The sequence below is a fragment of the Protopterus annectens genome, chromosome 8.part1 (assembly GCF_019279795.1).
Source record: "Protopterus annectens isolate FY-2018-M chromosome 8.part1, PAN1.0, whole genome shotgun sequence".
Taxonomy (NCBI): Eukaryota; Metazoa; Chordata; order Ceratodontiformes; family Protopteridae; genus Protopterus; species Protopterus annectens.
Window position 1 is genome coordinate 518,133,941 of NC_056742.1, and position 72,089 is coordinate 518,206,029.

Consider the following 72,089-nt stretch of genomic DNA (forward strand, 5'->3'; position numbering starts at 1 on the left):
TGGTGTATAAGTTTCAGGGTGGCTATTAATAAGGATCCAGTCAAGTGTGGTTTCCTTACTGCTAGGTTTGTGGATTCTAGTAGGAGTGGTTATTATTTGTGAGAATCCGAAGAGATTTATGTGATTAGTAGGGTTAGAGGAACTGCAGGTGGACCAGTCGATGTTAAAGTCACCCAGTACAATGGTCTCCTGGGGTAGTTCGGTAGAGAGGTAACTAAGTAAATTTTCAAGAGTATAGGTATTGTTACCAGGGGGGAGATACATGCAAATTAGATAGATAGATTTGGAGTTGTTAATTTGGAGTTTGGCAGTCAGGGTTTCAGACTTTGTATATAATGATGGGAATACATTAAAGGGGGAAATTTGGAGATTAGATTTATAGAGAATGGCTATACCTCCACCTTTTTTGGTTTTACGATCACATCTAAGGATATTATAGCCAGGAGGGGTAATCCAGGTCCAGAGTAGATGGCTTTAGCGAAGTCTGTGTAAGGCAGAGAATATCAAATGAGTGCACTTCTAGGAGTGCATGCAGGTGGGAAATTTTATTGTTCATACTTCGAATGTTAAAGTGAGCTATCAGGAGGGAATTAGGTGGTTTAGTTAATATAGAGATCACAGGCAATGTTAAATTGTCTATGTAATTGGTATAGTCAGTATTGGGGCCAGGGTTTGGATGAATATCACCGTCTAGGAGGGGGTGTTGCTGGGGATATTGTAGAAATTAAAGGATTTATATATATATATATATATATATATATATATATATATATATATACACATATATATATATATATATATATATATATATATATATATATATACATACATATATATATATATATATATATATATATATATATATATATGTATATATATATATATATATATATATATATATATATATATATATATATATACATGTATATATATATATATATATATATATATATATATATATATATATGTGTATTTATAAATAAATATATATATATATATATATATATACATATAAATATATATATATATACATATATATATATATATATATATATATATATGTATGTATATATATATATATATATATATATATATATATATAGAGAGAGATATATATATATATGTGTATATATATATGTGTATATATATATATATATATATGTATATGTATATATATAGATATATGTATATGTATATATATATATATATATATATATATATATATATATATATATATATATATATATATATATATATATATATATATATATATATATATATATATATATATATATATATATATATATATATATATATATATATATATATATATATATATATATATATATATATATATATATATATATATATATATATATATATATATATATATATATATATATATATATATATATGTATGTATATATATATATATATATATATATATGTATGTATATATATATATATATATATATATATATATATGTATGTATATATATATATATGTATATATATATATATATATGTATATATATATATATGTATATATATATATATATATGTATATATATATATATATATATATGTATATATATATATATATATATATATATATATGTATATATATATATATATATATATGTATATATATATATATATATATGTATATGTATATATATATATATATATATATATATGTATATATATATATATATATATATATATATGTATATATGTATATATATATGTATGTATGTATATATACTATAATTTTCATCACATTCAAACTTAGAGGTGTCATTATAGCTTGTGTTTGGGCTCAGGACAGTGTGGTCATTATTTTCTTTTACTTGTCTCACAGACCTCAGAGATGTACAAAGAAGGTTACTGTGGCTTGTGTAGGGGTAGGGTACTGTCTAGGAACAACACAGCAGAATATATTACTGCAGTCACTTTCACTTTCCTCACAATCACACTTCAGGAATGCATTACAGGTAGCTGCCTTTGACAGTTTTGGTTGAGGAGTGAGGAGGCATGCTATGTATATGTATGTCTACAGTCACTTGAAATACATGACTGTGGCAGTTTGAACCTCTGCTTTCACCCCAGCCTAACACCAGAGCAATGCTTAGGCAGTCTTTTTTTCGGGGGGGGGGGGGTTAAGGAGGCAGGCAATTCCCAGGGTTTACCTTTACATGTACGTAATGCACGTGTGAAAGTACAAAGACCGAAAGGACGTTTTCCAGTTTGTGCATAGTCGAAAAAAAAGGATCCAATGTGCAAAGAGCGAATGCACAGTGACATTCGCTCATTGCAGATTCGGTATTTTGGGTGCGGATTGCACTATAGTGGGGATTGGGAAATGGACCCTTTCCCCACTGTAGTGCAATCTCGCAGTTAGATTATTAAAGTAAGGGGGTGTGGGAGGTGGAGGGGGGGCTTGCCCCCCTGCATTACATTGTGTGCTCAACATTGGAGTTCGGAACTCAGCAAACCTGTTCGATTTGCTGAGTTTTGAATTTGGTGACGTTCGACATCCAGAATTCGTCAGTTTGCTTCGCCCAACTGGCCGTTCAACATGATCTTCAACATTTTAAAGGTAAACCCAATTCCCAGATAGGACTTGTGTATCCAGACAACAACTAGCTTGTTAGTGTACTGTTGCTACAATTTTGTCATCTTTGAATATTAAGTATTTGGTACAACTTATGTCTTTTTTGAAGGAAAAAAAAGACATTCTTTTCTTACTCTTTTTATTTAGGTCACCACTGGATTAAAAGGCTGGGAAATGCCCTAAAATGCATCCCATAACATCTATAACCCCATGGCTTCTTGGGCCCTGGCTTATTTGAGTTATTTCCTAAATGGTTATTACTGTGTTGTCTTGGTCAGGAAAGATGTGTTGAAAGGATGCAAGGAAAACTAAAGCTGTACAGCAACACAATTTCTTTCCTCAATCATAATTTTTAAGTCATCACTGGTTGAAAAGATTGTGTAAAAAGAAAAAAATCTTTAAAACACTTCAGAGCATATAGGGAGTTATGGCTTCTTGAAAAAGCTGAAGAGTAAGTCAAAATGAGAGAAAAGGAAGAAAAAAAGTAATGTGCGTGGTATGGGGAGCCCAAGATAGAGGAAAAACAGGGGAAGACTGGAGGGGGTGTGTGTGTGTGCTGAAACAGTAGGGCTAGGATGCCATTTCATCTAAGTAAAGAGGCTGCAATGTATCACTGTTGCAACTATATGCCAGTAATCGTAAATATCCCTTTGTGACATGGTCCAACATAGTGTGGTGCACAGGCATGTTGTAAGGTAAGAGTACTGTAGCTACAGGCAGTCTGTGTGCACTAATCCTAAAACTTTGCAGTATGAACTAAAATGTTGCTTAAGAAGGGTGGCAGTGACAAGGTGATACGTAGACTTGAAGTACTCAGGGGGCCCCTAAAATGTAACACCAGCCCTGGCACTGGAAGCATACCACTTAACTTCTTAGAGCAAGAAACCTAGACAAAGCCATACAGAAAAGTACAGTTTTGTACCTACCATAAATGTAGATGTCCGAGAGACATGCAACTGCAGTCATAACATGTGGGTTGTCCTGCCTCAGGCAGCCCTCGGTCGGCCGGATTCCAAAGTCTGGGTCCGACGTCGGCTGATGTCGCATTTCTCTCCGACGTCAGAGCGGCTGGAGTATATAAGCATCAGCCGACGCCATTTTCTTCAGTGTTTCTTGCCCCAGATGCCAGGTGCCCTCCAAGGAAGGCTGTAATCAAATTGGAAGACAAAAACAGGATTCCAAACAAAGACATGAGCAATAAAACAAATACACCATAACAGATATCCCCAGCTAAGAGAGAAAGAGGGATAGGAGTGGACCCTAAGCATAGAGGGGTATGGAGGGAGGGAAAATCTGACTGCAGTTGCATGTCTCTCGGACATCTACATTTATGGCAGGTACAAAACTGTACTATGTCCTTCAAGAATGCAACTGCAGTCATAACAAGTGGGTAGAATACCATAGCTTAGCTGGGGGAGGAGGTATGCTCAAGGAAAGAGATGGTGTGGCAATCAAACCCTGCAGGACTGCCGAAGCAAAGCCTGCTCTGGATCTGGAGTATAGGGGAGATTGTAGTGTTTTGAGAATGTATGCACGGAGCTCCATGTAGCAGCTTCTAGAATGTCCTTTGTAGGCACCCCTCTTAAAAAAGCTGTAGAGGTGGCTGTAGCTCTAGTGGAATGTGGTCTGACATAGGCTGGAACAGTCTTTCCATGAAAAGAATAGCAGAATCTGATGCAATGTCCAATCCATTTAGAAATAGTCTGTTTGGAAATTGCTTTTCCTTGGATTGCAGGGGCGTAAGCTACAAAAGCTGTTCAGACTTCCTACTGGCCTTGGTTCTGTCCAGGTAGTATCGAAGTTGTCTATGAATGTCCAAGGTATGTAAAATCCTTTCCCCTTATTCTCAGGATTGGGGAAGAAGGCAGGCAGATGAATGGCTTGATTTAGAGAAACCCTAGATACCACCTTTGGCATAAAGGTAGGGTTGGTCCTTAATGAAACCCTGTCTCTGTGGAAAATAATAAAGGGTGGTATTGCCATTAGGGCCTGTAGTTCCGAAACCCTTCTTGCTGAAGTAATTGCCAACAGGAAGGCTGTTTTCCATGAGAGAAATTGCAAGTCAACTGAAGCTGCTGGCTCAAAAGGAGGTAGAGTCAGTTTTTCTAAGACAAAATTGAGGTCCCAGGGTGGTACTGGGGCCTTTCTTGGTGGCTTAATGTTCTTGATTCTCCTGAGGAATTGCCTTAGTAAGGGGTGAGAAAAAACAGGAGGATCAGTGTTGTATCTGGCTGAAATAGCAGATGCATGTATTTTTATTGACGAATAGGAGAGGCCACTCTGTAACATATCTGCCAAATATTCCAAGATAAGTGGGATGTTCAGCAATGATGCATCATGCCCTTTGCTAGTATTCCAATTGCTGAATCTTTTCCACTTTGCTAAGTAGACCTTTCTGGTGGATGGTCTTCGAGCCTCTGTTAGTATCCGCTGAACTTCCTTGGAGAGAGGTAAGTTGAATGTATTTATGGGATCTCCCAGGCTGTTAGCTGCAGAGTTTGAAGGTTTGGATGCAGTGTTTTGAAATTGTGCTGAGTCAAAAGTAGAGGCCACTGAGGGAGGGCCCACCTCCTGGTGTGACATATGCTCCGTAGTAGTGGGTACCAGTGTTGTCTTGGCCAATCCGAGCTATTATGATTCCCTTGGGCTTCTCTGCTTTGATCTTTAGTAATACTGAGGTCATCAGTGGCAGAGGTGGGAATGCATAGATTGCTAGGGATTTCCAGTTGAATGAAAGAGCATCTATTTTCCAAGCCTTTGGATGGTATGTCCTTGTGCAAAATTTTGGTAGTAGATGATTGAGGTGAGAGGCAAATAGATCCACTTCTGGCTTGCCCCATGTCGAAGTGAGTTGTCTGAAAGCCTTCGGATGCAACCTCCACTCGTGTGGATCTGTGAAATTCCTGCTTAGGCTGTCCGCCAACACATTGTCTTTTCCTGGAACAAACTGTGATTGTAACTGGATGTTTAGACTCAGTGATTTCTCCCAAAGCTGCATTGTCAGTCTGCAAAAGGGGATAAGAATGAGTGCCCCCCTGCTTGTTTATGCACCACATCACAGTGGTGTTGTCTGCCCGTATCATTAAGTGACCTTGCTGGAGTTGGTTTTGAAAAGCCTCGATAGCATGCATTACTGCCAGCATTTCCTTTTGATTTATATGCAGATGTGTTTCCTTTGGAGACCATTGTCCTTGTATACATCTGCTTTCCATGTGCGCCCCCCCATCCTAGGTCTGAGGCGTCTGTAGTCATGGTCTGTGTTATCTGTGGTTTTTTGAATGACAAACCTGTGTTTTCCTGGCTCACCGAAGCCCACCATAGGAATTCCTTTTGTAGGCATGGGATGAGTGGTATGATTGTCTCCAAGTTGTTGCTGTGCTGAGACCAAACGCTTTTTAGGTACCATTGAAGCTTTCTCATGTGTAGTTTTGCGAATGGAACCAGTAGGATGCAGGATGCCATGTAACCCAGGGCCTGTAGGACTCTCCTTGCAGTCATCTGGGTGAGTTTTGCTAAACCTTTGAAGTATTGAGTTAACTTCTCTTGCTTGTCTTCTGTCAGGTAAGCCATTTGAGAGGCTGTGTCTAGTTTTGCTCCTAAGAAGATTATTTGCTGGGATGGCTGCAGTCTTGACTTTTGGAAGTTGACTGTGTATCCCAGAGCTTGAAGTAATCGTATGACATATTCCAGATTTTCTGTCAACATCAATTTGTCGTCCGCTTGTATGAGGCAGTCGTCCAGGTATGGGTAAATTTGTATACCCTGGAGCCTGCAATGAGCAATTACTGAAGCCAGGCATTTTGTAAACACTCTGGGCAGTAGATAAGCCAAATGGCAATGCTGAGAATTGATAATGCTCTGGCCCTGCAAGAAATCTGAGGTATCTTCTGCAACAGTGTCTGATAGGGACATGCAGGTATGCCTCCTTGAGGTCCAGAGTAATCAGCCACGACTCCTTGCCCAGCATGGGAAGGAGTTGCTGTAGAGTCAGCATTTTGAACTTTGGTACTATGAGAAAGGTGTTTAATGCGGACAAGTCCAGTATTGGTCTCCATTGAGTTTCTTTTCTTGGAACAAGGAACAGTCTTGAGTAAAATCCCTGTTCTTGTTCTTGTTGTGGAACTCTTTCTATTGCTTTCATTTGAGTTAGCAGGGAGATTTGCTTGATAGCCTCTGCCCTTTGATGTTGTGGTAGATTTGGCATGCCTTGCTTTCTTGGTAAGGTATGAAAATGAAACCTGTACCCTCGGTCTATAATGTCTAAAATCCATTTGTCCTTTGTCAGTCTGTGCCAGTTTTCTGCAAACAGAGATAATTTCCCGCCCAAGGGAGCTTCCAGTTGTTCCCTGGTAGGCAGTAATAGAGGAAAGTCATTGAGATTGTGGTTGTTGGGCAGGAGAAACCCCTGCGTCACCTCTTTGGTTTCCTGGCTGCCATTGACGTCCCCTGTAAGGGCCTCTGTATTGGCCTCTTCCTCGGCCACGTCTGTTCTTACCCCTTTGAAACTTTTCTGGATTAGGAAAGGACCAGTTTTTTGTAGGCCAATTCCTACTGAATCTGGGGGGTTGAACCTGAAGGAAATCCTTTACAGTTTGAACTGATTTTGCTTTTTCTTCAATGGTCTTTAGTACATCCTTAGCATTTGCACCAAAAAGCTTGTTCTTTTCCAAAGGTGCATCCAGAAGCTTTGCTTTTACATGATCTGGTAGAGGTTGATCTTTTAACCAAGCATGTCTTCGCATCACTGCCCCCGTCATAGCTGCCCTACATGAAGCTTCCAGTGCATCATATCCACACTGCAGGAAGTGATTGCTTACTTGCTGAGTGTTATGTACAGCTTCCTGCAAAGTCTTCCTGTCTAAAGGATCAGGAGAAGCTAGTGTTTTTTTGTAAATCTTCTAAAAGATAATCCTGATATTGGAACATATGAAAAGGCAATTTAAAGCTCTCATAGATAAGGTAGTGGAAGTGTAAACCTTTTTACCCCATCTCTAATGACCTTGCTTCCTTGTTGTAGGGTAAAGGATTTTTTGAGGTGGAGGCTGAAACTCCTTTAGGCCCCTGTGAAATAGTTTCCAAATCAACAGTATGGGCCCTGAATAAATGGGAATGAGTTTCAGGGACCCTGTAATACCTGTCTGGCTTGGCTGGTGCAGGAGGGAGAGTATCAGGGGTAGCACTAGAATCAGAATACAAATCATCCAGAACATCAAGTACAGGAGGAATAGATAAGGGCCTGTGCTGAGGCTTCTTAAGGAAAGTCCTAAGGAGTTTCCTGGAATCAGAATATTCCTGGCCCTGCCACTTGAAATGTTCCCTCATGGTGTGCAGAACTTCCCCAAAAGAAATATCCTCAGGTGGGGAGGCCGAAGGTATGGAATCTTCTGCATCTGAGTCCTCATAGGTCTGGAAGAGCTCTTCCTGGCTATCAGAGTGGACAGAGCCCTCAGAGTCTTCATCTGAAGGAGTGGGGTCAGAGGGTTCAACCCGGGGCCTTTTATCAGGAGGAGGCTGGGATGCTTTCTCTGGATGGGTCTGCGAACCTCTAATCATGGAAATTAAATCAGCAGCCATGGACATAATTTGTGTCTCTGGAGACGGCTGAGGTAAGGATCTAGAAGTAATATGCTTTGTTTTGCTGGCTGCCTTAGCCCTAGTGTAGGCCTTAATAGACATGGCCATAGGAGGCCTGGCAGCTCCACGTGCAGGAGTGACCTTGTCTACAGCAATGGTCTCGGGCATTTCCTCGGTTTCGGTATCCGGAGGAAAATCTATAACTGGCGTCGGAGTAATGTCTGGAATCGGAGTAGTCGGTAATGCGGTGTCTTCGGTTCGGAGCGGTGGAGAGACCGTCTCAGAGGGAACCGGAGCACTCGCTAGGTTTTGGCGTGGAGTCGGTAGTAGACGCGGGCCGAGGATGTCGGTCCCGGTCTTTTCGCTTTTTGGGAGTTTGCGATGTGGGAAGATCCGACGGCATGGTATAAGCAAATTTATCGCCGAAAAAGTCTTCAGCGAACTCCGTCCGGCGCCTGAGAGTGCGCTTGTTGAAGCGAGCACAGGCTACACAGGCCGAGACGTCGTGGTCTGGGCCCAGGCAAGGGAGGCAGTAAGAGTGGAAATCCTTATGAGGTATTTGTTTACCACAAAAAAGACAATTGTTAACTTTTTCAGTAATTTCTGACATCGGCTGAGGCAAGAAAAGGTCCCCAACGGGGTACTTAGCTTTTTTGATGACTTCGGTATCGAAGAATACAGGAGCTGACCGACCGGCACTTGCGAACTGCTTCTGCTTCGGGCATCGCGCGGCAACAAAGACTGAATAAAATGGCGTCAGCTGATGCTTATATACTCCAGCCGCTCTGACGTCGGAGAGAAATGCGACATCAGCCGACGTCGGACCCAGACTTTGGAATCCGGCCGACCGAGGGCTGCCTGAGGCAGGACAACCCACATGTTATGACTGCAGTTGCATTCTTGAAGGACATCAGACTTTTTCTTACAAGCTTGCTCAGTTCATAGAATCACAGGTTCTACTTATCGTGCGAGGTCAGGTTTTGTGTGTGACATGGAAGCTGGAAGCTTACCTCAACTTCCTAGAGCAAGAAACCTACACAAAGCCATGTATAGACATTTTTTTTAGATATTACTCTAACAAACTTAGTCAGTTGATAGAATTACAGGAAATACATAAGCATGAATTTACTGAAGGGTACAAAGTCAGAAACACAAATGCCTGGAGGAAATGCATAAGCATGAATTTACTGAAGGGTACAAGGTCAGAAACACAAACGCCTGTCAGTATTGCCAAGTACAATTCTTTAGGATTCGCCACTAGTTTGCCTGAAAAGCACAATTTATTGATAAACGGATATGGGAAAATGACCAAAAATCATGGAAGTTCTGCAAAAGTCATCACAGTTAAGTATGGCTGAAAAACACTGGATTCAATAATAACAGCAGAATGGGACCATTCAGCAAACAAGCAAGTAGAAGTGAAAAGTACAGTTGTGTACACTTACCATAAATGTAGATGTTAAGAGTGTATTCACTGTTGCAGTCATCACACTTGGGGTTATCTGCCTGCACGTAGCCCTCAGTCGGCCCGAATACCAGAGACTTAGTATTTCTGCGTCGGATGCTGTCAGGTCGTCAGGGGTATAAACACAGGCAGGCGACACCATTACATCACTTTTTCTTGCCCCAAATGTCAGGAGCCTCCAAATAGGGAACTAGTATATGGTGGGGAAAACACCTCCAGTAAAAAGTAAATACCAATACCAGTAGGAATAGCCATAGAGAGGAGAAAGAGAAAACCAGGGGGCTGGAGGGAGGGAAATCAGGACTGCAACAGTGAATACACTCGATCATCTACATTTATGGTAAGTGTACACAGAACTGTACTATGTTCTTTGTGTTTCACTGTTGCAGTCGTCACACTTGGGTTGATTCCCAAAGCTGAGGAAGGGTGGAGGCAGTCAAGAAGAGTTAGGGCTGGCTAGTAGCCCTTGCAAGACTGCTGTAGCAAATCCTGCCCTGGATTTGGAAAAGATAGGAAGGTGGTAATGCTTGGTGAAGGTGTGTACAGAACTCCAGGTAGCAGCTTCCAGTATGTCCCTTGTAGGGACTCCCCTGAGAAATGCTGTAGAGGTACCTGTAGTGGAATGTGTTGACCCCCTGAGTGTTTGGTTTTCCATGGTGCTTGTAGCAGAAATGGATGCAGTGTGCTATCCATTTGGAAATGGTTTGTTTTGAAATGGCCTTGCCCTCTGCCCCTGCTGCAAAGCTGACTAGCAGCTGGTCAGATTTTCTGAAAGGCTTAGTCCTATCAAGGTAGAACCTGAGCTGTCTCTGCACGTCCAAAGAGTGCAGGATCCTTTACCCTTTATTTTGAGGATTAGGGAAGAAGGTTGGCAAATGGATGAACTGGTTGAGAGCCACACTGGACACCACTTTAGGCATAAAGGAAGGGTTAGTTCTGAGGGAAACCCTATCAGCATGGAAAATAATGAAGGGCTCCACAGCCATCAGTGCTTGTAACTCAGACACTCTTCTTGCTGAAGTGATGGCTAGAAGCAAAGTTGTTTTCCAAGAGAGGAATTTTAACTCTGCTGAAGCAGCAGGTTCAAAAGGTGGAAATGTGAGCTTTTCCAGAACAAAGTTAAGGTCCCAAGCGGGGGTGGGTGCTCTCCTTGGTGGCCTTAAGTTGTTTGCCCCTCTCAGGAACTGTTTGATGAGAAGGTGAGAGAATAGAGGTGGCTCAGTATTGTAATGAGCCGAAATGGCAGAGGCATGGATCTTAATGGAGGAGAAGGATAGGCCTCTGTGTAGTAGTTCTGCTAGGTCATCCAGGATAGAGGTAAGGAGGGCAGTGCTATGTCCTTTCCTTTCGACTGAATCCAAGAACAATACCTTTTCCACTTTTCAGCATAGGATTTCCTAGTACTGGGCCTTCTGGCTTCAAGGGTGATGTCCAGCACCTGCTTGCTTAGGTTTGCCAGTGGGGTATTTAAGGAATAAGCCAGGCTGCAAGATTTACGGTTTGCAATTGTGGATGCAAAATCTGTCCCTCCTGCTGAGAAATCAGGGTTGGGGTCTGGTGTATGTCCCAGGGTGGCACCGGTGTCATGCTGTGCAGGAGTGGGTACCAGTGCTGGCGTGGCCAGTCCGAGGCAAAGAGAATTGTCCTTGGCCTGTCTTGTTTTATCTTGAGTAATACTCTTGCGATAAGGGGAAGAGGGGGAAAGGCATAGATTGAGAGGTTTTCCCATTGGAAGGATAGGGCATCCACCTTCAGGGCCCTGCTGTGAGGGTTCCTGGTGCAGAATTTGCTTAACTGGTGGTTGTCTGGGGAGGCAAAGAGATCCACCACTGGAGTCCCCCATTCCTGGATCAGAAGGTTGAAGGTGCTGGGCTCCAATTTCCACTCGTGTGGGTCTACGATATTTCTGCTTAAGTCGTCTGCCAGTGAATTTTGTTTGCCTGGCAGGAATTGAGCTTGTAGATGAACTTGGTTGTCCAAGGCCATGTTCCACAGGGCCATGACTAACCTGCAGAGTGGGTAAGAATGGGTTCCCCCCTGCTTGTTGATGTACCACATAAATGTGGTGTTCTGTTTTTATTAGCAGTTGTCCTGGAAAGAGTAGGTATCTGAAAGCTGTCAGGGCATTCTGTACAGGTAGCATCTCTTTTTGACTGATGTGCAGGAGAATTTGCTTTGGGCTCCAGGGGCCCTGAATACATTTGCCTGCCAAGTGAGCCCCCCATGCATAATCTGATGAATCAGTGGTTAGGGTCTGGGCGGCGTGGGGTTAAGTAAAATGCAGTCCCTTGTTGTAGTTGCATGCTTCTGCCACCAAAGGAACTCTGTCCTTAGACAAGGTATGATAGGAATGACTGTTTCAACGTCCTGAGAATGTTGGCACCAAAGACTTTTTAAGCACCACTGAAGTTTCCTCATATGCAGTCCTGCATATGGAATTAGAAGAATACATGAGGCCATGAACCCTAGAGCTTGCAGTATTTTTCTTGCAGATAGTTGGGTTCTGGTGGCCATTTGTTTGAAGTAGTCTGTCAGACAGACCTGATTTTCTGAAGTGAGGAATGCCATCTGGAAGTTGTGTCCAAGCTTGCTCCCAGGAATACAATCTTTTGACTGGGTACCATTTGTGATTTCTTTTCATTGATGGTGTACCCCAATGAAGTTAGAAGGCTTTTTACAAATGTCAGGTGCTGAAGCAGCAACTCCTGACTGTCTGCCTGAATCAGGCAGTCGTCCAAGTATGTGTAAATTTGGATATTTCTCTGCCTACAGTATGCAATGGCTGGAGCCAGGCATTTTGTGAATACCCTGGGCACAGTAGATAAGCCAAAGGGAAGTGCAGAGCACTGATAAAGCACAGACCCTGCCCTGAAATGTAGATATTTCCTGCATGACTCCCTTATGGGGATGTGCAGATAAGGCTTCTTTTAAGTCTAGGATGACTAACCATGCATCCTTGGCTAACATAGGGAGAAGTTGTTGCAGGGTGAACATCTTGAATATTGGTACCACCAGGAAGGTGATGAGAATTGAAAGATCCAGGATTGGGCGCCAAGAGCCCTTTTTCCTGGGTACCAGGAAGAGTCTGGAGTAGAATCCTTGACCCCTGTGTTTTACTGGAACAGGCTGAATAACTCTGATATTTTGAGAAAGTACCTGGTTTCGAGCCTCTGCCCACTGGTTTGGAGGAAAGTCTGGACACCCGCTTGGGGTTGGCAGTGAATGGAAATAAAATTTGTACCCCCGGGTTACAATGTTGAGGACCCATCGGTCCTGAGTGATGTACATTGTTTTTTTGCATGAAGGGCAAGTTTTCCTCCTAGGGGCACAAGCAATTGGACAGGGCTGGGAAGCAGAGTTGAGAAGTCATTGTGAACTTTTTCCATTAGGAGTTGGCTTACCACTCCCTGCTCTGGGGTGGGGGCGTTCCATTGCTTAGATCTCTGCATACCCTGAGACTGTAGCCTGGGTGGTTTGTTTCCCCAGGGTCTTGTTTGGGAAGGGCTGGAAGGGGCTATAAAGGAACAGTGTTTTAAAGGGCAATGCCTACTGAATCTAGGTGGTTGCACTTGTAGGAATTCTTTAACAGTTGCATAGATTTAGCCTTTTCTTCCATCTTTTTAAGAACTTCTGCTTTGGTTCTAAAACGGTCCTTATTTAAAGGAGCGTCTAGTAATTTAGATTTGCCATGATCTGACAAGGCCTGCTCCTTCAGCCAAGCATCTCTTCTCAGTACAGAGCCAGTGACTGCTGCCCTGCAAGATGCTTCCAGGGCATCAAAGCCACACTGCAAAGTATGCTTACTAATTTGGTTTGCAGAGTACATAGGCTCCTGCAATTATTTTCTGCACAATCTGGAAAAATTACCACTTTTTCTTTAATAAGTTCCATAATATGTTGCTGGTATTTCAGCATGTGAAACTGGCAATTCAATGCCCTGATAGCAAGAGATGCAGAGGTATATACCTTCTTACCCCATCTGTTCAAAGCTCTGGAATCCATGTCCGAAGGGATAGGATTTTTGGCTGTAGTAGCCTTAATACCTTTACGTCCCTGGGAAATGATCTCTGGATCAGCAGTAGGATTCTTGAAAAGAAACTTGTGAGAATCAGGTACTCTGTAGTACCTGTCTGGTTTCCTAGGGGCTGGAGTTAAAGTGTATGGAGTAAGACTGGATTCCATGAAAACAACATCCATGACAGGGGTATAGCTAAAGGCCTGTGCTGAGGCAACTCTAAAAATTCTCTGAGTCTCTTTTTGGACTGAGGGTAGTTTTGGCATCCCCAATGGAAATGCTCTCAAAGTATCCAAGGTTTCACCAAAAGAGAAATCCTCTGGAAGGGAAGCAGAGGGAATAGACTCCTCTGCATCTGAATCCTCATAGGCGAATAAGGGCATGTCTTCATAATCAGAAAGGTCAGAGTCATCAGATTCCTGGTCTGTAGAATCTGAAGGGGATTGGTGCCTGTCTCTTAGCTGGGGAAGGCTGGCTTCCCCTAGTCAGTGTAATAAGGTCCAGCCATTCTAAGCATTTGTTTTTGTGGCATGGGTGCCTGAGCATGCGCTTTGGTCGTCGGTTTTCTAGGTGTAGTGCATACTCTGGGCCTAAGAAACTCAGTAGTTTAGGTTAAAAAAGAAGTCAGTTTGATTCGAACATCGGTAGGACAAAAAACTCCCTCAGAAGACGGTGCCTGCACAGCGGCTCCGGACCCATCTAAGGTAGAGACATCCGCTGGTTCCATAGTCGAAGAAGCATCTCGCAGCATACTGGACTCCAAATGGGTCTCAGCAAAGGCCTGTGAATCCAAAGCAGCGGGCATCAGGGGCTGCAAAGGTGCCTCACTGAGTACCGGCGGATTGGCGACTAGCTTAACGGAAGCCTCGTCAGCAGTTTTGGACCTATGTGGTGTGTCTCTGTCTTTATCTTTATGTTTTTTCAGAAAATCAGTAGTCGGATAGCTTACCGAAGCCATTTCAGAATATGGAGATCGAGAGCGAAAGAATTTAGTGACAAAGATAGCCTGACAACGAATGGTTCGGGCGTTAAACAAGGCACAAAACTGACAGCGAGGGACGTCGTGGTCTAGGCCTAAACAGGTGATGCAGTAAGAATGAAAATCTGTGAAGTATTTGCTTTCCACAGGCAAGACAATTGTTAACTTTTTCCTGACATTGGTTAGAGTAAGAAAAAAGGATCCCCAACTGGGTACTTAGCTTTAGAAGACTTCAGGATTATTCAACTCGAAAATGAAAAATTCAGGTAGCAGCCGACCAGCACTTGCAAACTGCTTCTGCTTCGGGCACCTCGTCGGCAAGAAAGACTGATGTAATGGTGTCAGCTGCCTGTTGTTATACCTTTGACGACCTGACGTCATGGAAAAAGCAACAGCATCTGACACAAAAATAGTAAGTCTCTGGTATTCAGGCCGACTGAGGGCTACCTGCAGGCAGATAACCCAAGTGTGATGATTGCAACAGTGAAACACGAAGAACATCTGCCTCTCAGTGATGCATATTGGCATATAAATAAAAAATAATTAAAAAAAATACAGTTAATCAACATAAGTGTGAGAAACTTCACAGATTGACCAGCGAAAAATGTATTATCTGTGGAAAGATGATTTGAAGAAAAATGCAGCAAAGCCGCAAGTTCAACAGCACAAAGATAGGAACACAAAGCTAAAGAGCAGTTGTGATTAGGAGCCAAAGCAGCATTGGAAGGGAAGATATACAGGATGCGACCAAGCTAATTGACACTGTGGGTGGGAATTTGAGTGACGTGGTCAAGTGGGCGTTACTTTGCTCTGATTTAGATTGGACCTCTGAGGAAAAAGGCACAGAAGAGCACTCTACAAATCGGAGCAAAATAGCCTTAGCAAAACCTGCCCCAGAAAGAAATTGTGAAAGCATGAACAGAGGATCAAATAGCAGCCTCAAAGATGGAATTAAATGTTCAAACCCTTGAAAAAGGCACCAGTGAAGGCAACCACCCTAGTAGAATGTGCCTTTACTGACAAGACATTTGCTATGAAAAGAACAAAAGGAAATGCCCTTAAAAAATCCAGGAAGGGATAGTTTGCTTAAAAACAGACAAGCCCAAAGTCCTGGGATGAAAACAAAAAAGCTGCTCATACTTGTGAATTGCTTCTATTTTATCAAAATACCAGAGCAGTCTATGCAGATACAAGGTGTGAAAAACCTTTTCACTGGCAGACTGCTGAGAAGGAAAAAAGGAACGAAGGTGAAGACTGATTAAGGGACAACTGTGACCACCTTAAGCATAAAAAGGGTATTAGTTTGAAGATGTACCCTGTCTCTGAAAAACTGAAAAAGGAGGAATAGTCATGAGAGCCTCAGACACACACAGCTTGAGAGCGGGCCAAAAAAGTGTTCCAGGTACAACATTGCAAGGAAGCTGAAAAAGAAGGCCCAAAGAAGCCTGTGTCAATTTTCAACTTACAAAATTGATGTCCCAAGAAGGCAGAATATGCTTTCTGGAAAGCATGACATGTTTGCCCTTAAACTGAGACACCAGAGGAGGATTCAAGGCCAGACAAGCAGAAATTGCTGATAGAGCACCAAATGAAAAATGTCAACCCAGCATGGGGCAGACCACACAAATAAGAGAACCAAAGTAACCTCCATTTTTTTAATTTCTCCAAATCTTTTGGGTTTCTAATGCCATGACAGGAACTGACCCCATTCCAAAGTCAAAGCTTCACCAGAAGAGAATTAAAGTTTTGGAATTGTAGGACAAAGCCCAAACCTAAAGAAAACAGAAAATCTGTGGGGTGACCTGAAGAGGGCTGTGCACAAGAGATGCCCTCGCAATCTGACAGGTTTGGAGTGCTTTTGCAAGGAAGAGTGGGCAAATATTGCCAAGTCAAAATGTGCCATGCTGTAGACTCCTACCCAAGAAGACAATGCTGTAATTAAATCAAAAGGTGCTTCAACAAAGTATTAGTTTAAGGGTGTGCACACTTATGCAACCAGCTTATTGTACATTTTTTTTATACTTCTCCCAACAGTTTTGTTGTTCAATTGAATTGTACAGGTTATAGGTCACATTAAAGGTGGGAAAAGTTTTGAAATGATTTATTGTGATCGTTTTTTTTTTTTTATATTATCAAAACCTGGCATTTTAACAGGGGTGTGTACACTTTTTATATCCACTGTATAATCTTCGTATGCACTGATCTTTTATAAATCATTTGGTGAGCATGAAGCATCCTTCTTGTTTTCCTATCTAATCTATCCAGCACATTTTGGTTTCCAATCACTCCAAAACTAAGTTATGACAGGAAGAGCAAATTGGTTTATAGCTTGGATTTTGTTCCTAGATGTCAAAGCTGTTTTCAGGATCAATTCAAGTCTTCTGAAGTATTCCAATTCTGAAAAAATGGTCATTCAATTCCTTTTTAACTTAATTTCCCAATTCTCTCAAACTTTTTTGGGTCATCAATAAATTGCTTATTTTGTACTTTTCCTTTATATTTGTCTACGTATCGTCTAAGCTTTTCTGCCTGTGCTGAGATTTTTAGTTTATTTGCCATTGTGCACGATAGATCCTGATCTGTTCCAATACTGCACACTGCTTTTATCAGGTCTGAGTATTTTTGTTGATCTGTTCCCTCTTCTATACTCTTCTAATAGTGACACTTGTCTTAGTTGCTTTATAGTTTTCTCTGTTCGATACTTCCATGATGGTATTTGATTTCTCCACTTTCGCTCCTTCACTACCCTGTGTTCTTGTGGTAGAACTTTATCAATTAATTTTGATGCACAGTAATATATCCTGTTTACTTCTGTTACATTGCATGGATCCCTATAGACAGTCTTAATTACTGTGCTCATTTGTTTTATCAAACTTCTGACTTTTTGGGTTTTATTGACCTTCTGCAGTCTCTTTCATTGAGCTTAATAAGTCTATTCTCTATTAAGTCAAGCAACTCTTCTCTTGGCTCAGTTTCTTCTAGACTGAGGGCACATTTTTTGTTTTCCATTTCCTGTGGGCATTCTATAGAAAGTTCTATTACATCTTCCTGTGGCACATTCTCTTCAATTTCATCCTGTGCTATCCATTGCTCTGTTACAGAGAGGAGATCCTGATGGTGAGATAGGCAAACAGCACTTTCCCATTTGAACATGTATGATTTTCTGGTAGTGGGTTTCCTGGCCTCCTAAAGAACCTGCAGCATGCCCTCATAAAAGAGGTGCCTAAAAGGAATCAAAACCTTATCATCCACAGCATTATATGAAGAGTAAACAGGTGAGAATGGATAAGAGATTCATTGTGTCGTGTGAGAAGATCCACCTAGTGAGGAAACTTGTGAAGATTTACCCTAGCCAAGTGATAAACAGGAAATCCATGCAGTATGGGCCAAAAGAAAACCTCAAGCAAGATTTTGGGATAGTTTTGCCTGATCTTCTGCAGAACTCATGGCACTAAAGAAAGGGGAAAGGCATATACAAACATTCCCCTCCAAGGGAAAGACAAGGCATCCACTTTCCAAGTCATAGCACTTGGGACTGAAATAGAATAGAGGACACTTTCTGTGCAGAGGAGGCGCAAAAATATCTACCTGAGGAATATCCCATTGATGGACTATGTCCAGAACACTTCTCTGTGAAGTATCCATTTGTGAGCCTTTGTTCTAAACAAGTTTAAAGAGTTTGCCACTAGATTGTGCGCTGAGGGAATGTAAACTGCCTACAGTCATTTGACAGCTAGTTAGCAGACCATAATAGCTAGTCTGCACAAGAGAAAAGACCTCTTACCCCTTTGCTTGTTGACATAACACATCACAGTGGTACTGTGTTTGCAAAAACTTTGAGGGGGCCAGGATGAAAAAGGGAATGAAAGGTGTGCAAAGCTCTCATCTCTTATGTTGATATGATCTAATCTCTGATGAAGCCAGAGACCCTGGACTTTTAGGGGGCCTCAAGCACCCAACCCCAAGTCTGAGGCATCTGCATACAGCTGCTGGGAAGGAACTGGAGCCTGGAAAGGAAGTCCTGGATTGACAGACTTGAATCCACCACTGAAACTCAAGTTTGAGACCAGGCAGAAAAGGAAAGTACAGTTTTGTGCCTACCATAAATGTAGATGTTCAAGTGTTCACCCTGCTGCAGTCATCACACTTGGGTTATCCTGTCATCAGGCGGTCCCGCAGTCGGCCGGAATTCCAAAGTCTTGGTCCAGCATCGGTTGCTGTCGCCTCTTCCCTGACGTCAGTGCGCCAGGGGTATATATATTGCAACCGACACCATTTTCTTCAGTTTTTCTTGCCCCAGATGTCAGGTGCCCCCAGAAAAGGTGGTCAGAAATTAGTACTAAATGGAGTAACCTCTGCACAAACACAAAATCCCTTCAGCTATAAGCAAATACACCAGTAAGGTATTGGAGAGATTTAGTCAGTAGATCAGAGGGGATGGAGGGAGGGTAACCTGGACTGCAGCAGGGTGAACACTCGAACATCTACATTTATGGTAGGTACAAAACTGTACTATGTTCATCGTGTTACCCTGCTGTAGTTATCACACTTGGGTTGAATCCCAAAGCTAAGGTAGGGTGGAGGTATCATAGAGGGTTAGTGGGGGCTATAAGGCTCTGTAGAACTGCAGTGGTGAAGCCCGCCCTGGTCAGAGTAAAGAGGTAAGTGATAGTGTTTGGTAAAGGTGTGTACTGAACTCCAAGTTGCAGCTTCTAAAATCTCCTTGGTTGGAACCCCCTTGAGAAAGGCTGCAGAGGTAGCTGTTGCCCTGGTAGAGTGGGGTCTAATGGTAGCAGGAACTGGTTTCCCACGATGGGTATAGCAGAAACGTATGCAATGACCTATCCATTTAGAAATGGTTTGCTTTGATATAGCCTTCCCTTGAGAAGCTGTAGCATAGGATACAAAGAGCTGGTCAGATTTTCTGAAAACCTTAGTTTTTATCCAAATAGTAATGAAGTTGCCTGTGAATGTCCAAGGAATGCAGGAGTCCCTCACCTTTGTTCTGTGGATTTGGGAAGAAGGTGGGTAAGTGGATGGTTTGATTTAAAGCCACACTGGAAACCACCTTAGGCATAAAGGAAGGATTATGATATTGTAAAAAAGAAGGCTATCATAGGGTCAAACCATAGCAGTACGTATTCAAGAAATGTCTCTGTAAAGCGTCTATTGAGACCATTCAATCCTTTCGGACAGCAGTTGTTACTCACAACAGTAGAAACTCAGTTGAAAAACAATGTATATCCAAAATAAAGCGAAGAATGCTTCTAAAAGATGACGTCTTTATTCACAATACAGACTGGTAAGCGCTTTCCCTATTCAGCTTTTTCAAACCAAAAACAAAGTATCTGGTAGAACAAATCACATATATACAAGATCTTAATTGATTGATTGACTGCCTATTTAACAATCAAATTCTATGCTGACTTTAAAGGTACATGTCAGGAAAGCGTATAAACCAACACTATAACAACACATAAAATGTTTTAAACTGTTAAAATTTATAAAAATCTATACTTCTAATATATTTTGTGAATATTAAAAAGTATATATATATATAAATACATATATAAAATAATAGTTTATAAAATGTACATATAAAATAGGAGTTGTATAAGTATAATATATTAATATAAAATAATGTATACTTTTATACTTAATAATATCCATATAATATAGCAAATCAAACACATTATTTATACCTATGTCTTCTATTCTTCAATACTGGTTTTAGAGGAACTTTATCATTTAAACCAGGGAATAGATGAGCCATAGTTCTAATAATCCAAGTTGTTTCAACAGATTCTGTATAGTTGTTAATATCACCACCTCTAATATTAGTACTAATAACTTGTAGTATAGTGAACCTGAATTTATGTGTATTGTCTGTATGTAATATATGTTTTGAAAGTGCATTAACAGTTGATTGGATCCGTATTTGATACAGATGTTCTCTAATACGTTCTTTTAACATTCTATTAGTTTTGCCTATATAGTATGAGGGGCATTTTGTGCAACAGGCAATATAAACAACATTTTTAGAATTGCATGATCCATTAGCTGTTAAATAAAAACTTTCATGGGTAGTAGGATGTATAAAAACATTCTTATTATCAACATATTCGCAATAATTGCAACTATTGCAAGGATTAGTTCCTGTAAAAATTTCAGGTTCATCTTTCATAAAAGAAGGATGACATAACATTTTATATAGACTATTCTTATTTCGAAAAGCAAACTGTGGTTTAACTTCCAAAAACTTAGAAACTTCTGGTTCAATTTTCAATAAATCCCAATATTTTGTAATTATACTAATAATAGAATGTATATCTTGTGTATAGTGTATAGGAAATCTTAATTTACTTGGTTCATTATTCAAAACATCACTGTTCGGATTTCTATATCTAACAAGACCAGCTTCAGAAAATATAGGGCATGCAGTGTCGCTGCGTAGCTCAGTAACCTCACTTATAGTTTGACTGATTTCAGAGGTCTTATATTTTCTATCATAAAACCTGGTACTAAGAGCTAACATTTCCTTATCATATTGTTCGCTGTTAGAATTTAATCTAGAAGTTCTAATACATTGGCCCTTTAAGACGTTCCTAAACACATGTGAGGGATGCATGCTCTCTCTATGGAGCAAGGTGTTCCTATGACATACTACGATGAACACCTGTATTAAAATTTCCATCATTCATTCGCCATATATTGATATCCAAAAAGGATATCATATTATTAGAACTGGTCATAACAAAATTTAAGAATGGACATGAAGTGTCAACTTGTTCTTCAAAAGAGACCAGACTATCATAACTACCTTCCCAAAGAAAGAATAAATCATCCACAAAACGCTTATAAAATAATACATTCTGTTGGTATAAAGTAAGTTGATACAAGTATTTTTCTTCCCAAAGGGCCATAACTAGATTGGCGTAGCTATTGGCACAAGATGTGCTCACAGCTACGCCATCTTTTTGCATATAAAAATGGTTGTTAAACACAAAAATGTTGCTCTCGAGTACAATTTCCAACAGGGAGCAAATAAAATCAATTTTACAATTGGTAAAATCTGAAAATATTTTCAAATATTCACCTATATATTCTATACCTTTCTCATTAGGAATATTTGTAAATAGGGATTTAACATCCATGGTGACTAATATTAAGTCTGTATATTGGCTTTTGTCCTTGACCATCTCATAAAAATCTAATAAGAACTCTTTAGAATCCTTTAATATGTTATTATTAGCATTAACAAAAGGCCTCAAAGTCTTTTCTAAAAAATAAGAAATATTCTCAGTCACCCAACCACGTCCTGAGACTATAGGTCTCATAGGGGGGTTTACAGAATCCTTATGAATTTTAGGAAGACCTTGGATGAATGGTATTGTAGGTTCATCCAAGAATAAATAATCATATAAATGATAATCTATAACACCCATCTTATACAAATCCTCTAAATTATATACATTTTGAACTATTTGTTTTATTTCATTTAAAAAGATTATCTTATAAAATTTGCCATCTGATAACATATCAGACATTCTCTTATTATAGTCAGTGCTATCAAAGATAACAATAGGTCCGCCTTTATCAGCCGGCCTTATTGTAATACTTCTGTCATCAGTCAAATCACGAAGTGCCTTCATTTGTTTAAAATTCAGATTTTTTCTTAAACTACTGTGTTTCGTACTACTATCTAGATGTATGCTATAAAGATCTTTTTCGACTGCTTTACTAAATACCTCTATAGTAGGATGTAAATTCAGGTTAAATAAGCTAGGTTTTTTAAAACAACCATGATGCTCACTAATGTTTTTAGAATACATAACTTTAAGTTGTAAATTCCTTGTAAATAACTTTAAATCTAAGATAGTATCAGTTATGTTACTTTGTCTGCTAGGAACAAAGGACAATCCTTTGTTAAGTAATTCTCTTTCAGATTTATTTAAAGGAGTATGATTTTTCAAACGGCCAAGTATTTACTTGGCCTAGGAATGTAACAGTTTATCATGCAAATAATGATGTTGGTAGAAATAGACAAGCTCGTGATTCTATTCCGAATGTTAATGTAGTTAATGAAACTGCAAATAATGCCATAGCTAACTTGAGTGATATAGACGCAAATCCTTTGAACGTTGTTACTACGGATGTCTGATATTCTTTCAACAAATGTAACACCAACTGCTAACACTTCTAATGTTAATAATGATGCTGTGTTTACTAATGACAATAGTTCTGCACAAGTAGTACGTAGTAAACGCAGTGCCATAAGAAATAATGCTGATAATGAAATGCAACTCCCTTTCCCTATTTCAGACAACTTTCAGAAAGGGAGGAATCGGTCTATGAGCAGGGGCAGGCAAAAACGAAAGGCCCAAACCAACGACATAAGGGAACCCACACTGAAAAAGATGTGGGAGAAGCTAACTTGATTCATAATTTATCTCATAGACCTTTAAATAAATCTGAAAGAGAATTACTTAACAAAGGATTGTCCTTTGTTCCTAGCAGACAAAGTAAGATAACTGATACTATCTTAGATTTAAAGTTATTTACAAGGAATTTACAACTTAAAGTTATGTATTCTAAAAACATTAGTGAGCATCATGGTTGTTTTAAAAAACCTAGCTTATTTAACCCGAATTTACATCCTACTATAGAGGTATTTAGTAAAGCAGTCGAAAAAGATCTTTATAGCATACATCTAGATAGTAGTAAGAAACACAGTAGTTTAAGAAAAAATCTGAATTTTAAACAAATGAAGGCACTTCGTGATTTGACTGATGACAGAAATATTACAATAAGGCCGGCTGATAAAGCCGGACCTATTGTTATCTTTGATTGCACTGACTATAATAAGAGAATGTCTGATATGTTATCAGATGGCAAATTTTATAAGATAATCTTTTTAAATGAAATAAAACAAATAGTTCAAAATGTATATAATAATTTAGAGGATTTGTATAAGATGGGTGTTATAGATTATCATTTCTTGGATGAACCTACAATACCATTCATCCAAGGTCTTCCTAAAATTCATAAGGATTCTGTAAACCCCCCTATGAGACCTATAGTCTCAGGACGTGGTTGGGTGACTGAGAATATTTCTTATTTTTTAGAAAAGACTTTGAGGCCTTTTGTTAATGCTAATAATAACATATTAAAGGATTCTAAAGAGTTCTTATTAGATTTTTATGAGATGGTCAAGGACAAAAGCCAATATGCAGACTTAATATTAGTCACCATGGATGTTAAATCCCTATTTACAAATATTCCTAATGAGAAAGGTATAGAATATATAGGTGAATATTTGAAAATATTTTCAGATTTTACCAATTGTAAAATTGATTTTATTTGCTCCCTGTTGGAAATTGTACTCGAGAGCAACATTTTTGTGTTTAACAACCATTTTTATATGCAAAAAGATGGCGTAGCTATGGGCACATCTTGTGCCAATAGCTACGCCAATCTAGTTATGGCCCTTTGGGAAGAAAAATACTTGTATCAACTTACTTTATACCAACAGAATGTATTATTTTATAAGCGTTTTGTGGATGATTTATTCTTTCTTTGGGAAGGTAGTTATGATAGTCTGGTCTCTTTTGAAGAACAAGTTGACACTTCATGTCCATTCTTAAATTTTGTTATGACCAGTTCTAATAATATGATATCCTTTTTGGATATCAATATATGGCGAATGAATGATGGAAATTTTAATACAGGTGTTCATCGTAAAGTATGTCATAGGAACACCTTGCTCCATAGAGAGAGCATGCATCCCTCACATGTGTTTAGGAACGTCTTAAAGGGCCAATGTATTAGAACTTCTAGATTAAATTCTAACAGCGAACAATATGATAAGGAAATGTTAGCTCTTAGTACCAGGTTTTATGATAGAAAATATAAGACCTCTGAAATCAGTCAAACTATAAGTGAGGTTACTGAGCTACGCAGCGACACTGCATGCCCTATATTTTCTGAAGCTGGTCTTGTTAGATATAGAAATCCGAACAGTGATGTTTTGAATAATGAACCAAGTAAATTAAGATTTCCTATACACTATACACAAGATATACATTCTATTATTAGTATAATTACAAAATATTGGGATTTATTGAAAACTGAACCAGAAGTTTCTAAGTTTTTGGAAGTTAAACCACAGTTTGCTTTTCGAAATAAGAATAGTCTATATAAAATGTTATGTCATCCTTCTTTTATGAAAGATGAACCTGAAATTTTTACAGGAACTAATCCTTGCAATAGTTGCAATTATTGCGAATATGTTGATAATAAGAATGTTTTTATACATCCTACTACCCATGAAAGTTTTTATTTAACAGCTAATGAATCATGCAATTCTAAAAATGTTGTTTATATTGCCTGTTGCACAAAATGCCCCTCATACTATATAGGCAAAACTAATAGAATGTTAAAAGAACGTATTAGAGAACATCTGTATCAAATACGGATCCAATCAACTGTTAATGCACTTTCAAAACATATATTACATACAGACAATACACATAAATTCAGGTTCACTATACTACAAGTTATTAGTACTAATATTAGAGGTGGTGATATTAACAACTATACAGAATCTGTTGAAACAACTTGGATTATTAGAACTATGGCTCATCTATTCCCTGGTTTAAATGATAAAGTTCCTCTAAAACCAGTATTGAAGAATAGAAGACATAGGTATAAATAATGTGTTTGATTTGCTATATTATATGGATATTATTAAGTATAAAAGTATACATTATTTTATATTAATATATTATACTTACACAACTCCTATTTTATATGTACATTTTATAAACTATTATTTTATATATGTATTTATATATATATATATATATATATATATATATACTTTTTAATATTCACAAAATATATTAGAAGTATAGATTTTTATAAATTTTAACAGTTTAAAACATTTTATGTGTTGTTATAGTGTTGGTTTATACGCTTTCCTGACATGTACCTTTAAAGTCAGCATAGAATTTGATTGTTAAATAGGCAGTCAATCAATCAATTAAGATCTTGTATATATGTGATTTGTTCTACCAGATACTTTGTTTTTGGTTTGAAAAAGCTGAATAGCGAAAGCGCTTACCAGTCTGTATTGTGAATAAAGACGTCATCTTTTAGAAGCATTCTTCGCTTTATTTTGGATATACATTGTTTTTCAACTGAGTTTCTACTGTTGTGAGTAACAACTGCTGTCCGAAAGGATTGAATGGTCTCAATAGACGCTTTACAGAGACATTTCTTGAATACGTACTGCTATGGTTTGACCCTATGATAGCCTTCTTTTTTACAATATCATATTAACTTTTTATGCTGTTTGGGGTCTTTTATCCTCTGTGGTTCACATTATTCATTACATAAAGGAAGGATTAGTTCGTAGAGAAACTCTGTCTTGATGAAAAATTAGGAAAGGTTCCACAGCCATTAGTGCCTGTAGCTCTGAGACTCTCCTAGCTGAAGTTATTGCTAGGAGCAGAGCAGTCTTCCATGATAGGAACTGAAGATCTGCAGAGAAAACTGGTTCAAAGGGAGGAAGCGTTAGTTTTTCCAGAACAAAATTGAGGTCCCATGTTGGTGTAGGAGCTCTCCTAGGTGGTCTAATGTTTTTTGCCCCTCTGAGGAACTGCCTTAGAAGACGATGTGAAAATAAAGGTGGATCCGTGTTGTTGTGAGCTGAAATAGCTGAAGCATGGATTTTAATGGAGGAAAAAGAAAGTCCTTTGTGCAACATCTCAGCTAAATACTGTAGAATGTGAGGCATGTGAGGCTGAATTGTGTCTTGGCCTTTAGGTTGGTTCCAGGCACAAAACCTTTTCCATTTGTCCAAATAAGCCTTCCTGGTGCTTGGCCTCCTGGCTTCCAGAATAACATCCAGAACTGCTTGTGAAAGAGGAGCTGGTTGGATGTTTAGTTGATTTGCCATGCAGCCAGATTTAAAGTTTTGAGCTGGCTGTGAAGAATCTGATTGTTTTGTTGCGTGAGCAAATGGGGGATTTCAGGCAATATCCATGGAGGGCTGTGGGCCATATTTCTCAATAGCGGGTACCAGTGCTGTCGTGGCCAGTCTGGGGCTATGAGAATCAGTCATGGTCTCTCCTTTTTGACTTTCAGAAGAACCTTTGTGAGGAGAGGCAATGGAGGGAAGGCATATACTGTTAGGTTTTTCCAACTGAAAGAGAGTGCGTCCACTTTCCAAGCTTGTTGGTGAAATGTCCTTGTACAAAATTTTGTTAGCTGATAGTTTTGAGGACTGGCAAACAGGTCTATGTCTGGAAGGCCCCATTTTTGAGTTATCATTGCAAATATTTGTGGATCTAGTTTCCACTCGTGGGGATCCCTGATGTTTCTCCTGAGGTCGTCTGCCAATGTGTTCTTCTGTCCTGGCAGGAATTGAGCTTGTAACTGAACTTGGGAAGCCAGAGCTGTGTTCCAGAGGATCATTGCTTGCCTGCATAGAGGGTAGGAATGTGTACCCCCTTGTTTGTTTATGTACCACATTACTGTGGTGTTGTCTGTCTTTATTGCAAGTTGTCCTGGATGTAATAGATCCTTGAAGGCTGTCAGAGCTTTCTGTACAGCTAGCATCTCTTTTTGATTTATGTGCAGATTTCTTTGATCTGCGGTCCATAGGCCTTGAATGCATTGCCCTGCCATGTGTGCCCCCCCAGACGCAGTCTGAAGCATCTGTTGTGATAGTTTGCCTGGCTGGGGGTAAGGTGAAAGGCTGACCCTTGTTGAGGTGACATGCCTGTGACCACCACAGAAATTCCTGTTGTAGGCAGGGAATGAGAGATATCATTGTGTCCAAGCTGTGGCTGTGTTGAGACCATACGCTTTTTAGGTACCACTGTAATTTCCTCATATGCAGCTTTGCAAATGGTATTATTGCAATGCAAGATGCCATGAAGCCCAAGGCCTGCAGAATTTTTCTTGCAGTTAATTGGGTCTTTGTTGCCATCGTCATGAAATATTGAGTCAGTTGTAGTTGCTTGTCTGGCGTAAGATAAGCCTTCTGGGCCGTTGTATTCAAGCTGGCACCCAGGAATGTCATTTTTTGTGAGGGTACTAGATTTGACTTCTTTTCATTTACTGTGTACCCCAGGCAGTTTAGTAGATGCTTTACAAAGGCCAGATGATGTAAGAGAATGTCCTTGCTTTCTGCTTGGATGAGGCAGTCGTCCAGGTATGGATATATTTGAATTCCTCTTTGTCTGCAGTATGGAATTACTGGTGCCAGGCATTTTGTGAAGACTCTGGGCGCAGTAGATAAGCCAAAGGTCAGTGCAGAGAATTGGTAATGGGTTGAACCTGCAATGAAACAGAGGTATCTTCTGCAACTTTGTCTGATAGGGACATGCAGGTATGCCTCCTTGAGGTCCAATGTTACTAGCCATGCTTCCTTGCCCAACATGGGAAGTAGCTGCTGTAGTGTTAGCATCTTGAATTTGGGTACTTGTAAGTAAGTGTTTAGAATTGAAAGGTCCAGAATTGGTCTCCAGGCATTGTCCTTTCTGAGCACTAGAAAGAGTCTTGAGTAAAATCCTTGGCCTTGCTCTCGAGTAGGTACCAGTTGAATGGCTCTCATGTCCATGAGAGCTGTAATTTGCTTTTGTGCCTCTGCCCATTGATTTTGTGGCAGGTTTGGCATTCCTCTTTTCATTGGCAAGGTGTGAAAATGGAATCTGTATCCTCGTAAAATTATGTCTAGGACCCATTTGTCCTTTGTGACAATGTGCCAGTTGTCTGAAAAAAGTGCGAGTTTTCCCCCCAAGGGGGCTGCCAAGAGAGTATTGCTTGGCCAGATGAGGTGCAAGTCATTGAGTTTGTCTTCTGGTAGATTGGGACCTGTCTTCTCCTCCCTTCTGTGTTGTAGTGCCCCACTGGCGAGGTTTGTACTGGGCTTGTGGTTGTCCTCTGCCCCTTGGACATCTGTATTTACCCCTCTGTGGTCTGTCAGTAGCTGGAAAGGACCAATTTTTTGTTGGCCAGTTTCTGCTGAAGCGAGGGGGTTGTACCTGTAGGAAATCTTTGACTGTCTGCATAGATTTTGCCTTATCCTCCATTTTCTTTAAAACTTCTTCTGCTCTGACTCCAAAAAGAACATCCTGCTGTAAGGGAGCATCTAGTAGTTTTGCTTTAACATGATCAGGCAGAGTTTGTTCCTTTAACCAAGCATGCCTACGTATAACGGACCCAGTGACAGCTGCTCTGCAGGAGGCCTCCAAAGAATCAAACCCACATTGTAAGGTATGTTTTCCCACCTGTTCAGTGGCGTGTAACAGATCCTGTACTACTTTTAATTCAGATTGTTGAGGGAGAGTGGTAATTCTTTGCTTTAACTGAGAGATTAGGAATTGCTGATACTTAAGCATGTGAAATTGACAATTCAGTGCCCTCATAGCTAGTGTGGCTGAGGTGTAAACCTTTTCCCCCACCTGTCTGGTGCTCCAGAATCCCTCTCAGAAGGTACTGGGTTTTTAGCCATAGAAGCCTTAGCCCCCTTGGGACCCTGGGAGATAGTCTCTGGGTCAGCTACAGGGCTTTTGTAAAGAAATGTGTGAATCAGGCACTCTATAGTATCTGTCAGGCTTAGCCGGAGCAGGAGGAAGAGAGTCAGGGTTCAAACTGGATTCTAAATAGACATCATCCACAATGTCCAAAACTGGAGGGATGGCAAGTGGTCTGTGTTGGGGGAGCAAAAGAAACTCTCTGAGCCTTTTCTTAGAGTCAGAGTAGTCCTGACCCTCCCAGTGAAAATGTTCCCTCATAGTGTGTAAAGTTTCCCCAAAGGAGTAGTCTTCAGGAGGAGAAGCTGAGGGAATAGAGTCCTCAGCATCAGAATCTTCATATGGAGAGAAGGAGTAATCTTGGTCCTCAGTGGAGCCTGAAGAAATGGACACTTGTTCAGAGGATGCATAATCTTGCTCTTGTCTAGGCCTTTTGTCAGGAGGGGGCTGGGAACCCCTGATTAAAGAAATTAAATCTTCAGCCATTTTGAGCATCTGTTTCTTAGGCATGGGGCCTTGAACAGGAGACTGAAGAGCAGTCCTTTTAGATTTAGTAGGAGTCTTCGATTTAGAAAACGTTTTAATGGTGAGAGTCGTCAGTCTGAAAATGCCTTCAGAAACCGATGGCGTTTCTGAAGTACCAACGTTTTTTGTAGCAATGTCGGAAGGGCCTGAACTAAATGGCTGCATCAGCCTGGTGCATTCCGTCAAAAATTCCGTAGCGGTCTCGGGTTCCAGATCTGCAGTAGTCAGGGGCTGCGTCGGAGCCTCACTGAAGACCAGAGACCGGATCAGCCGAGGCCTCGGAATCTGGCTTAGGCCTGGGCTGTCTGTCCTTATCCTTGCGTTTTATGTGCACGCCGGTAGTCGGTTGCTCCCACAGCATGGTGTAGTTAAATTTCCTACCGAAGTAGTGTCGTGCGAAATCAAAGCGTCTTTTAATAGTACGCTTATTAAACCTAGCACAAAAACGACAAGAAGTGACGTCGTGGTCTGGGCCTAGGCAAGGTATACAATAACAATGAAAATCCTTATGAGGTATTTGCTTCCCACAAGAAATACAATTGTTAACTTTTTCTGACATCGGTTTGAGGCAAGAAAAGTTTCCCCAATGGGGTACTTAGCTTTATAGAAGACTTCGGTCTGAAATTCGAATTCGAAAATCTCAGGAGTCGGCCGACCGGCACTTGCGAACTGCTTCTGCTTCGGGCACCACGCAGCAAGAAAGACTGAAGAAAATGGCGTCGGTTGCAATATATATACACCTGGTGCACTGACGTCAGGGAAGAGGCGACAGCAACCAATGCCGGACCAAGACTTTGGAATTCCGGCCGACTGCGGGACTGCCTGACGACAGGATAACCCAAGTGTGATGACTGCAGCAGGGTAACACGATGAACATCAGAGAATTCCAGGGGGTGGCAATATTGAAGCCACACTGATTTGAGGTACCACCGATATTTCCTCATATGGAGCATGGCGAGAGGAAGCTTGGGAATAGTGGAGGCCATAAATCACAGAACCCTGTGTAATGCCCTGGCCATGAGAGAGGAAAGAAGAGGAGACGAGAAAAAGTTTGTTAGAGATGGAACCTTGGGAGAAGGGAAAGATGCCAGCAACAGAACAATCAGAAACCTGCACCTGAGGAAAACGTGATCCTTGAAAGGCATCAGGACTGACCTTTTGAGGTTTATGGTGAATCCCAGACTGTTCAAGACAAATGGTAAATTGGAGATCTTGCAACAGACTGCTGGGAAAAGGAGCTTGAATGAGGTCATCTAGACAGGGAAAAAAGTCTATATTCCCCCAAAGCCTGCAAAAATCAACGACAGGAGCAAGACATTTGGTGAACACCCTTGCGGCAGTAGAAAGGCAAAAGAGCCAAGAACTGAAAAAGCAAGGAAGGAAGCGAAACAAGTTCCTGAACAGAGGGTGAATGGGGATGTGAAGTTATGCATCCTTGATGTCTAGAGAACCAAAAAGGCCTGGGGAAGAGGAGGAGAAAACCAGGTCTGAAGAGAGTATCTAGAAAGAACGAACCATGAAAAAGGTGTTGAGCAGAGAAAGATGTAGAATTGGTCTCCATGTACCATCCCTTGCAAGGAGTAAAATCCCCTTCCCACCTGGGTTGATGAAACAAGCTGAATGGTGCCCTGATCCAAAAGGGATTGCAGATTCTTTTTAAAGTAGTGGCTCTCCACTTAGCTAAAGCTTAAGTTACCCCCTTTCATATTTAACTGCTTAGTGCATATTGCAGTCCGTAGGATATTAACTCATTTTTTCTTAATTACCTTTATCGAAGAGCCCACATTCTGCCTCTCAGCAGTCATATTCGGATTAGTGCTTCTGTTTTCTCCTGGTGAGAGAAGGAGCACAGGGACACTATTTCCTGGAGACTCATCACTGGAAAGCCTAATAACTGCCTCATATGTGACAGCTTGGAATTTGTGCTTATATTCTGCTCATGATGAGAGGTGCAGAGTACATTGATTCCCATTTCTGGGTGGGCAGGGAGTGTCTGTGCTTGATGTTCTTGATTGGTCTGGTTGCTATTCAAGGCATCTACCAGGAAAAGGCTACAAAAGCCTACAGACCCTTGCATCATCTGGGACAAGACTGTGGATCACCAAAAAGGCCGTGGCCTGCATCTCATCTTGGGATTGGTGCTGTTTTGCTTCTGGTGAGACAAGCACGGGAGCATTGTATCCAAGCAGAGTGAAGCTGGGGAGAGACCAGCACTAGTAGTCAGGCAGTAGCCATTTACATGACTCCCCTCTTACCATTCTTAACAAGCTAATTCTTTATTTTCAGTAAGTGCTCCTCGATTAGTTTCCGATTTCAGAATATCTGCCTAAATACTTCAGCCTTAAATTTTCATTCTTGGTTTCCCCCTCAAGTGTCTGGCAGTGCCCTATATAGAGAGGCAGCCGAGTGTCATTTTTCCTGTAAAAGCACAATTGCAGCAATACCTAGTTGCACACAGGACAACTAGCTTGCAATGACAAGCACTGTCCCCAGAGATGCAAACTGGATACTCCTGACACCGCATTATATTCTCACTCCAACTATCTAATCCAAAAAAGGTCTGCTGCCACTGATATGAACTTTCCCACTATCTCCATTACCAGCTTGGTAGATATGGGCATCCTGTGGGAATGTAGAAATCGCCTCATGTTTACAGACAGTTAATTCTCAAACTGATATGGTATGTGAAACATGTATTTACACAATGTCAGTGGAGGCAAAGCTCACATAAAAGTTGAGTAGGGTACACTCTACACCCACCACACAAAATACAACGCAGACAGAGGCCCATATATGTTGAGGCACTTAGTGTAACCTTCCTAACCTCCAAAGACCTCCTAGATGACGTACACATACCAAATACCCTCACAGCAACCCCAAATGCACTTTCAGAACACCCACATCAACACACACAGCCACATCTCATGGAGCCTTCTATTTCTAAGTCCATAAGGCAAGCCACCACACAATCCAACATTCTGGTCATTGGAGGCTCCAGCATGAGACACAATGATGTCCCTTTCACCAGGTTGAGTATGGAGAAAGTCACAGTCCACTGCTTATCAGGGGCTAGAATCCACCACATTACACACACACAGGTCATTGCACAAGTACTAGTATGACTCAATCCATGTGGGTGTAAATGACCTGAGATACCCTCCCCTAGACTATATGAAGACCAACATCATGGAGCTCTCAGAATGTGTCCCCCAGGCTGTTATGAGCCCAGCATTGAGCAGTATTTTACCTTCAAGGGTGATACCACAAAACAAAAGATAACTGACTAATTGGCTTAGTTGCATCATCATTCTAAGGGGAGGTGCAATATTTGTCAGCATTCAAGAGGATGGTCTGTACCACTCCCCTGTAGGCTTTCAAGTCATCCAAAACATGGTCTTCCCCCAGTGCCTTTTTTTTAGGCAATGCCAAACTGAAAGTACTTCTGACATAGCAATCAAAATCTAAAGGTATTACTGCTCAATGCCAGGAGTCTAAAGAAAAAACTCCACTCCATAGAAGCTCCTCGTGCGGTCAACGAGACATTGTTTAAAGCCACAGAGAGCACACTGACAGTGGAAGCTTATAATGCCTTCCACACATGTAGACCAGCTACTACACAGAGACTAAAGGTGGAGGTGTCTTGATTTACTTCAAAAATAAATACCTCAAGGCTGGTCAAACAGGAAAACGAATTTTAGCTATTCCATGTTCAAATCACCACAGGCAAAACCAATACCACTTCTTTGCAAGCTACATGCCCCCCCCCCATATGATCCAGGAAAACCAATACCACGTGTGACGCTCCTGCACTTGTCCAGTAATCAAGGAGCCTCAGTCCTCACCACTAGCACTAGTGACAGACGTCACATTGGGAGGATGACAAGTACACACAGTGTAAAGTACAATTTCCCTTAAGAGCACACAGAGATCATAGTCAGTCTGGGGCTGGTTTCTGGCACTCTCTCTCCAGATCCCCAATAAGACTCCCCCTCACTGGCACAGCTATAGGGTGTTCAGATCTCAGCCAAGTGGTCAGGCCAAAACCTCCAGCACCTTTTCTGTCCAACCAGTACTTTGTGTCTCTGCCCAAGTAGCGGACACACACACTGAGATTTGAGTTATATACAAACACACAGACACTCATGGGGGAAGGCTGGCACAGGTTCTCTAGCTATGCCTCCTTCTGCCCAGACTATACGGTAATACTACCTGCCACCAACCACCCTTATCAGCTACTTTTAAAGACCTTATCAAAGGGTGCCCAGTTCTACTGTGTAATGTTACTGTTATCCAAATAGTGTGACCAGAACTTTTAAGGCTATTCCAGAGTGGCCTGTACAGTATCACCAAATACATATGCAAGTACTCGAAGAGCTTAAATATCTGTATACAAAACCAGCCACAATTAAAAGGTTTAAATATAGTTAATAAAAAATAAAACACAAGACAATACTCTAACTCAGTGATAATAGAGTTAAGAATCACAGAAAATATTTTAAAATATTGCAGAAAACATCTAGACTTACTCTTGCTATATTTCTATATCTCTAAGAGATACTATGCCCTAAATGTCTTACAGAGCCAGGCAGATATAGATGAGAAGTGAAGAAATGTTTACAGCTTCAGAACACAATACAAAATCCATTGACTTTCTCAGAGTTCTTAAATTAATAATACACATTACTGCTGGGTTAGCTAGATGACATTTGACACCTGCATCTAGTTCCCAAGCTAAACAGATACCAACAGAATTTAACATGTCTCTGTGAAAACTACTCATCTCTTAGAAGCTGACACTTGTCTCTTAGAAGCTTGCCTGAAACTGGAAGCCATAAAACAATTACCTTGTAAATCTGTAATTACCCGTTTCCAGACAATAGGAAAGCATACAACTCTTTTTACTTTATACTTTTGTATACTGCAATTTGTTTTCTTTACACTGTGTTTTACTTCTATTCTCCTTTTAACTGCATAATAAAACTTGATAAGAGATCACAGCTGTGTCTCTTGAGAGAAATTTTTTTCCTACCCTCCCACCCGGTTACTGTTGTGTTCTTAAACACCACTGTCTTTCTAGTTGCCTGCCCCTTATATATCTTATTTCCTTTCTGCTTTTACTGGGTGGTGTGAGTAAGCAAAAATTTATTTTTGTGAAATCACTCTCTTTCAACTATTTAAATTTATTGGCCATCCTACTGAATTCCATAGTACCAGAATACAAGTGTGACCACCCCCTTTCAATCTATCTTGCTGTTTTAAAAATAGTGACTCTCCACTAAAACTTAACTTTTAGACAGGTAAAACTAAAGTTACATACTTTCACAACTAACTCCTCTAGTGCACACTGCAGTATTTATGATGTACCATTTTTTTCATCTTACCTTTAAGCATATACTGCAAGACCACCAATTATTGTAGAGCCCACATTTTGCCTCTCAGTAGTCATCTTGGGATTAGTGCTTCTGTTTTCTCCTGGTGAGAGAAGTGCAATTACATTATTTCCTTGAGACTGCTGATCACCAGAAAGCTTAATAACTGCTTTATAGGTGACCACTTAGAAACTGTGCTTATATTCTGACCCTGGTGAGAGCAGCAGTAGAGTGCATTGATTCCTGACTGTTTGGAGAGTCAGTGTCTGTGCTTAATATACCTTAATGGTCTGGTTTGTATTCAAGGCATCTACCAGAAAAAGGCTACAACCCCGCAGACTCTTGCATCACCTGTTACAAGACTGTAGATCCCCAAACAGGCCGTGGCTTCCTTCTCTTCTTGGGATTGGTGCTACAAATATCTAGTTTTAGCTAGAACTACCCAGTTTTTTAGTTTCAGCACTCAAAACTGTTTCCTTGTGCTCAGCACTTGCTCAGAACTCGTAAGCACGAAATAAAAGTACAGTTGTATACACTTACCATAAATGTAGATGTTAGAGTGTATTCACTGTTGCAGTCATCACATTTGGGTTATCCCTGCCAGGGTAGCCCTCGGCCGGCCCAAATACCAGGAACTTAGTATTTCTGCGTCAGTTGCTGTCACTTGAGGACTGACGTCAGGTAGTCAGTAGTATAAAGTAAGGCAGCCAAAGCCATTACATCAGTTTTTCTTGCCCTAACCTGTCAGGAGCCCCCAAAGTAGGAGGCCATGTTCTGGTGGAAGAACCCCACCAGTGGAAAATAGATACCAATATGTCCCTTGTAAGGAAAGGAGAACAAGGAAGAATGGTAACAAAAGGAGAAAAAAGGGGGCTGGAGGGTGGGAAACCAGACTGCAACAGTGAATACACTAACATCTACATTTATGGTAAGTGTTGGTAAGTGTACACAACTGCACTATGTTCTTCGTGTTTCACTGTTGCAATCATCACATTTGGGTAGATTCCCAAAACTGAGGAAATGGGTGGAGCCAGTCAAGGAAGCTAGGGGCTGCCTGGGATGCCCTGCAAGACTGCAGGCAAACCCTGCCCTGGATTTGGAGAAGAGAGGCAGGTGGTAATGTTGGAAGTGTGAACAGATGTCCAGGTGGCAGCCTCTAGGATGTCCCTTGGTGGGGACTCCTCTGAGGAAAGCTGCAGAGATGGAGGCTGCTCTGGTGGAGTGTGTCCTGACCCCCTCAGGGGGAGGCTTTACCATGCTGTTTGTAGCAGAAATGTATGCAGTGTGATATCATTTGGAATAGCACAGCAACTGACGCAGAAATACTAAGTCTCTGAAGTACAGGCCAACACTAAGGGACTCTGGTTAACAAAGCTCACAGATAACTGGGAGCCATTATTGAATCCTCAAATGATGTGGATACTCTACAAAAGGGCCTTACAGAAACAGATGCTTGGTGCCAGAACCATGGGCTCAAGCTCAATGCCAAGAAATGTATAGTTATCCCCTTTGGGAAAAAAACATGTACCCGTGAATTACCATATAGGTGGCAGTACACTAAACACTGAAAGTGTGATAAGACACTTAGGGACACAGGTGGACAGTGGTCTCACCTTCGATAACCACATCACCACAACAGTCAGGAAAATCCTTCTACGTGGCATACCTCATCACTAAGGGCTTTTCATCCAGAAAAAAGGAGGTCATTGTCCCACTGTACTCATCCCTCATTAGACCCATTATAGAATACAACGTCCCGTTTGGTATGTACCTCTCAAGATATCTGCAACAACTGGAAAGGCCGCAAAAATACCTCACTAAAAGAATCACAGGCCTAAAGCAGATGCCCTACGCTGACCGCCTTAAAAAACTCCAGCTATACTCTCTGTCGCATATCATCTACTCAGAGGCTATCTCTGCTTAACATACAAGGCCATGTCAAACCCAGAGCTGTTGGACATGCTACACTTAAAGAAATCCCAATCCCTCAGAGCCACATGCTCCAGGGATCTAAACCTTGTCATCACAATAAACAAAACATGCTGGAGGGATAGGTTCCTGACTCAGAGACTCCCCAGACTCTGGAATAGATTGCCCATACATGTCAAGCAGAGTACCTCTTTGGCCCTCTTCAAAAGGAACCTTGATGATTGGATGGGAGAAAGGAAATTCACCCCGGGGATCACGTCAGTCACCCTGCTAGACAGGGGTCCAGGGAAGTAAATAATATGGGAAGAAATAGCCAGGGAATTATGGCTAAAAGCTAACCAGCAATTGACCAGACTTTCTGAAGGGTTTAGTCCTGTTCAGATAGTATCTGAGCTGTCTGTGCACATATAGAGACTGCAGAATCTTTTCCCACTTGTTCTGGGGATTAGGAAAGAAGGTGGGCAAATGAATGGATTGGTTGAGAGCCACACTGGACACCACCTTGGGCATGAAGGATAGGTTAGTTCTTAGGGATACCCGGTCTGCATGGAATATGATGAAGGGGTCCACAGCCATGAGTGCTTGCAGGTCAGACTCTTCTGGCTGAAGTGATAGCCAGAAGGAAGGCTATTCTTCCAGGAGAGAAATTATAGCTCTGCAGAAGAACCTGTGGTTTGAAAGGAGGCAGGGTGAGGTTTTCCAAGACAAAGTTAAGATCCGAAGCTGGTGTTGGTGCCCTTCTGGGGGGCCTCAAGTTGCTAGCCCCCCTGAGGAAAGTACAGTTGTGTACACTTACCATAAATGTAGATGCTAGAGTGTATTCACTGTTGCAGTCATCACACTTGGGTTATCCTGGCAGGGGTAGCCCTCAGTCGGCCCGAATACCAGAGACACAGTATTTCTGCATCTGTTGCTGTCACTTCAGGACTGACGTCAGGTTGTCAGTGGTATAAAAACAGGTAGCCAACGCCATTACATCAGTTTTTCTTGCCCCAAATGTCAGGAGCCCCAAATAAGGAGCTAAGTTATGGTGGAAAAACACCACCAATAAAAAGTAAATTACCAATAGCCCTGTAAGGAGTGAGGAAGAGAGAAAAAGAGAGACAAGGGGGCTTGAGGTTGGGAAACCAGGACTGCAACAGTGAATACACTAACATCTACATTTATGGTAAGTGTACACAACTGTACTATGTTCTTTGTGTCTCACTGTTACAGTCATCACACTTGGGTTGATTCCCAAAGCTGAAGAAAGGGTGGAGGCAGTCAAGAAGAGTTGGGGCTGGCTAGTATGCCTTGCAGGACTGCGGTTGCAAAGCCTGCCCTAGATTTGGAAAAGATAGGCAGGTGGTAATGCTTGGTGAAGGTATGAACAGAACTCCAAGTTACAGCTTCCAGAATGTCCCAGTTAGGGACTCCTCTGAGAAAGGCTGTAGAGGTTGAAGTTGCCCTAGTGGAATGAATTCTGACCCCCTGAGGGGGTGGTTTCCCATGGTGTTTGTATCAGAAATGGATACAGTGTGCTTTCCATTTGGAGATGGCTTGTTTTGATATGGCCTTGCCCTCTGCCCCTGGTGCAAATCTGATTAATAACTGGTCAGATTTCTTAAAGGGCTTAGTCCTACCAAGGTAGAATCTGAGCGGTCTCTGTGCACATATAAAGAGTGCAGGATCCTTTCCCCCTTATTTTGAGGATTAGGGAAAAAGGTGGGCAAATGGATAGATTGGTTGAGAACCACACTGGACACCACTTTAGGCATGAAGGTGGGGTTAGACCTCAGGGGGACCCTGTCAGCATAAAAAATAATGAAGGGTTCCACAGCTATAAGTGCTTGTAACTCAGACACTCTTCTAGCTGAAGTGATGGCCGGAAACAAGGCTGATTTCCAAGAGAGGAATTTTAACTTTGCTGATGCTGCAGGCTCAAAGGGGGGGGGGGGTAGCGTGAGCTTTTCCAACACAAAGTTAAGGTCCCAAGCAGGGGAAGGAGCTCTTCTTGGTGGCCTTAAGTTGTTAGCCCCTCAGGAACTGCTTGACAAGAGGGTGTGAGAAGAGAAGTGGCTCAGTGCTGTAATGAGCAGTGATGGCAGAGGCATGGATCTTAATGGAAGAGAAGGATAAGCCCCTGTGGAGTAGGTCTGCTAGGTAATCCAGGATGAGAGATGAGGGCTGTGCTGGATCCGCTCCTTTAGTGTGGAACCAGGAACAATACCTTTAGTGTGGATCCAGGAACAATACCTTTTCCACTTGTCAGCAAAGGATTTTCTTGTACTGGGTCATCTGGCTTCACGTACGACATCCAGTACCTGCTTGCTTAAGCTGGCCACCGGAGGAAAAGTCAAGGAATAAGCCAGGCTGCAAGGCTCAGGGTCTGCAATTGCAGATGCAAGAACTGACCCTCCTGCTGAGTCAGGAGAGTTGGGATCTGGGGGAGGTGCCATGGAGGCAACGATGACAGACTGTGCAGTAGTGGGTACCAGTGGCATCCACTTTCCAGGCCTTGCTGTGAGGTTCCCTGGTGCAGAATTTGCTGAGCTGGTGGGGAGGGCAAATAGGTCCACCTTCGGGGTACCCCATTTCTGGGTCACAAGGCTGAAAGTGTTGTGGTTTAATTGACACTCATGTGGGTCTAGGAGATTTCCGCATAAGTTGTCTGCCAGAGAGTTTTGGTTGCCTGACAGGAATTGAGCTTGCAGGTGAACATGCATGGCTGAGGCAGTGTTCCACAGGGTCATGGCTAGCCTGCAGAGTGGGTTCCCCCTGCTTGTTGATGTACCACATCACTGTGGTGTTGTCGGTTTTGATTGGTAGAGCCCCAGAGAGTAGGGATCAAAAAGCTGTCAGAGTGTGCTGAACAGCTAGCATCTCTTTTTGTATGATGTGCAGATGAATTTGATTTGGGTTCCAGTGGCACTGAATGCACCTGCCATCCAGATGTGCACCCCATACATAGTCTGATGAGTCTGTGGTTAGGGTCTGGGTGGCATGGGGTTGTGTAAAGGGAAGCCCCTTGTTGTGGTAGGAACTGCTGCCCACCAAAGGAACTCTCTCCTTAGACAAGGTGTCATAGGGGTATGATAGTTTCAAGGTCCTGAGAATGTTGGCACCAAAGACTTTTTAAGTACCATTGAAGTTTCCTCATATGCAGTCTGGCATATGGAATTAGTACAATGCAGAAGGCCATGAACCATAGAGCTTGCAGGATTTTCCTTGTGGATAGCTGGGTTCTGGTGGCCATTTGAGAGAAGTAGCCTGTCAGATAGGCTTGCTTTTCTGGAGTAAGGAATGCCATCTGGGATGCTGTGTCCAAGCTTGCTCCCAGGAATACAATTTTTTGACTGGGGACTAGTTTAGATTTCTTTTCGTTGATTGTGTACCCCAGGGAGGTTAGAAGGTCCTTTACAAATGTCAGGTGCTGCAACAGCTTTTCCTGACTGTCTGCTTAATTCAGGCAATCGTCCAAGTAGGAGTAAATTTTAATATTTCTCTGTCTGCAATAGGCAATGGCTGGAGCCAGGCATTTTGAAAAACTCTGGGAGTAGTGGATAAGCCAAAGGGAAGTGCAGAGAACTGATAATGCATAGATCCTGCCCTGAAACTTAGATATTTTCTGCAGGAGTCCCTGATGAGGATGTGCAGACAGGCCTCCTTTAGGTCTAGGGTGGCTAACCAGGCATCTTTGGACATCATAGGGAGAAGCTGCTGTAGGGTGAGCATTTTTAATTTTGGTACCACTAGGAAGGTGTTTAGAATGGAAAGATCTAAGACCGGGTGCCAATACCCTCTTTTCTGGGTACCAGGAAAAGTCTGGAATAAAAACCTTGGCCTATCTGTTCTGCAGGAACAGGCTGAATTGCCCTCATGGAGAGTAGGGAACTGAACTTGGTTTTCTGCCTCTGCCCACTGGTTTGGAGAAAGGTCTGGAAACCCTTTTGGGGCTGGCAGCGTGTGGAAATAAAATTTGTACCCCTGGGATACTATGTTGGGGACCCATTGATCATTGGTGATGTAGGTCCAGTTTTTTGCATGGTGGCAAGTTTTCCTCCTAGGGGCACGAGCAATTGGGGAAGAGGTGAGGAGTTGAGAAGTCATTGTGAATTCTTTCCATAAGGATGTGGCTTAGCACTCCCTGTTTTAGAAGTGGAGGTACTCCATTGCTTAGATCTCTGCATACTCAGACTGTAGTCTGGGGGGGTCGGTTTCCCCTACGTCTAGTTTGAGGTAGCCTTGAGGGGGCTGGAAAGGGGCAATGCCGACTGAATCTTGGAGGCTGCACTTGCAAAAAATCTTTATCTGCATAGACTTATCTTTTTCTTCCATCTTTTTTAAAACCTCTTCTGCTGTGGTGCCAGATTGTCCTTGTTCAGAGGTGCGTCCAATAATTTTGATTTGACATGGTCTGGCAAGGTCTGCTTCTTAAGCCAAGCATGCCTTCTAAGTACAGAACCTGTGACTGCTGCCCTGCAAGATGCTTCTAGGGCATCAAACCCACATTGTAGTGCATGCTTGCTGACTTGGCTTGCAGAATGCATAAGCTCCTGTAATTCTTTATTTTCTGCACAGTCAGGATGGTAGATAATTTTTTGCTCAATAAGTTCCATAGTATGTTGCTGGTATTTCGGCATGTTGAACTGAATTTAATGCTCTAATGGCAAGAGTTGCAGAGGTGTAATAAAGACATCATCCACAACAGGAGGGATAGCTGTGATAAATCTAAAAATTCCCAGAGTATCTTTTTGGACTGAGGATAATCCTGGCATTCCCAATGGAAAGGCTCTCGAAAAGTATGTAGGGTTTCACCAAAAGAAAAATTCTCTGGAGGGGAGGCAGAAGGAATGGATTCCTCTGCATCTGAATCCCCATAGGCAGATAAGGGCATGTCTTCATAATCAGAAACCTCAGAGTCGGACTCTTGGCCAGATAAAGCAGGGGAAGGCTGGCTTCCCCTAATCAGCATAAGGTATGCCACCATTTTAAGCATCTGTTTGAGTTAGGGTAGTCGTTTTTTTTAGGCGTAGCTCGTACTCTTGGCCTTAGAAACTTGGTAGGTTTAGACAGAACTGAAGACGCAAAAGTCATTGGTTTGTGTCAAATATTGGTAGTGCAAAGAACTTTCTCAGAAGCCGGTACCTGCACAGCAGCTCCGGACCCATCCAAGACAGAGACATCCGCAGGTTCCATAGTCAAAGAAGACTCTCGCGGCATACTGGACTCCAGACGGGTCTCGATAGCAGCCTGCGAATCCATTGAAGCGGGCATCAAGGGCTGTGAAAGCGCCTCACTGAGAACTGGCGACTAGCTTAACGGAAGTGTCGCTGGCAGTTTTGGACCTGTGCGGTCCATCTTTATCCTTACTTTTTTCGGAAGATCGGTAGTTGGATGGCTTACCAAAGCCATTTCAGAATACAGAGATTGAGAACGGACGTATTTAGCTACAATAAGGGCCCGACGATGAATAGTTCGAGCGTTAAACAAAGCACAAAACCAGCAGCAAGGTACGTCATGGTCTGGACCTAAACAGGTGATGCAGTAAGAATGGAAATCTCTGTGTGGTATTTTTGCTTTCCACAGGCGAGACAACTGTTAACTTTTTCTGACATCGGTTAAGAAAAAAGGATCCCCAACAGGGTACTTAGCTTTAGAAGACTTCAACTTCAATTTTGGAAATGAAAAACTCAAGTAGCGGCCGACCGGCACTCGTGCAAACTGCTTCTGGCTCCTTGGCAAGAAAGACTGATGTAATGGCATCGGCTGCCTGTTTTTATACCAATGACGACCTGACGTCAGTCCTGAAGTGACAGCAACAGATGCGGAAATACTAAGTCTCAGGTATTCGGGTCGACTGAGGGCTACCCCTGGCAGGATAACCCAAGTGTGATTGACTGCAACAGTGAAACACGAAGAACATCTGATCAAAGGGTGTGAGAAAAGGGGCTGCTCAGTGGGAAAATGGGCAGAAATAGGGGCATGAATTTTTACAGAGAAAGGGACCACTGTGTAGTAGATCAGCTAAGTATTCCGGGATGGAGGGCTGTGCCGTATTGGCCCCCTTAGCCTGGATCCAGGTGCAGAACCTTTGCCATCTGCATAAAACTTTCTGGTGCTAGGGTGTCTGGCCTCACGGATAACATCCAGAACTTGTTTACTGAGGATGGCAGATTGGTTCGGGGTTAGGGAATACGCCAAGCTGCCAAACTGAGCGTCTGCAATTGGGGATGCATGAATTCCCCTTTCCTCTGGGTTAGGAGGTTTGGAATCTGGTGATGCCATGGATGCAGTATCTGAAAATGCCATGGATGCAGCAGGGACAGGCTGCACAGCAAGGGGTACCAGTGCTGTCGGGGCCAGTCTGGAGCTACAAGAATCGTCCTTGGTTTTTCCTCCCTTATTTTGAGCAGTACCCTGGGGATGACAGGTAGGGGAGGAAATGCATAGACCGAGAGGTTGACCCAGGGAATGGACAGGGCATCCACTTTCCAAGCCATGCAGTGATGCTCTCTGGTGCAGAATTTGCTGAGCTGATGGTTGGTGTGGGAGGCAAAGAGGTAGACCTTCGGGGTTCCCCATTTCCGAGTTATTAGGAAGAAGGTACTTTTGTTGAGCTGCCACTCGTGTGGGTCCAAAAGGTTTCTGCTTAATTGGTCTGCCAAGGAGCTGAGAGAGCCTGGTAGGTATTGTGCTAACAGGGGTATTTGCATGGAAGAGGCTGTGAGCCAACGGGTCATGGTCAGCCTGCATAGAGGGTAGGAGCGAGTCCCTCTCTGCTTGTTGATGTACTACATCACAGTGGTGTTTGTCTGTTTTGATCAGGACAACCCCTGTAGAGAAGCAGTTTGAAAGCTATCAAGATGTGCTGCAGAGCCATCATCTCTTTTTGATGTGCAGGGGGATTTGCTGTGGGTTCCATTGGCCCTGTACGCACCTGCCATCCAGGTGTGCACCCCAAGCATAGTCTGATGCATCTGTGGTAAGGGTCTGGGTGGCAGGCTGTGGGGAGAAGGGCAGTCCCTTGTTGTGGGAGCATGCTGTTGCCCACCAAAGAAATTCCTTTCTGTGGTGAGGGTCTGGGTGGGGGGAGAAGAGCAGTCCCTTGTTGTGGGAGCATGCTGTTGCCCACCAAAGAAATTCCTTTCTGAGGCAAGGAATTATAGGTAGAAGAGTTTTCAGGTCTTTAGAGTGTTGACACTAAAGGCTCTTTAGGTACCATTGAAGTTTCCTCATATGCAATCTGGCATACAGAAAGAGTATGCAAGATGCCATGAACCCCAGAGCTTGCAGGATTTTCCCTTGCAGAAAGCTGGGGCCTGGTGGCCAGTTGAGAGAAGTAGATTGACAGAAAAATTTGTTTCTCTGGTGTAAGGTATGCCGCCTGGGATGCTGTGTCCAGACTTGCTCCCAGGAAGATTATCCTTTGGGTGGGCACCTATTTTTGATTCCTTTTTGTTGACTGTGTACCCTAGGGAGGTTAGTAGACTCTTAAAAAGGACAGGTGTTTGAGCAGCTTTTCCTGGCTGCCTGAATAAGGCAGTCATCTAAGTAGGGGTGAATTTGAATATTTCTTTGTCTGCAAAAGGCAATGGCCGGAGCCAGGAATTTTGTGAAAACTCTGGAAGCATTAGATAAGCCAAAGGGAAGCACAGAGAACTGAAATTGTTGAGATCCTGCCCGGAGGCAGAGATGTTTTCTGCATGATTCCCAGACAGGAATGTGGTGGAAAGCCTCTTTTAGATCCAGGGTGGCTAGCCAAGCATCCTTGGAGAGCATGGGTAGCAGCTGCTGGAGGGTGAGCATTTTGAATTTTGGGACCACCAGGAAGGTGTTTAGAATGGATTGATAGAGGATGGGGCACCAGGTGCCCTCTTTTCTGGGCACCAGAAAAAGTCTTGAGTAGAAGCCTTGGCCTGTTCTGCAGGAACATGCTCTACTGCCCTCAAATAGCAGGGAATGGATTTGCTTTTGAGCCTCTGCCCACTGAATTTGGCGGTAGATCTGGGAACCCTTTTGGGTGTGGAAGGAGAATTTGTATCCCTGAGACAATATTTAGAACCCATTGGTCCTTGGTAATGGTGGCCCAGGTGCTTGAGTGAAAGGAGAGTTTTCTTCCTAGGGGTAAGTGAAGGTGGGCAGAGGGAAGGACGGGTGGAGATTCATCATTGTGAGTTCTTACTATAAGGGGGTGGCTTAGAACTCCCTGGTTTTGAAGTGGAGGTAGTCCACTGCTTAGATCACTGCATTCCCTGGGGCTGCTGTCTGGAGGGGGCTATGGTTTCCAAGGGTCCTAGGCTAGGCCTGTTTACTCAGAGCAGGAAAGGACCAGTGCTTGGAGAGAAAATGACTGCTGAACCTTGGGGGCTGGACCTGTAAGAAATTTGTTTGCATAGATTTTGCTTTTTCTTCCATCTTTAAGACCTCCTCTGCCTTAGTGCCAAATAAGTTCTTTGTGCAAGGGTGCATCCAACAATTTACATTTGACATGGTCTGGCAGGGGTTGTTCCTTAAGCCATGCATGTCTTCTAATGACAGCTCCAGTGACTGCTGCCCTGCAAGAAGCTTCTAGGGCATCAAAAACCATAGTGCAAGGTGTGTTTAGTTACTTGACTTGCACAATGCATTAAGTCTTGTAAATCTTTAGATTATGTCCAAGCAGGAAAGGAGGACATTTTTTGTATAAGGAGTTCCAATGCATGTTGCTGATATTTCAGCATATGGAACAGACAATTTAGTGCCCTGATAGCAAGAGTAGCTGCGGTGTATACTTTTTACCCCATCTATCCAATGCACTGGAATCCCTGTCTGAGGGTGTGGGATTCTTAATAGAGGTTGCTTTAATTCCTTTTGGCCCTTGAGAAATGATCTCAGGGTCAGCTGTTGGATTTTTAAAAAGATATTTCTGAGAGTCAGGGACTCTATAGTACCTGTCAGGTTTTCTTGGGAGCAGGAGGTAGGGCGTCAAGCTGGATTCAAGGAAAATATCATCCAGGACTGGGGGGATGGGCAAGGGTCTGTGTTGCGGAAGATCTAAGAATTCCCCGAGTCTCTTTACACTGAGGGTAGTCCTGACTCTCCCATTGGAAATGCTCCCTTAAAGTATGCAGGATTTCCCCAAAGGAAAAATCATGTGGGGGAGAGGCTGAAGGAATGTATTCCTCTGCATCAGAATCCTCATAAGTGGAGAAGGGCAGCATGTCTTCATAGTCAGATGCATTAGATTCATCTGACTCTTGTTTAGACAAAACTACTGGGTACAGATTACTTTTCCTTTTTGAAGGGCTAGCTTGGCTTCCCCTGATCAACATAAGGTGGTCTGCCATTTTAAGCATTTGAGAGTGAGGCAAGGTAGCAGGCGCCTGAGAGTGGTTAGTCTGTTGCTTGGGTGTGGTTCAAACCCTGGGCCTAAGGAACTCTGTTGTTTTCGAAAGAACAGTAGTCGCGAAAGAAGTCTGGTTTTGTCAAGATTCGGAGGTGCAAAGGACTTCCTCGGAAGCCGGTGCCTGCTCAGTGGCTCCGGACCCATCCAAACTAGAAACGACCAAAGGGGCCTTAGACGAAGAGGAGTTATGTGGCATTCTGGACTCTGAAAGGGTCTCAGTAGCGGCCTGCAAATGAGCTGATGCAGGCATCAGGGGCTGCAAAAGCACCTCACTAAGTACCAGAGGACTGAACTAGCTTAAGTGTTGTCGGAAGATTTGGACCTGTGCAGTCTAAGCTTTTTTGGAAGATCTGCTGTCGGATGGCATATCGGAATTAGAGGACTGTAAATGAAAATATCTGGTACAATAAGAGCCCAACGACAGATAGTTCTGGCGTTAAAGCACAGAAGCAACAATGGGGGAAGTCGTGGTCTGGGCCTAGCAAGTGACACAGTAAGCGTGGAAGTTACAGTGTGGTGTTTGCTTTCCACAAGCAAGACAATTAACCTTCTGACATTGGTTAGTGCAAGAAAAAAGGATCCCCAACAAGGTACCTAGCTATAGAAGACTTCAACTTAAATTTGGAAAAGAAAACTCAGGTAGAGGCCCACCAGCACTCGTGCGAACTGCTTCTGCTTCGGGCTCCACGGCAAGAAAGACTGATGTAATGGGGTCAGCTGCCTTACTTTATACCACTGACGACCTGACATCAGTCCTCAAGTGACTGCAACCGACGCAGAAATACTAAGTCTCTGGTATTCAGGCCGGCCGAGGGATACCTTGGCAGGGATAACCCAAATGTGGTTCATAGATTAGTACTAGGCTAATGATATGATGACTTCAACAGTGAAACACGAACATCCACAAATTACTACAGCAGTCAACTTTCCTCACTTGTCAAGAGGAAAACAGTTATTAGTACTTTAATAAGCACCTATCCAGGCATGTCCATGGTCAGCTCCCAGTGTTTTCTCCTGTCCACCTGATGATCTGGGCATCTTGGGGCAATGTAGCAATTGCCTCATGTACAGTGACAACCCTCTCCTCCTACCACCCAATACTACAACCTGTGTGAGATGCACTTATATAGCCAAACTGGAAGCAAAGCTCTCTTCAGCCAAGATAGGACTAGACAGTCAAGAGGAGAAGGTCAACACCTGCACCACAACACATAGTCCATCAAAACCCACACGTAGAAACACAAAGCACACACTCACATTCATGGAGGCTCTCAATAAAAATCTGCCCATGCAACAGAGACCTCCCAAACTGAAACACAGACAATCACCATCCAACACTACCCAGATGAGACACAGCCCACAAAATCAGTGTGCCACTTAACCTCAGCCCATAAGGCAAAACAACATACCCAACACACTAGTCATAGGTAACTCTATAGTCAGGCACACTGATGTCCCACTCACCGGGCACAAGAAAGTTACTGTCAAGCAGCCTTTCAGGTGCCAGGAGCCACCACATAACGCACGTACTCAGGTCACTCCACAAGTACAAATATGACTCATTTTCCATGTTTGTGTGAGTGACCCGAGACGTACCTCCCTGGACTACATGGAGCTCTCGGATCTTGTAGCCCAAGCAGGTATGACCCTAACCCTGAGTAGCATCCTGTCATCGCACAGAATGATACCACAGTACAAGGACAAAATGATTGACTTCAATTGGCTAAGCTTCTGATGTCATTCTAAGGGGATCCAGTATCTGTCTGCCTGCCTGGCACAACATGGTCGAAGACCACGATGCTTTACCTGTCGCCCCTGGGATTCTGGATACTAGCTAAGGCTCTTGCCACCCCTATAGTGCCTTTTTTAGGCAAGGTTCAAATGCTAAATTCACCACAGTAACATGTACAAGCAAGCAAACTCTGAGGGTAATACTACTCAATGCTAGAAGTCTAAACCTCAAAATGCACTCGAGGCACTCCTTAAAATGGATAACATCGACATATGTGCAGTGACAGACTGGTTCAAAGCTCCAGAGAGCACCCCTACATTACCAGGCTATAATTCATACCACACCTTTTGGCCACCTAACCTGGACCGAAACACTAAAGGTGGAGGCATGTCCATATTCATTAAGGATATCCACACCCCCAGGCTAGTTGCTCAACATAATGCATCCAAAATTATCCAAGTGCAGCTAACACTGGCCAAGACTGCAATCCAGGTTGTAGCTTGTTACAGATCCCCCACCGTGCCCCAGGATTCCCACTCTTCATTTCTTAAGATACTGGAAAATATTAAGGTACAACCCAATACCTTAATTATGGGCAATTTCAACTACCCCATCAACTGGGAAAACTACTCATGTACCAAATCATTCGCTCAATGTTTTCTGGAATTCATAAATTCCAACGCCTTGGATCAGCTTGTCCTCACCCCCACCAGGGGCAGCAATATTCTGGACCTGGTCATTACCAGTATGGGTAACCAGTGTTCCATGCCAGAGGTCAACTCCTCACTGGTCATATCCTGCCACAAGCTAATCACCCCAGACATTCATACCCCACCCCACCCCCCATTAAGGAAACCACAGTCAGAAACTACTCCAAAGCCAATATCATGCTTCTTAAGACAGATGTGGAAAACTTCACAACACCCATGCAGATGGAAAATAGAGGTAGGACTGCTGAATCTTGCACAAATGCACTGTATAAGCACATACACGAGTGCATGGATCGTGCCATCCCCAACAGAACTAAGACGCTATCCTCCAAAAAAAGGAAGCCAATCTGGTGGTCCCCTGCCATAAACAAATTCTACAATAGAAGGAAAAAGCTGTTGCAAAGAGTAAAATCCCAAGATTGGAGGAACTCCCTGGTCAGCCCTCAACAAGAAGCTGAGATTCCCTCATAAAATCCTCCAAAGTCAGTTATGAAAATAAAATCGCCACTGATTCTAAAGACAACCACAAAGCATTCTACAGCTATGTCAGGAATCTCAATGGCAAAGCTCAGATCTGCTCTGAGCTACGGCACAATGGCACTAAATATACAGAAACAATCGATATTGCCAACATCCTGGCAGACAGGTTCAGTGCTAACTTTACCCCCCTCTCATCCTCCAAAGGGCCCATCTTAATACCGGAAGAATGCAAACCCCCTGTAATCACGGTTGAACAAGTAAAGACCACAAACTCCAAAGTCAAGAGCACAGCATCCATAGGACCAGACAGCATCCCAGGTTGTGTACTACAGAACGAACTGGCACCCCACTTAAGTATCATGTTCAATCATAGCCTCACCTCTGGCTATGTGCCTACTGAATGGCACACCGACTGTTATCCCGTGCCACAAAAGAGGTGGCACCACTGACACCGGAAACTACTGCCTGACGAGCCAAGTCTGCAAGGCCATGGAATGCATCACCTTGTAGCTTATAAACAAAGACATAGGTAACCTCCAAACCCTGGACCCCACTCAGTTTGGGTTTGTAAAAGGTAGATCATGTCTACTAAACCTGACTGACTTCTCTGAATCAGTCACTAGAGCCATAGACGAGGGCAAGGTAGTGCACATAGCCTATCTTGACCTCGATAAGGCTTTCGATACCATCCTCCAGTCAGGAATTATAAACTAACTAAACTGGGCATAAATCCCCATGTCACAAGATGGGTGGCCAACTGTCTGACTGATAGAACCCACACAGTAAAAGTAGCAGACTCCAAGTCAGACTTCAGACCAGTGACAAGTGGAGTACCACAGGGTTTGGTCCTGGGTCTTCTCCTGTTCGGCATCTACTTCTCTGAAGTGCAGGCCAACATAGAAGGTCTTTGGCTAACAAAGTTCACAGATGACTGTAAACTGGGAGCCATAACAGAATCACCTAATGTAGACATTCTGCAAAAGGGCCTCACAGAGACAGATGCTTGGTGTCAAAGTCATGGCCTTAAGCTCAATGCCAAGAAGTGCACTGTCATCCCCTTTGGGAAAAACTCTGTACCCATGAACTACCACATAGGCAGTAGTTCACTAAACACTGAAAGTGTGATGAGAACTGGGGACACAGGTGGACAGTAGTCTCTCCTTTATAACCACATTGCCACAGTAGTCAGGAAATCCTGCTATGTGGCACACCATCACAAAAGGGTTCTTCTAGAAAAAAGTAGGTCATTGTTCCTCTCTACTAATCCCTCAGACCCATTATACAGTACAATGCCCCGTTTGGCATGCATCTCACAAGACACCTACAACAATTGGAAAGGCCACAGAAATAGCTCACTAAGGGGATTACCAGCCTCAAACAGATGCCATAAGCAGAGTCTCAAAAAACTCCAGCTCTACTCAGTCGCATATCGCCTACTCAGAGGCAATCTCTGCCTAACATACAAAGCTATGTCAAACCCAGAGCTGTTGGGCATGCTACACTTAAAGAAATCCCAATCTCTCTGAACCACACGTTCCAGGGACCTAAACCTTATCACCACAATAAACAGAAAATGCTGGAGGGATAGATTCCTGTCCCAGAGACTTCCCATACTCTGGAACAAACTACCTATTAATGTCAAGCAAAGCTCCTCATTGGCCCTCTAAGAAAAACCTTAACGACTGGATGGGAACTAGAAAATTCACCCCAGGGATCACTTCTGCGGCACTGCTTGACAGTGGCACAGGAAAATAATTTTCTTGGGTGTTGAAAGTCAGGGAACCTTTTTGGCTAGGCTGATATAGGCCCCAGGGCCGATAGCCTAGTACCTACCTATGAACTTATAAGACACTGTCTGCTTTGATCTGAAACAGGGATAACAGTCATAAGTAAGTTACAGGATTTTCTTAGGTTTTCAGCATTTACCATCAACACATACATTTGCATAGGCATGTAGTTTATACACATTTCTGCTCTTTTCCAGCAGGGTGCTCTGTGGTTACAATCTTGAAGCTCAGTACAGAACAGTCTTCTTACATTTCTATTTTTAAGGCAAGTATACAAATATTACTATTCACAAATGACAGAATTTACAAAATTCTATCTAGCTGGGCTGGCAGCCTTCACACCATGTATTAATCTTCCTGGAAACACTCACCATCCAACCCAATACCACATTCATGGGTGACTGATCACCCGCTATTAACTGGGAAACCTATATGACAACTGTACAAGCACAGATATTCCTGGATTTTGTAAACAAGCTCCCTGGACTAGACTGTCAGTACACCAACCCAGGGGTGCAACCACACTGGATCTGGTCCTCACTAATATGGGAGAGTGCTGCACATCCTCTAGTGTAATGTCTTCCCTGGTAAGGTCAGACCACAAAATAGTCTCCTTTGAAGAAAAAAAAAAAACCTGGACCTCAAATATTCAGGAACTACTCTAAGGCTAACTTCCTGCTATTAAGTTATAACCTGGGAAAATGTCAAGCCCACAAACCCTGAGAACACGGCTGCCTATCCAAGACTGTTCACAGAAACTCTATACAATCATGTTAACAGCTGCATAGAAGCAGCTGTACCCACCAGGTAGTAATAGAGAACTGAAAAACAAGCCACCCTGGTGGAATCACAAAATAAATAGGCTGTACAACAGAAGGAAGAAAACCATGGCAAAAATTAAGAGGTTAAGCACCCAGCAAGATAAAAACAAAATAAAACTCATCAGAGGACAAAGTCTACCAAAGCCAAATTTGAGGTAAATTTGGCCTCCTGGGCCAAGGATAACCACAAGGCATTCTTTAGCCATGTCTGCAACCTCAAAAACAATACACAACTGTGTGCAGAGCTCACTGTTAATGCAGCCACCTATACTGAGCCAGAAGATATAGCAAACTTACTGGCTGTCAAATTCAGCTCCAACTTTACCCCTCTCTCCCCCTTAACCTTCCCTCAGGAAATACCATCATATTTAACTCCTGCTGCTATAACTAGGGAACAGGTCCTTAATCCTCAAAAGCCAGGAACACGGCATGAATGGGCCCAGACAATATTCCAGGATGCCTTCTAAATAGCATGAAACATGACCTATCAGGCCATATGGAATTGCTATTTAACTGTAGCCTCCAAAGAGACTTTGCACCTCATGACTGGAGAGCAGCAACAGCCATCCCTCTGCACAAAGGTGGGCCATCTACAGACCCACAACTTTCACTAGTCTTGTAGGCAAAGCATTGGCAAGAATCATGGAAATGAATATTAAACCTCCAGACACTGGACCCAACACAGTTTGGTTTCATCAAGGGCAGGTCAAGCCTACTCAGCCTGGTGGACTTGCAGAAGAGCATCAAAGCAATGGATAAGGGCAAAATGGCACACACTGCCTACCTTGATCTGACCAAAGCATATGACAATACCCACTTGGGCATTTTTACAAACTCAGGACTAAGTACAAATCCGCATGTACCCCGGTAGATAGCAAACCAGCTCACAGAAAGGACTCGGGAAGTTAGAACTGGGGAGTCCACCTCTAGAAAGGCCAGTCACAAGTCAAGTCCCTTGGGGATCAGTCCTTGGACCACTCCTTTTTGGCATTTACTTCTCTGAAGTCAAGGCTAATGTCAGTGGTCTGACAGACTAAATTTGCAGATTGCAAATTAGGAGCAGTCATTGAATCCCAAATCTACACAAATGTTCTCCAGGAAGGAGAAACAGAAACCACTAGTGTCAAGTGCCATGAACTAAAATGCCAAGAAATGCATAACAGTATCCTTCTGGAAGTTATCCACCCCTGGTAAGTATCATATTGACAACACACCCCTTAGAGTCGACCCAGTAGTCAGGGACTTGGGGAGGGGGGCACACAGACCGTAATCTATCCTTTGATCATTGTGTCTACAGTAGTGATGAAATCATTCTATGTTGTGCAACTTGCGTATGGCATCTAGGTCCAAGGAAATCATTGTTCCACTGTATTTGGCATTCATCAGACCCATCATTAAGCGCAATGCCCCCGCTTTGGTATGTACCTAACCAGGTATTATCCAACAAATGGAAAATCCAGAGGTTCTCACAAAAAGAATACAGGGCATAAGTAAAATGCCCTATGCAGACCTCCTCATAGCCCTATCCCTGTATTCTGTCTCCTGCAGGCTGAGGGGAGATCTATGCCTGGCATATAGGCATTGTCAGACCCTACTCTGATGGACCTCCTGCATACCTGCAAAACAGCACCAGAACTACCTGTTCAAAAGACGAACCTTGCCTGTGATACAAATAGGACCTGCTGGAGAGACAGGTATGTATCCCAAAGACTACCAGTCTCTGGAACAGGCTCCCCCATCCATGTAAAAGCAGAGTTCCTCCCTAACCCAATTTAACTGCAACTTGGAGATTTGGATGGGGGACATGAAATTTATCCCTGGCTTGGCATCTATGTCTCTAATGGACCCAGGCAACCCAAAAATGGTACATCTCCCAGGCCCTGATTGTAAAAAATGTTTCATTTCCCAAGCCTCTGCATACACTTATAAAGAGTACCAGAATGTAGAGATTTTGAATGTATGGCCATGCCTAAAAATGCCCTTGTCATTAGCCTACTAAACACCTATGAACCGCTGGAAAATTTAGCTGTTCTAGGAGAGGTGGAGGAATACCTTGGGGGTTGAATCTGTAAACTATGAAATACCACTGATGAATAAAGTACAGTTGTGTACATTTACCATAAACGTAGATGTTAGAGTGTATTCAATGTTGCAGTCATCACATTTGGGTTATCTGCTTGCAGTAGCCCTCAGTCAGCCTGATTATCAAAGTCTTGGGTCCTGCATTGGTTGCTGTCTCATCTTCCATGACGTCAGGTAGTCAAGTGTATAAAGCATGCAGCAGACGCCATTACATCAGTTTTTCTTGCCCCAGATATCAGGTGCCCCCCTAATGGGAAGCAATTAAATATACATATACAAGGTTATACTGCCAACAAAAAAAACAAATACACCAAAAAGCTTTTAAGCATAGTAGAGGAACAGAGGTATAGCCAAAAGAAGTCAAGGGGCTGGAGGGAGGGTAACCAGGACTGCAACAGATCATACACTCCAACATCTACATTTATGGTAAGTGTACACAACTGTACTATGTTCTTAGTGTTTCACTGTTGCAGTCATCACATTTGGGTAGATTTCCAAAGCTAAGGATGGGAGGAGGAATTTAGATAGCATTAGGACCAGCTATAAGGTCCTGCAAGACTGCAGTGGCAAAACCAGCTCTGGATTTAGAGAAAATTGGCAGATGGTAATGCTTGGTGAAAGTATGTACAAAACTCCAGGTAGCAGCTTCTAGGGTGTCCTTGGTAGGGACACCTCTGAGAAAGGCTGTAGAGGTAGATGCAGCCCTGGTCGAGTGTGGTTTTATCCCCTGTGGGATAGGTTTTCCATGGTGCTTATAGCAGAAATGAATGCAATGGCCTATCCATTTATTTTATTTTACATTTGTTGACTGGGCTAGTCTAACTGGATAAATGTCCATTTTCAGTAGAGGTCCGGGGAGATATGCTCCAAGACAGAACAATGAAAAACAACATAACAAATAGGTAACATTAAACTAAAATCATCATAACAATGCATAATTACAGGTTAACACAGTAAATACGTCAGTTCAGAGTGCAGGCATTATATAGCATTACTGGTACACTATGTGGTGGTCTATAGGAAGATAGAATTGTGGTCAAAAGGAAGGAATCACAGTTTATGAGTAGAAAGGGTAGGTAGAGCAAAGTATGAAGAGACATAACTAGTCAGGGTTAGTACAGGGGCATAACCAGTGTGTTCTGAGGAACACTTTCAATTTGTTTTTGAAGAGCGATAGTGAGGGAAGTGAGGAAAGTTCACTGGGGAGGAAATTCCAGGCTTTTCCAACAGTATTAGAGAAGAGGGAGTCCTCAGCCTTGTTGTTTGGCTTAGAGGTATGTACTAGACGTTTGTAAGAAGACCTTAATGATTTAAGATTTTTATAGGGGGTGATGAGTGTGGATAGGAGTTGTGGAAGGTTTGTAAAGAGTGTTGTGGGCTATAGATACTCAGGTTTTGTAGTTCCAGCCATCCCAGCTGCTTTATGTTAATGCAATGGTGGGTTCTAAATGGGTTGCCTGTAGCAAATCTGGCAATGTTATTGTAGGACATTTCCAATTTACTAAGGTTATTTTTAGATAGCTTAGTAAAAATGTGTGATGCATAAAGAAGTGTAGAGATTAGATGGGTGTGAGCTATAGTGGATTTAGCTGTAGGTAAAAGGAAGGTTTTAATCCTATAGAGAGCCAAGTTTTTATAGTATTGTTAATATGGATATCAAAGTTCAGACTGTTGTCAATAGTGACAGTGATACCCAATAGTTTGGTGGTTGGGTCTGGTGATATAGTTTTATTGGTGGAGATAACTGAGAAATCAAGAGAAGAGAAGAGGACTTTTGGGTAGGAGAGAAGAGAAGGAGTTTTGTCTTTTGGGGGTTTAGAAGAAGGCACCTATGTGTAAAACAATTGTTCAACTGTGTTAAATACTTTCTGGGTAAGAGAGTGAAGTTCAGAAGAGGAAGTGGCTGAGCATATCAGTGTGGAGTCATCAGCATATTGTGCATGTGGCTTGGGGGATGGCAAGATGAAAGTCATTAATAAATATGGAAAAAGTAGGGGTCCTAGGATGGATCCTTGTGGGACACCAAGGTTAACAGGTAGGAGGGTAGAGACTTGTGCCATAGTACGGCCTGTTGTCTTTTATCTAGGTAGGACTGGAACCATAGGGATTTAAGTATTTTGATGAGAATCTGGTGATTTACCATGTCAAAAGCTTTAGACGGTCAATAAATAGTGCTGAAGAGAGCTCGTTAAGGTTGCGTTTTTTATTGATACAATCTGTGAAGAAAGGGAGGGCAGTGGTAGTGCTGTGTGAAGGTCTAAATCCATGTTGACAGTTGGAAAGTAAATTATTTTGGGTAAGATGGTCAAGTAATGGTCTATGAATGCATTTCTCCATGATCTTTGCCAAAGGAGAGAGAAGGGCAGTAGTTGGAGAATTCAGTGGAGTGTCCACCTTTATGGGGGGGGGGGGGGTATAATATGGGAAATTTTCCATAAGCTAGGGATATTACTTTCAGTAATAGTTCTATTGATCAGAATCGAAATGGGATATGCAATAGCTTTGGCTGACTGTTGTAGGAATTCAGCAGGTAGTCTGTCTGCTGAGGGAGAGCATGGTTTTAGTTTCTGTAGTAGGGTTAGAATATATGTTGTTGGGACAGGTTGAATATGAAAAGGAGGAGGTGAGGTTGATTTATAGGAAGGTAGAGTAAAGTTATTAGGTGATAGTTGACTAGCTAGTGTTTGGATAGCATTAGTAAAAAAGGTACTGAAAGCATTGGCAGTATGCACTGGATTTTTGTGGTCAGTATTTTGGAGGGTTTGGAGTAGTAGATTGACCTGGATGGAGTAGTTAGTTAATGCTAGTCCAAAATTTTTGTGGTTTGTTTTGAATAGCTTGTTGAGATTGTAGGTAGTTTCTTTTATCAGAAATTATAGCTTTCGTGGTGTCATTTCTAAGCTGTCTAAAGGTTTGTTGATCTACAGGGTTTTTAGTCTTTCTTCATTTTGCCCACATTTTATTTCTAAGATTTATTTTGTGTTTGGTTTCTTTTGACAGCCATGGTGCAGAGTTGGTTTTAATTCTAATTAATTTGGTTGGAGCATGGTGGTTGAGAATGGCACGGAAGTTAGAGTTAAAGTAATTTACGGCTTCATCTAAAGAGAGGTGTTGTAAGGGAGACCAGTTGCAAGCTCTTAGTTCCATTTGGAATAGTTCAGGGTTAAAGTTCTTTTTAGATCTGATGTTTTTAACAGATGTTGGAATGGGAGTATTGATTTTATTTCTGATGATGTAGGTAAGTGGTCACTTAAATCAGGGAGAATTCCAGATTCATAAATGTGAGGATGATGGTTTATGAGAATCCAGTCTAATAAGGTTTCTTTCTTGTTAGATTTATCCTGGTGGGGGAGGTAATGGTTTGAGAATATACATATAGGTTAATATGGGTTGTGGGGAGACTGCTACAGTGGCAGTTCCAATCAATGCTGGTGTCGCCTAGGATTCTTGGGGCAGGTGTTGGGAAAGCAAACAAAGTATATTTTCCATGGTGGCAGTGTTACCAGGTGGTAGATACACACAGATAACATAGATGGATTTGGCATTATTAAGATGAAGTTTGGAGATGAGAATTTCTGCATTGGAGTCTATGGGTAGTTTACAGTCGTAAGTGGTTAATTGTAAGCTAGATTTATACAGAACAGCAACCCCACCACCTTTCTTGGTTACTCTGTCTAGTCTCAGGATATTATATCCAGGTGGGATGATTTCATTGTCTTTGGTTACAGGTTTTAACCATGTTTCTGTTAGGCACAAGCTTGTTTGCGGGGAGTACTTGTGCAGAATTTGCTTTGAAATGGCCTTCCCCTCGGCAGCAAATGCCACCAGCAGCTGTTCAGATTTCCTGAGAGGTTTAGTCCTATCCAAGTAAAATCTAAGTTATCTGTGCACATGTAAGGAGTGCAGTATCCATTCCCCTTTGTTCTGTGGATGAGAAAAGAAGGTTGGCAAATGAATGGACTGATTAAGAGCCACACTGGATACTACCTTGGGCATGGAGGGACACCCTGTCCGCATGAAAGATGATGAAAGGCTCCACTGCCATAAGGGTCTGTAATTCAGACACCCTTCTTGCTGAAGTGACTGCTAAAAGGAAGGCTGTTTTCCAAGAAAGGAATTTTAACTCTGCACTTGCAGCTGGCTCAAAAGGAGGTAGAGTGAGTTTTTCCAATACAAAATTAAAGTCCCAAGCTGGAGTTGGGGCTCTCCTGGGTGTTCTTAAGTTTGTGGCCCCTCTGAGGAACTGCTTGAGCAGTGGATAAGAGAAGAGGGGTGGTTCTGTATTGTAATGAGATGAAATGGCTGAGGCATGAATGTTGATGGAGGAAAAGGAAAGGCCCTTGTGAAGCATCTCAGTTAAGTATTGAAGAATCTGAGGTAAATTGGACACTGCTGTGCCCATCCCAGGTTTGGTTCCAGGAACAGTATATTTTCCATTTTTCAGCATAAGACTTTCTAGTACTAGACCTCCTTGCCTCCAGAATGACATCCAACACTTGTTTACTGAAGGATGGTAACTGAGATATCAGGTAATTAGCCAGGCTTGCCAGGCTCAGGGTTTGAAGCTGAGAATGCAGAATCTGGCCCTCCTGCTGGGACAGTAGGGTAGGGGTCTGAGGCAGGTGCCATGGTGCCAGCAGTGACACTGCGCAAGAGGAGGTACCAGTGTTGCCGTGGCCAGTCTGGTGCAATCACTATCATCCTTGGTTTGTCCTGTTTGATTTTTAGTAGTACCAATGAGAGGAGAGGCAAAGGAGGAAAGGCATAAACTGATAGATTTTTCCAGGTGAAGGACAGGGAATCCACTTTCCAAGCTTGTTTGTGGGGAGTACTTGTGCAGAATTTGTCCAATTGGTAGTTCTGGGGGGAGGAAAAAAGGTCTATATCTGGGCTCACCCATTTGTTTATCAACATGTTGAAAGTCTTTGGTTCCAGTTTCCACTCGTGTGGGTCCATGAGATTTCCGCTTAGGTCGTCTGCCAGTGTATTTAGCTTTCCTGGCAGGAATTGAGCCTGTAGATGCACTTGGTAGCTCAAGGCTGTGTTCCACACAGCCATGACTAGTCTGCAGGGGGGGGGGTATGAGTGGGTTCCCCCCAGCTTGTTTATGTACCACAACAGTGGTGTTGTCCGTCTTTGCCAATAACTGTCCTGGAAGAATGTGGTCCTTGAGGGCTGTCAGAGCATTCTGTACAGCTAACATTTCTTTTTGATTGATATGCAGGTGCATTTCACTTCGGTTCCATTTGCCCTGAATGCACTTCCCTGCCAGGTGAGCCACCCCATGCATAGTCAGATGCGTGTTAGGGTTTGGACGGCAGGAGGTAGAGTGAACGGTCGTCCCTTGTTTTGGTGGCAGGCCTCTGCCCACCAAAGGAACTGTAGGGCAAGGTATGATAGGAATCTAGGAATCATTGCTTCTAGATCCTGAGAATGTTGACACCATAGGCTTTTTAGATACCATTGTAGTTTCCTCATATGGAATTAGGAGAATGCAGGAGGCCATGAACCCAAAGGCTTGCAGTATTTGTCTTGCAGATAGCAAGGTTTTTGTGGCCATTAGTTTGAAGTAAGCTGTCAAATTAATTGGTCTCTGGCGTGAGGAAAGCCAGCTGGGAAGTTGTGTTCAAGCTTGCTCCCAACAATATAATTTGTTGACAGGGTACAAGATGTGATTTATTTTCGTTTATGGTGTACCCCAGACAAGTTAGCACCTTTTGTACAAATGCCAAATGATTCAAAAGTATGCCCTGGCTTTCTGCCTGAATTAGACAATCGTCCAGGTATGGGTATATTTGAATATTTCTTTGCCTGCAAAGTGCAATGATTGGAGCTAGGCACTTTGTGAATACCCTGGGTGCAGTAGATAAGCCAAAGGGCAGTGCAGAGAAAGTACAGTTGTGTACCTACTATAAATGTAGATGTTAGAGTGTATTCACTGTTGCAGTCATTACACTTGGGTTATCCTGCTGGCAGGCTACCCGCAGTCGGCCCAAATTCCAAAGTCCTGGTCCAGCATCGGTTGCTGTCGCCTCTTCCCTGACGTCAGTGTGCCAGGGGTATAAAAGATGCAGCCGATGCCATGCCATTTTCTTCAGTTTTTCTTGCCCCAGATGTCAGGTGCCCCCAAAAGGGTAGGCTGAAAATATTATCATAAAAAAGCATGCACATAACCTTTATCTATAAGCAAATACCCCACATAGGTTGCATAGAATAGAGAGGTACAGAAGTCCCAGCAAAGAAAAAAAAGGGGGGATGGTGGGAGGGTAACCTGGACTGCAACAGTGAATATACTAACATCTACATTTATGGCAGGTACACAACTGTACCATGCTCATCGTGTTTCACTGTTGCAGTCATTACACTTGGGTTGAATCCCAAAGCTGAGGTTGGGTGGCTGGGCCTAAATAGAATTAGGAGTGGCTATGAGGCCCTGCAGAACTGCAGTGGCAAAGCCTGCTCTGGATTTAGAACAGAGAGGTAAATGGTAGTGCTTTGTAAAAGTGTGCACTGAAGTCCAGGTTGCAGCCTCCAAAATGTCCTTGGTTGGTACTCCTCTGAGGAAGGCTGCTGAAGTGGCTGCTGCTCTGGTAGAATGTGGCCTAATGCCCTTGGGCACAGATTTGCCATGTTGTGAATAGCAGAAATGAATGCAGTGGCCTATCCATTTTGAAATAGTCTGCTTTGAAATAGCTTTTCCTTGCGATCCTGCAGCATATGCCACTAAGAGTTGCTCAGTCTTTCTGAAAGCTTTAGTTTTGTCCAAGTAAAAGCATAGTTGTCTGTGTATGTCCAAAGAATGCAGAAGCCTCCCCCCCTTATTCTGTGGGTTTGGATAAAAGGTAGGCAAATGTATGGTTTGGTTAAGAGCCACACTGGACACTACCTTAGGCATAAATGTCGGGTTTGTCCTTAGAGAAACCCTGTCCTGATGGAAAATAAAAGTTTCCACAGCCATTAATGCCTGTAACTTTGAGACTCTTCTTGCTGAAGTTATTGCTAGGAGAAGAGCTGTTTTCCATAAGTATTTTATCTCCGCTGTATTGGCTGGCTCAAAAGGAGGAAGTGAGAGTTTTTCCAAGACAAAATTGAGGTCCCGTGCAGGTATTGGAGCTCTCCTTGGGGGTCTTATGTTTTTGGCCCCTCTGAGAAACTGCCTTAGCAGTGGATGAGAAAAAATAGGTGGGTCCGTATTGTAATTAGCTGAAATGGCAGAGGCATGGATATTAATTGATGAGAAGGACAGGCCTTTGTCCAGCATCTCAGTTAGGTATTGCAAAATCTGAGGAATATTTGGTACAAGCGTGTCAATTCCCTGCGCTTGGTTCCAAGCACAGAATCTCTTCCATTTTTCTGCATAAGATTTTCTGGTGCTGGGCCTCCTGGCCTCCAAAATACCATCCATAACTGCTTTAGAGAGAGGTGTGTTCTGAATGGTTACATTATCCACCATGCAGCCAGATTTAGGGTTCTTAGTTGGCTGTGTAGGATCTGAATGTTCTGTTGGGTCAGCAAATGAGGAGTTAGAGGTAATGTCCAGGCTGGGCCTTGAGACGAGCTCTTTAGGATTGGGTACCAGTGCTGGCATGGCCAGTCTGGGGCAATCAGTATCATTTTTGGCTTCTCTTGGTTGACCTTTAGGAGTACCTTGGGGAGGAGAGGCAGAGGAGGGAAGGCATATACTGTAAGGGATTTCCAGCTGAATGAAAGGGCGTCCACTTTCCATGCTTGTTTGTGATAAGTTCGAGTGCAGAATCTCTGTAGCTGGCAGTTGTGAGGGGAGGCAAATAGATCTATGTCTGGGCATCCCCATTTCCCTGTTATGCTGAAGATTTGTGGATCTAGTTTCCACTTGAGGATCCATGAGGTTTCTGCTTAGTTCGTCTGCCAAAGTATTTGTCTTTCTTGGGAGGAATTGTGCTTGCAGGTGTACTTGGTAAGTCAATGCTGTGTTCCACAAAGTCATGGCTTGTCCGCAGAGGGGGTAGGAATGTTTGCCCCCTGCTTGTTTATGTACAACATGACTGTAGTATTGGCCGTCTTTATCAGCAGTTGTCCTGGATGAAGTAAGGTTCTTGAAGGCTGTCAGGGCATTTTGTACAGCTAGCATCTCTTTTTGATTGATATGAAGATGCATTTGGTTTGTGGGCCATGTGTCCTGAATACATTTTCCTGCCATGTGTGCCCCCCAGGCATAATCTGATGCATCTGTTGTTAGTGTCTGCCTGGCAGTGGGTAAAGTGAATGGCTGTCCCTTGTTGTGGTGACAGGCCTGTGCCCACCATCGAAACTCCTGTTGCAGGCAGGGAATGAGAGTAATTACTGTTTCCAGGCTGTGGCAATGTTGAGTCCAAACACTTTTTAGATACCACTGTAGTTTCCTCATATGCAGTCTTGCATATGGAATTAGTAGAATGCAGGATGCCATGTAGCCCAGAGCCTGCAGAATTTTTCTTGCAGATAACTGGGTCTTTGTTGTCATGTTTTTGAAGTAAGAAGTCAGTTGCCTTTGTCTGGCGTGAGATAAGTCATCTCTTGAGAGGGTTCTAGTTTTGGTTTATTTTCGTTTACTGTGTACCCTAGGCAAATTAGTAATCTTTACAAACGCCAGATGCTGTAGTAGAATATCTTTGTCCTTTGCTTTAATAAGGCAGTCATCCAAGTAGGGATATATTTGAATTCCTCTGTCTGCAAAATGCAATTACTGGTGCCAGGCATTTTGTGAAGACCCTGGGTGCAGTAGATAAGCCAACGGGCAGTGCAGAGAATTGGTAGTGCATTGAGCCAGCTATGAATCTGAGGTATCTTCTGCAGGATTGTCTGACTGGGACATGCAGGTATGCCTCTTTGAGGTCCAAAGTTACAAGCCAAGCCCTCTCCAGCATGGGCAGAAGCTGCTGTAGAGTCAACATTTTGAATTTTGGGACATCCAGAAAAATATTTAGAATAGACAGGACCAGAATTGGTCTCCAGGCTTTGTCCTTTCTTGGTACTAAGAAAAGTCTGGAGTAAAATCCTTGTCCCTGCTCTTGTTGTGGCACTGGCTGAATAGCCCCAGTGTCCATGAGAGATGTAACTTGTTTTTGTGCCTCTGCCCATTGTGTGGCAGGTCTGGCATACCTTTTGCCTTTGGAAGGGTGTGAAAGTGGAACCTGTAGCCCTGAGAGACTATATTTAAGACCCATTTGTCCTAGGTGATCTTGTGCCAGTTGTGAAAAAGTGCTAGCTTTCCCGATAAGGGTGCTGCCAAAAAATAAGTGCTTGGCATTGGCAGAGGGAAGTCATTGGGACTGTTTTCTATAAAGCTGTGATTTGTCTTCTCCGCTTTTGGAGGCAGAAGCACCCCATTGTTTGGGCCTGTATGAGCCCTGGGGCTGTTGCCTGCCTCTAGGGCGTCTGAATCTGCCTCTCTGTGGTCTGTCTGACACTGGAAAGGACCAATTCTTAGAGGGCCAGTTCCTGCTAAATCTGGGTGGCTGTACCTGTAAGAAATCATTTACGGTCAGCATAGATTGAGCTTTATCCTCCATTTTCTTCAACACCTCTTCTGCCTCAACACCAAAGTATCATGCTGTAATGGAGCATCCAATAATTTTGCTTTAACATGATCAGGTAGATTCTGTTCCTTTAACCAAGCATGCCTTCTAATAACAGAACCTGTAACAGCGGCCCTGAACGAGGCCTCCAGTGAATCATAGCCACATTGCAAAGTATGTTTTCCCACTTGTTCAGCTGCATGCAACAGATCCTGCAAATCTTTGTTCGCAGAACATTCAAAATTTGTCAACATTTTTTGTTTTAACAAGGACATTAAGTATTGCTGATATTTGAGCATATGAAATTGACAATTTAAAGCCCTTATAGCCAAGGTAGCAGAAGTGTAAACTTTTTTCCCCCCATCTGTCCAGAGCCCTAGAAACTCTATCCGAGGGAACAGGGTTTTTAGCAGAAGCAGCCTTGACCCCTTTGGGACCCTGTGAGATAGTTTCTGGGTCAGCAGCAGGGTTTTTATAAAGAAATCTATGGGAGTCTGGAACCCTGTAGTATTTGTCCGGCTTAACAGCAGCAGGAGGTTGAGAGTCTGGAGACAGGCCGGACTCTGAAAATACATCATCTACTATGTCTAGAACAGGGGGAATTGCAAGAGGTCTGTGCTGTGGAAGTAAAAGAAAGTCTCTTAGCCTTTTCTTAGAATCGGAATAATCTTGGCTCTCCCATTGGAAATGCTCCCTCATGGCATGCAGGGTTTCCCCAAATGAGTAGCCCTCAGGAGGAGAAGCTGAAGGAATAGAATCTTCAGCATCAGAATCCTCATAGGGAGGAATAGAATATCCCTGTTCTGAAGAGGAATCAGAGGAAATGGAAACCTGATCAGAGGAATCATATTCAGTGTCTTGCCTAGGCCTCTTATCAGGAGGGGGATGGGAACCCCTGATCAAAGTAATTAGGTCTTCGGCCATTTTGAGCATTTGTTTCTTAGGCACAGAAGTCTGTCCTGGAGAATGCTGTACTGGTTTCCTTGTCTTTAAAACTGGGACAATTTGAATAGCCCTTATACTTGAGAGTACTTGCTCTTGAGCCTCAGCCCACTGATTTGTGGGTAGATCTGGCCAACTGTTTGGGGATGGTAACGTGTGGAAGTGGAATCTGTATCCTTGGGAAACTATTTAAAACCCATTTGTCCTGAGTAATGAGTTCCCAGTTTTTTGCCTGCAGAGCAATCTTTCCCCCCTAAAGGAGCAGTCAGTTGAGAAGGGCTTGAAAGTTAAGGTTAAGTCACTGAGACAGTTTACCATACGGGTGAGTCTTACTACTCCCTGATTTGGAAGTGGGAACCCCCCACCGCTTAGTCCTGTGCGTACCTTGGGACTGAAGCCTGGGTGTTCTGCTGATTCTGGGTTTGGACCGAGAAGGCCTGGAAAGGGCAGGAAAGGACCAATTCTTAGAGGGCCAATGCCTACTAAATCTTGGAGGCTGTACTTGTAGGAAATCTTTAAGTTTGCATAGATTTAGCTTTTTCCTCCATCTTTTTTAAGTATTACTTCTGCTTTGTTGCCAGACAGGTGGTCCTGATTTAAGGGAGCATCCAGCAATTTAGCTTTAACATGATCTGGCAAAGATTGCTCCTTAAGCCAAGCATGCCTTCTAAGTACAGACCCAGTGACAGCAGCCCTGCAAGATGCCTCTAGTGAATTACAACCACATTGCAAAGTATGTTTTCCAACTTGTTCAGCAGAATGTATGAAATCCTGTATATCCTTATTTTCAGCACAGTCAGGAATCAATATATATTTTTGCATTTAAGCAATCCAATAATACGCTGCTGATGCTTTAACATATGAAACTGGCAGTTTAAGGACCTAATGGCCAAGGTTGCAGAAGTGTATACCTTCTTACCCGATCTATCCAGTGCCCTGGAATCTCTATCAGAGGGGGTAGGATTTTTGGCAGTGTAGTAGCCTTAATGCCCTTTGGTTCCTGTGAAATGGTCTCAGGATCTGCAGTAGGACTTTTAAAAAGGAACTTGAGAGAGTCAGGAACCCAGTAATATCTATCAGGTTTTCTGGCAGCAGGAGGTAAGGAGTCAGGGACCAAGCTAGATTCCAAAAAGGCATCAACAATGTCCAGTACAGGGGGGGGGGGGGGGGGATAGCTAGAGGCCTGTGTTGGGGCAGGAGTAAGAAATCACTAAGCCTCTTTTTAGAATCAAGAGTAATCCTGGCTTTCCCAGCGAAAATGCTTCCTAAGAGTATGCAAGGTTTCAACAAAAGAGAAATCCTCTGGAGGGGAAGCAGAGGGAATACAGTCCTCTGCATTAGAATCCTCATAGGTAGATAAGGGTAAATCCTGGTCAGACGAAACAGAAATTTCAGAATCCTAATCAAAAGTATAAGCAAATTCAGTCCTATAGGTTGGTTCCCTTGATTAAAGTAATAAGGTCTTCAGACATACATTCTTATTTGTTTTTTAGGCACAGAGGCCTGACCATGCTGTCTGGGTGGTTTTCTAGGCATGGATCGAGTTTTAGGACTTGAAAAAGATGGCGTTGGTTTAATATGCAAGTCAGTAGGCCTGAATACACCCTCAGATGCCAGTGCCTGAACAGTGGCTCCAGACCCATCCAAGGTTGAGACAGTCTGCAGGTTCCACAGTTGAAGCCTCTCACGGCATACCAGACTGTGAATGGGTCTCAGAGGCCTGCGAATCCGAAGTAGCGGGTATCAGGGAACCACCTCACTGAGTACCGGCAAACTGACGACTAGCTTAGGAGAAGCGTCGTTGGCAGCTTTGGACTTAGGCGGCCTGTCTCGGTCTTTCTTTGTGTTTTTGGAATGTTGGTAGTCGGGTGGCTTACCGAAGACATACCTGGATAACCGAACAGAGTACCAAAATATTTAGAAGCGTAAATATACAGATGACGAATAGTTCGTTGTTTAAATAAGGCACAAGACAGACAGTGAGGTAAGTCGTGGTCAGGGCCTAGGCAAGGAATACAGTACGAATGAAAATCTTTGAGGTATTTGCTTTCCACAAGAAATACAATTTTTTTACTTTAACTGACATCGGTTTAGAACAAGAAAGTTTCCCTTACAGGGTACTTCGCTTTAGTAGAAGACTTCGGTTCTGAAACTCGAAAACGAAAATTTCAGGAGTTGGCCGACTGGCACTTGCAAACTGCTGCTGCTTTTGGCACCGCATGGCAAGAAAGACTGATCTAATGGCATCAGCTGCATCCTTTATACCCCTGACTACCTGGCGTCATGGAAGATGAGAAAGCAACCGACGCAGGACCCAAGACTTTGATAATCAGGCCGACTGAGGGCTACTGCAAGCAGATAACCCAAATGTGATGTCTGCAACACTGAAACACAAAGATTAGGCAGAGTATGAGGTGACCAGATACCAATTTTGGGAGAGAGAGAAAGGCAGAGATAAGGGAAGGTCAAACATCTATAAATACAGGCCTGTCCTGAAAAGAAATTCTGAGGAGTCTGAGTGGACTTACCAGATGGAACATGCCTAGTACCCTTCTTACCTTTGAGACTAAAGTCTCTAAGAACAAAAGCAGACTTACAAGGTTAATTCCTCAGGAAGTTGAGGATAGGGGAGATAAAAATATGCTTGAGATCCTGAAAGGGTTTACCCTTATCGTGGCTGGACTTTAGGTCAGCAGCCACTGTCCCAAAGAGATTTTGTTATGCAGAGGGGCATCCAAAAAAGTTTTGCTTTAATATCAGGTAAAGCCTGAAGACATAGCCAAGAACACCACATCACAAAACCAAAAGGCAACAACCCCGGAAGAGGCATCAGTTGCATTTTGAGCAAAGGGCAACCTGAGAAGTGGACCCAAGCAGGGAGAGAGTAAAAGCCTTCCCATCAGAACCAGGAAGGTCAGACACCACCTTAGTTGCCAGAGAAAGAGCAGCCGGAACATACCTGGTCATGTGGGTCTGGGAATTAATAGTATGAAAAAACAGGATAGCAGCAGAACTACCCAACCTCTCCATGACTCGACTATCCTCATCTGAAGGAGCTTAGTAGATGGCAACAACTTAGGTTTATCAGAGGAAACAAACTACTGAAGGATCAGCAAAAAGGTGTTTATACAAAAAATTTCAATCTCCAGGCACCTTTGTAGAACCTATTAGGTTTCTTAGGGATTGGAGGCTGAGAATCAGGAGCAAACAAGAAAGCAATAAAGGTGTCCAAAAGGGCTACCAAGGCAGGAGGGGCAGAAGATGGCTTGGGAGACTCCATTTAAAGAAACTCCTCTCTTTTAGATTTCAAACCTGGGAACAAACCCAATTAAAATACTTTATCATGCAAGCAATGGTATCCCAAAGGATAATTCTTCCATGGGGAAACTGGACTTGAAGAATCCTCTGACCCAGTCTAGAAGGGAAGGAATTTCAGAGTAAGCAAGGAATTCCTCCCCAGAATTCAAGTCCTCATACAAGGAATCCAATTCCCTAGGCCTCTTGACAGGGGGTGGAAGATCAAGAAGGGGCTGGGACTGAAAACCCATTCAGGAGGCTTAAAGACCATTACAGCAATTAACACACCCACAGTAAAATCCGGCAATTCAAGTTGAGAATCTTTAGTATTAGGGGGAAGTAGTTTAATTTTCTATTTTTTCTTGAGCAGGACATCTGCCCCAAGTACCCTCTGAGGTTCAGACCCTTGGTGAGATTTGATGGCAGCAAGTATCTGGCTCTCACTAAAATCTGCAGAATCCTCCTTGGTCCTTTGCATATGATCAGCCAAGGTTCCCCCCCTCAATGTCAAGAACAGAGAGAAAAGCTTCAAAGGACGAGTTCTGATCCATGCTAACTTCAGAAGGGGTTGCAGCAGAGACATTCAGCGCAAGCACTAGACAGATTTTCACAAGTTTCACTAGCTTCAAGAGACACATCAGAGGAAGGCTGGACAGCAACCAGATCAGCCCTAATCTGTTTGGCCTTCTTGGCAGATGGCTAGCCCTTGGGACCAGAGTCGTCCACCACAGCAACCTAAGTTAACAGTTTAAGTCGTTGGTTCTCAAGACATATAGAGGAGAATAAAGTACAGTTGTGTACCTACCATAAATGTAGATGTTAAGAGTTTATTCACTGTTGCAGTCATTACTCTTGGGTTATCCTGCTGGCAGGCAACCTGCAGTCGGCCTGAATTCCAAAGTCTTGGTCCGGTGTCGGTTGCTGTTGCCTCTTCCCTGACGTCAGTGCGCCAGGGGTATAAAAGATGCAGCGGACAACATTTTCTTCAGTTTTTCTTGCCCCAGATGTCAGGTGCCCCCAAAAGGGTAGGCTAAATAAAGTATGCCAATAAACATGTATGCACTAAAGTAAACATTTCCTTCAGCTACAAGCAAATACACCACATAGGTTGTATAGAATAGAGTACAGATAAACCCCAGCAAAAGAATAGAGTACAGATAAACCCCAGCAAAAGAAAGGGGGATGGTGGGAGGGTAACCTGGACTGCAACAGTGAATACACTCGAACATCTACATTTATGGTAGGTACACAACTGAATTATGTTAGTGTTTCACTGTTGCAGTCATTACTCTTGGGTTGAATCCCAAAACGGAGGATGGGTGGCTGGGCTAAATAGGATTAGGAGAGGCTATGAGGCCCTGCAGAACTGCAGTGGCAAAGCCTGCTCTGAATTTAGAGTAGAGAGGTCAGTGGTAGTGCTTTGTAAAAGTGTGCACTGAACTCCAAGTTGCAGCCTCTAATATGTCTTTGGTTGGTACTCCTCTGAGGAAGGCTGCTGAAGTGACTGCTGCTCTGGTTGAATGTGGCCTAATGCCCCCCTTAAGCACTGATTTGCCATGCTGTGAGTAGCAGACACGAATGCAGTGGCCTATCCATTTTGAAATAGTCTGTTTTGAGATGGCCTTTCCTTGTGATCCTGCAGCACATGCCACTAAAAGTTGCTCAGTCTTTCTGAAAGCTTTAATTCTGTCCAAGTAGAAGCGTAGCGGTCTGTGTATGTCCAAAGAATGCAGAAGAGTCTCACCCTTGTTCTGTGGGTTTGGATAAAAGGTAGGCAAGTGAATGGTTCGGTTAAGGGCCACACTGGACACCACGTTAGGCATAAATGTCGGGTTCGTCCTCAGAGAAACCCTGTCTGGATGGAAAATGATAAAAGGTTCCACAGCCATGAGTGCCTGTAACTCCAAGACTCGTCTTGCAGAGGTTATCGCTAGGAGCAGAGCGGTTTTCCAGGATAAAACTTTTATATCAGCTGTTGAGGCTGGCTCAAAAGGAGGCAGTGTGAGTTTTTCCAAGACATAACTGAGGTCCCATGCATGTATTGGTGCTGCTCTTGGAGGTCTTATGTTTTTGGCCCCTCTGAGGTGCTGCCTTATTAAAGGATGAGAAAAGATATGTGGTTCCGTATTGTAATGGGCTGAAATGGCAGAGGCATGAATCTTAATTGATGAAAAGGATAGGCCTTTGTCCAGCATCTCAGTTAAGTATTGTAAAATCTGAGAAATATTTGGTACAAACGTGTCAATTCCTTGTGCCTGGTTCCAAGCACAGAATCTCTTCCATTTTTCTGCATAAGACTTTCTGGTACTGGGCCTCCTGTCCTTCAAAATAACATCCATGACAGCTTTGGAGAGAGGAGTGTTGTGAATGGCTACATTATCCGCCATTGCTGCCGGATTTAAGGTCCTGAGTTGGCTGTGCAGGATATGATTGTTTTGTTGGGTCAGTAAGTGAGAACTTTGAGGCATGTCCAGGCTGGACCTTGAGACAAGTTCTTTAGGATTGGGTACCAGTGCTGGCGTGGCCAGTCTGGGGCAATCAGTATCATTTTTGACTTCTCTTGTCTGACCTTTAGGAGTACCTTGGGGAGGAGAGGCAGTGGAGGAAAGGCATATACAGTTAGGTTTTTCCAGCTGAAGGATACGGCATCCACTTTCCATGCTTTCTTGTGATAAGTCCTTGTGCAGAATCTCTGTAGTTGGCAGTTGTGAGGGGAGGCAAATAGATCTATGTCTGGGCATCCCCATTTCCTTGTTATCATGCTGAAGACTTGTGGATCCAGTTTCCACTCGTGGGGATCCATGAGGTTTCTGCTTAGTTCATCTGCCAGAATATTTATTTTGCCCGGCAGGAATTGTGCTTGCAGGTGAACTTGATAAGTCAATGCTGTCCCACAAAGTCATGGCTTGTCTGCAGAGGGGGTAGGAATGTGTGCCTCCCTGCTTGTTTATGTACCACATGACTGTAGTATTGTCCGTCTATCAGTTGTCCTGGATGAAGTAGATCCTTGAAAGCTGTCAGGGCATTCTGAACAGCTAGCATCTCTTTTTGATTGATATGAAGATGCATCTGGCTTGCAGGCCATGTGCCCTGAATACATTTTCCTGCCATGTGGGCCCCCCCCAGGCATAATCTGATGCATCCGTTGTTAGTGTCTGCCTGGCTGTGGGTAAAGTGAATGGTTGTCCCTTGTTGTGGTGACAGGCCTGTGCCCATCGAAACTCCTGTTGCAGGGAATGAGAGTAATTACTGTTTCCAGGCTGTGGCAATGTTGAGTCCAAACACCTTTTAGATACCATTGTAGTTTCCTCATATGCAGTCTTGCATATGGAATTAGTAGAACGCAGGATACCATGTAGCCCAGAGCCTGCAGAATTGAAGTAAGAAGTCAGTTGCCTTTGTCTGGCATGAGATAGGCCATCTGGGCAGTTGTATTTAAGCTTGCACCCAGCAATATTATCTCTTCAGAGGGTACTAGTTTTGATTTCTTTTCGTTTACTGTGTACCCTAGGCAAATTAGTAATCTTTTTACAAACACCAGATGCTTTAGTAGAAAGTCCTTGTTCTCTGCTTGAATAAGGCAGTCGTCCAAGTAAGGATATATTTGAATTCATCTTTGTCTGCAAAGTGCAATTACTGGTGCCAGGCATTTTGTGAAGACCCTGGGCGCAATAGATAAGCCAAAGGACAGTGCAGAGAATTGGTAGTGCATTGAGCCAGCTATGAATCAGAGGTATCTTCTGCAAGATTGTCCGATTGGGACATGCAGGTATGCCTCTTTTAGGTCCAAAGTTACAAGCCAAGCCTTCTTGCCCAGCATGGGCAGTAGCTGCTGCAGAGTCAACATTTTGAATTTTGGAACGTCCAGAAATGTGTTTAGAATAGACAGGTCCAGTATTGTCCTCCAGGCTTTGTCCTTTCTGGGTACCAAGAAAAGTCTCTAGTAAAATCCTTGTCCCTGCTCTTGCTGTGGTACTCGCTGAATGGCCCTCATGTCCATGAGGGATGAAACTTGTTTTTGTGCCTCTGCCCATTGATTGTGTGGCAGGTCTGGCATACCTTTTGCCTTTGGCAGGGTGTGAAAGTGGAACCTGTATGTTTAAGACCCATTTGTCCTGGGTGATCATGTGCCAATTTTGTGCAAAAAGTGCTAGTTTTCCCCCTAAGGGGGCTGCCAGAAGACAAGTGCTTGGTTCTGGCAGAGGAAAGTCATTGGGACTGTTTCGGGTATGGCTGTGATTTGTCTTCGCTGCTTTTGGAGGTAGAAGCACCCCATTGTTTAGGCCTGTATGAGCCTTGGGGCTGGGATCTGCCTCTGGGGC